Source organism: Cebus imitator, unplaced genomic scaffold, assembly GCF_001604975.1.
Source record: "Cebus imitator isolate Cc_AM_T3 unplaced genomic scaffold, Cebus_imitator-1.0 Scaffold201, whole genome shotgun sequence".
In the NCBI taxonomy this organism is placed as follows: domain Eukaryota; kingdom Metazoa; phylum Chordata; class Mammalia; order Primates; family Cebidae; genus Cebus; species Cebus imitator.
The window spans coordinates 1,620,692-1,680,767 of NW_016107516.1; the positions used below are offsets into that span (position 1 = coordinate 1,620,692).

The following is a 60,076-nucleotide window of genomic DNA, read 5'->3' on the forward strand; positions in this document are numbered from 1 at the left end:
AAAAAAAAAAAAAAAAAAAAAGAATAAAGGCAGTAGCCGTAGAGATGCAGAGATGTAAATTTTATATTTAGGATGTTACAGTAGTAAGATTTTGCACAAAGTCCTATTTCATAAAATGGGAACAGTTGAAGAGAGAAATCTTAAGCATTCCTGCCAGATTTCTGGCTTATGTGCTGTGATAGTTAGTGTTTAATGTAAACTTGATTAGATAAGAGTGCAAAGTATTGTTCCTGGATGTGTTTGTGAGGGTGCTGCCAAAGGAGATTAAAATTTGAATCAGTGGACTGGGAGAGGCAGACCACCCTGAATCTGGGTGAGTGCAATCTACTCAGCTGCCAGCAAGGCTAGAATAAAGCAGGTAGAAGAATGTGGGAGAACGACTTGCTGAGTCTTCTGGTCTTCATCTTTCTCCTATCTAGATGCTTCCTGCCCTTGAACATCAAACACCAAGTTCTAAAGCTTTGGGACTCTTAGACTTACACCAGTGGTTTGCCAGGGGCTCCTGGGTCTTTGGCCAGAGACTGAAGGCTGCACTGTTGGCTTCCCTACTTTTGAGGTTTTGGGAACTGGACAGCTTCCCTGCTCTTCAGCTTGCAGACAGCCTATTGTGGGACTTCAACTTGTGATCAGGTGAGTAAATACTCTTTAATAAACTCGTTTTCATATATACATCTATCCTATTAGTCCTGTCCGTCTAGCGAACCCTGTGCCCAAATAGATGATGACACCATCCCCTGTTGATAAGGACAGGAAACAGGGAAACACTGGGTGGAAGAGGGTGGTTCACTGGCAAAGGCCCCTCTCTCAAGCCTGAAGATCTGTGGGCCTAAATGGGGACAGCCATTTCTGTTTTCATGCCCCAAAAGTTGCCTTTTGGCCCACTATGCCCTCTATCCTGTACCCATATAAACCCCAGGCTCCAGAAGCAGATGAGAATACGAGGAGACAAGCAGATGGATTGCAGAATGGCACCGCAGAGAAAGAGAAAAGAGGAGGAACGTCTGAACACTGAGAGGAGTTCAGCTGGGGTGGTCGGAAAAGAGTTCGGCCACTAGACGGCCAAATTCCGGGGAAGATCATCTTCCCACTACATTCCCTGCTTCTGGTTCCCCATCCAGCCTACTGAGAGCCATCTCTACCATTCAGTAAAACCCCTCATTTATCCTTTAAGCCCGTGTGTTACCTGATAACGTCCGGGATGCTGGGCAAGAGCTAAGGATACAAAAAGCTGTTGCACTGCCCCTCTGCCCTTGCAGACAGGCAGAGGGTCCATTGAGCAGGTTAACACTCAAACCGTCCATGGATGGCAAGGCTAAAAGGGCACACGGTAACACACTCCCACTTAGGCTCCTTCACCTGCCTGTCTGTGTGGTCCCCATCCCATATGGGGTTTGAGGAGTGGTGGTGACCACACCGGCAAACCACACCCCTGTCACATGTCCTTCGAGGGCGATCAGGGAACTCTTCTGTTTTACTGTATTAGAGAACACTGAAGGAGGATTGGTTATGGGACTGGGAAAGACCAGGAGTTCAGCTTTGAGTTCAATTTGAGTTGCCTGTAAGGCAGCAAGTGGAGATGTTTGGTAGACAGTTGGATACAAATATCTGGAGCTCAAAGGAGTTAGAAGTAGTAATTTTGGTGTTGTGAGTGTATAGATCATAACTGAAGATGTGGCATGGATGGAATCACACAGGGAAAGCATACACTAGGAGAAAACAAGAGAGCCTCTATGCAGGTTTTCAAGTACGGCAAAATTTAAAAGTTAAGTATAGGGGAATGGCCTGGAAAGATGAGGGGAAAATCAAGAGCACATCTACGGAAGAGGTAAAAAACAGTCATTAAACTAGTGATATGGAGGTCACTAGAGTCCTTCCGGAAAGCAAAAACTTGCTTACAATTTCGAGAGGACAGTGATGTTGTCCCCTTACATGCCCTGAGCCCAGGTTAAGAACCCCTACCTGTGGCTTCCAGTCATCTAACAAGGTGACCTAACAGGATTCAAAGTATTAATTCTCTACTCTCTCAATGGCAAGAAAATTTGTGTAGCTGACTTTAATGTCATTTGAAAGTATGTGATTTTATGTCCCCAGGCAGGCTAGTGGTTCAAAGAAAGAGGTTATATTAATATAAATAAAGCAGCTTCTTTGTCCATTGGAAAGTCTTTTTGTCTGCAAGCATAGAAAGCATTAGATAAATCAACTGCAGGGAGATAGCTGCACGGATGCTAAACTCTGCCTGATGCTTCCAGCCTATTTTCCAGGCATAATCAACAGTGACTTATTTCTTCCCTGGAAACGAATCTTCCTGTTTGGACCTGTTTATATTATTCTTAACACCATCATAGGTTATGGGCAACAGCGTCAGTAAAATCTGGGAATTCCTGAGACTTGATTCCAAAAAGCTATGGTCGGGAATATGTTGGGAATATGGTCGGGAATCAGATTTACATAAATCTGATAAAACGAGAGCATGAGTTTATACAAACTTCCAGTTTCACCTAATAATATACTCTCTTCCTCCCTTTTTTTAAAAAAAGAGATTAGATCTCACCCTGTCACCAGCCTCTCTCCCTTTTGACCATTCAACCACTGAACACCAACTCCAATTACTAAAGCCAACTATTTCATAACTCAGTCTCTCACACTCTTGAGCAGACCCAATAATAAGAAAGTGTATCTTTCGCTTTTTCTGTTTTGGTTCTAGTCCTGCTCTCTGGATCTTTGTGTTAGTTTCCTAGGGTTGCCATAACAAATTGCCACAAATATGGTGGCTTAAGACGGCAGAAATTTATTCTCTCACAGTTGTAAAAGCAAGGTGTTGGCAGGACTACGTTTCATCCGGAGGCTCTAGGGGCAGTCTGTTCTTGCCTTCTCCAGCTTTTGGTGGCTCCAGGTGTTCTCAGCTTGTGGCTACATCACTCTAATTTTTGCTTCTGTGGTCACATTGCCTTCTCCTGTCCTCTGAGTGTCTCATATAAGGACACTTTTCATTGGATTTAGGGCATGCCCAGATAATCCAGAACGATCTCATGTCTAGATTCTTAAATTACATCAGCACAGACTCATTTATGAAATAATGTCATATTCATAGGTTCTGGGGATTAGGATGTAGAGCTATATTTTGGGGGACAAGTCAACCCACCACCACCTCCAATGAACACATCCATTTTCTCTTGTACAGAATTGCCTTTTCAATGTTTGAAGATAGCTATTAGAATTCCTCTCATTCATATTAAGAAAAAAATTGGCTGATGCTACTGAAACTCTACAATGATCCAGGTATGTGCCAAAATAATATTATTGTGTCTATTTTTCCTTCCTATTCAGTATCATTTCCCTTTCGGGCATCATATCAGGTGGGGTCTTTTTGCTCACTGACTCAGGAAAAGGATGTGGCGGGGAAAAAGAATAGTAACCTATTCTTATTTTACAAAATGCTAAAAAATCTCAAGCTTTTGGGAAAAGTGAATCAGCACACTTGTGGGGAGAGAGATGGAACAGAGCAGAGACAGGGGGACGGTCTGAAGATCCCATAACAGAGCATGCATGGGTAGATGTGACTGTGCTCAAACTGTCAAATAAGGATGCTGTAAAGAGCCTGAGCCAAGAATTACAATTCGGCTGGGCACCGTGGCCCATGCCTGTAATCTCAGCACTTTGGGAGGCTGAGGCAGGCAGACCACCTGAGGTGAAGAGTTTGAGACCAGCCTGGCCAACATAGTGAAACCCTGTCTCTACTAAAAAAAGAAAAAAATTAGCCTGTATTCCCAGCCACTTGGGAGGCTGAGGCTGGAGAATTGCTTGAACCCGGAAGGTGGAGGTCAAGGTGAGCCAACATCATACCACTGCAGTCCAGCCTGGGCAACAAAACGACTCTGCGGTTTTGGAGCAAAGCAATACATATTTTCAGAAAAACACAACTATTTCCTTTTGAGAAACAGCCCTTAGCTTGCAATTGAGCCCTGGAAAAGCCTGATCACTGGGATACCAAATTACTTTTTACCCATAATTATGAACTGTGTGATTGATCCACCCAGGTGTTCCCAGCGACAGAATATTATCAAACAGAATTAGTTTATATAAACCTAGGCTGGAGGATCAAATTAGGTTGTATGGGCAACTGGCCATTCTTTCAGTGTGTGTAGTTCTGTTGCATAGTCATCTTTCTCTCAGCTACTTCACCTGCCTCAGTGGGAATTCCCATGACCAGCTGAATAAGGAACACAAACAATCTAGACTGATTTAGGAAGCAATGAAACTCAATATTCCACCTCACATTCTTTCAGAATTTTTGCTTCCTTTCTTGACAGTGCTGAATGAAACCACTTGTGAAGACCTTTCAGCCAAAACCAAAGTCTCATCATTATCTGTGTGTGTAATCTTGAGTAAAACGTAGTTCTTCATCTGTAAAGTACAGGGGTCAGACATGATAGTTCTGAGGCCTCTTAGCTCAGTGATTTTACTATTATCTGATGGGGGCCCATATACAATTCAATGTAGAAAAACGTAACAGGAAATCCACTATTTTAAGTCCAACCTTCAACAGTACGTAATATATCCATATATCAAACATGCATCTGTGCCCCTGAGTATAAAGTAAAATAAATAAATAAATAACAATAAATAAATAAAAAATTACGGGAACTGACGATATCACCCAATTCCTCTGTCCCCTTTGTGCTATGAAACAATGGCAAAACCAAGAAATGTTCTTGTTTATTCCTTTGACATAGCCTGCCATTGACCAGAATGAAATATATCAAATTTCTGTCTTTCAACTAACTCTGAGTCTAACGAGTCAGATATCTGACTGAGGGAAATATTCACCAATTCAATTGAATTCATCTAACTTTAGATCTTACATCCTTTTAGTGTGAAGGTCAAAATGCAAAGGCACCCTTCCTTTATTGGAAAAGCTTTCTGTGGTGTGAACCCAGCCTGTGTTTCCAGTTCATTTCATGCTCCTTTTCTGCTGCCCACCCTATCCCCCAGTCTAATGCTTCCTTTCCTTAGCCTCACTTGGTGTTCCACAGATCCTGCCTCTGCATATGCTGGTCTGCCTGCCTGGGATATTTGCCATGCTGTACTTCAACATTGTCACAGTTTATGTGACGATTTCCCTGAGCATCTTTAGAGAAAGCATCTTGTCTTATTTATTTTATATTAATAGAGCCAAGCAGAATACCTTTCTCATAATTGATGCTCAATAAATATTTGTTGAAATGAATGCTCAACCATGTGATTAAGCCAGCAGTTCTCACCTCCAGACTCTATCTCAGAACAGAAGCAGCTCTCTTTTCACTTCATTCCCTCCTTCAGTTCCCTGAAGTGGATTCATTTATTCTCTGTGCTGCATTGCTCTCCATTGAACTTTTGAATAGATCAGTTAGGTGTCTTTCTCACTTTTATTGTTTTCTTGTACTAGAGGAATGATATTTCTGCATAGCTATACTAACCCCAAATATAACCTCATCTACTCTTTTCTTACCTTACAAACTAGTGAAGTGGACTGCTTAATGACTAACGGCTGAACTTTAGGTATTACTTCCTGGAGACATTCTCAAAGAGGTTTTAATTAAAATCACTTCAAAATTTCTAACACATCAAAATTCTTTTCATCTAGTAATATCTAGCTTTAGAACTGAAGAAATTACTCAGCCTTCCCAAGCGTCTAGGGTTTGCTACCACTATTTGTTTGTAAATGAAATAAGGGTACCCTTTCATAGGGATGCTGTGAATATTAATTGATATAGTATGAACAGCAATCAACACCGTGGTGAAATAGCAAAGTGATCAATAATGTAAGCTGTTTTAATTATTGTTATTTTATAGCACTTTAAGTTTTCTATGTGTAATCAGGGACTCATCTGATGAATACTCATAATCACATAGTTGGGTCGGTATTATGTCAGGAAACCCAGACTTGGAAATGCTTGCCTCATATTTTCCACCATATTTATTTATTTGAGGATTAATTTTGATTGCCCCTTATTTTCACCAAAGTGAAATAAAACTTGAATCAATTTCAAACTATATATACTTAAAAAAATAGTAAACTGGGAATGCTGGAACCAAGAAAAGGTGAGCAATCATGTATCAGCCGTAATGGTAAACACAATTTCATCAATTGAGTACCATATTTGGCTCTTAAATTAATAGTGGCTTTTCTGAATGATAGTATAATGGACTAATATTTTTATGTCTCTACTTCCTTTATTTTTATTCTGTACTTTGCAATTTTTTATAATGAGCATGTATTATTTTTAATAATCACCAAGAAGTGTCTTAATCGGACCTTGGCTTCTTGATGGTCAAGGCAAGAAGGAAAAATTAGTCATTTACAGTTATACATTACTTAACATTGGAGACATGCTCTGAGAAGTGTGGTGTTAGGTGATTTTGTCATTGTGAAAGCATCATAGAGTATACTTACACAAACCAAACAGTATAGCCTACTACACACCCAGGATACCTGGTATAGCCTATTGCTTCTAGGCTACATACCCGTACAACATATTATTGTTCTGAATCCTGGAGACAACGGTAACATCATGGTATTTGTGTATCTAAACATATCCAAACATAGAAAATGTTCAATAAGAACATGATAGAAAAGATTTAGAAATGGTACATCTGTATAGGGCACTTACTATGAGTGGAGCTTGCAGGACTAGAAGTTACTCTGGGTGTCTGTGAGTGAGTGGTGAGTGAATAGGAAGGCCTAGGATATTACTGGAGACAATTGTAGACTAAAAAACTGTACACCTAGGATACACTAAATTTATAAAAATAATTTTTTTCAATTATAAATTAAGTTTAGCTTACTATAACTTTTTTACTTTACAAACTTTTAAATTTGTTTTACCCTTTTGACTCTTGTAACAACACTTATCTTAAAACACAAACACAGCCAGACGCGGTGGTTCACGCCTGTAATCCCAGCACTTTGGGAGGCCAAGGCGGGCGGATCACGAGGTCAGGAGATCGAGACCATCCTGGCGAAAATGGTAAAACCCTGTCTCTACTAAAAACACAAAAAAATTAGCTGGGCGTGGTGGCGCTTGCCTGTAGTCCCAGCTACCCGGAAGGCTGAAGCAGGAGAATTGCTTGAACTCAGGAGGTGGAGATTGCAGTAAGCCGAGATAGCGCCACTGCACTACAGCCTGAGTGACAGTGCAAGACTCTGTCTCAAAAAAAAACAAAACACAAACACGTTATACAGCCGTACTAAAATATTGTCTCTCTTCATATTTTTTTTGCATAAGCACTTTGTATATTAACAATTATTCATTTGTTTTTACTCCTTCAACTTTTTAATTAAAAATGAAGACACAAATATACATATTAGCCTAGACCTACACAAGGTTGGGATGATCAATATCACTCTCTTCCACCTCCACATCTTATCCCACTAAAAGATCTTCAGAGGCAATAACATCCAAAGAACTGTCATCTCCTATGTTAACAATGCTTTCTGCTGGAATACTTCCCAAAGGACCTTCCTGAGGTTGTTGTACAGTTAAGAATATTTTTTAAAGTATAATGAGTATACTCTAACAATAAAAAGTATACTAAATTCATAAACCTGTCACATAATCATTTATTATCATTATGTAGTATTATGTGCTATACTTAATTGTATGTATTATACTTTCATATAACTGGCAGCAGAGTAGGTTTGTATACACTCATATCACCACGATATTGTGAGTAATGCATTGCACTACAACCTTATGATGGCTATGACATCTAGGTGGTAGGATTTTTTCAGCTCCATTACATAATCCAAAGGGACCACTCTTGAATATATAGTCTGTCATTGACAGAAACATCATTAAGCAAACATGATTGTATATCGTTAGAATGAAAAAGGAGACACAGGGAGAGGAACAACACATGCTGGGGAAGGCTGGTGGTGGGGAGAGAACATTAGGAAAAAGAGCTAATGCATGCTGGCTTATTACCTAGGGGATAGGTTGATAGGTGCAGCAAACCCCAGCGGGACATGTTTACCTATGTAACAAACTGCACATGCTGCACATGTACCCCAGAATCTAAAAAAAAAAATTTTTAAAGGAGACAGTATGCCAATTCTCTCAGGAAAGTAGATTTTTTCTAGTATGGGTTTTCACTTGGAATACTAAGAAGTATAATCTACTTTAACTTCAGAATAATTTTTTAGCGAATATATTGACAATGCCTGAAAATGCTTCTTGCAGCATTGTTCCTGAAATGCAAGGGGTGTAAGCGATTCTGTAATGGGCTAAGATTATATGGTTCAAGAATAAATGCCAATTACATGGATTTTGTGTTTTAAGTCAATTATCCCTGAGGATCACTGTCAAAGGAGCCCAGGAGTGAGTGTAAAGGCATGACTACTGTGTCTAATTTAACAGTACTGAATTTGAAAATGTTTGGAACTGGCTATATAATAGCTTGGAGTGTCTGAGGATAATAAATAAAATGTGTTTAAAGTTTTGCAATTACATGTGTAAAGGATAACACCAGAAATTCTGAGGCTCCTGCCCAGATGAGTGACCTCTCACCTGTATCCTGTTCAAGCTACGAGCAGGAATAGTCTGGTCATAGAGGAAGAAGTGATGCTGCCAGAAGTATAAAGAGAATGTCATCTCAACTTCATTGTCTGCAATAGTGTATCCTCTGATAAATCGTTGGTGGTCCAGAGAGTCACACCAATTGGTAAGAGAAACCATTGGAAACCTCTCTGCTATGTATCCTGGCCACACTTATTTTTCTTTTAAATCCCAAACTGAATTCTGTTTGCTTACCCAAACTGTGTCAGTACCTGGTCTTTCTGTCAACTCTTTCCTACTCTGACACTTCTCAGGAGAATGATTGTATTCTCATTTTAACACCCACACGTTGATGAATGATTGAGTGCAGAGTGTTTGGAATTGTATTTTCATTGATAAAAGTCTATAGTAATGGAATTCAACGTTGCTGAGGAAATATTTTATTTGGAAACCAGATGAAAATGTGGCAGAGTTGAACATATTGTGAAAAAAGAGGAGATAGTAGTGTTCTTGCTTAGCAAAGTAAGATATGAGTACTTTTTAAAGCTTTGGATTATGAGATTTTCAAACACATGCCAAAATAGAGAGGAGAATATAAGGGCCTCAATTTCAACAATGATCGATGTATGCCAGTTTTATTCCCTGTCATCCATATCCAAAACATCATAGCATTACATCTGTAATTATGTAGAATCAGAGTATAAATTGAATTATAATGAACACATTCCTCCCTGGGCACAGTGGCTCATGCCTGTAATCTCAGCACTTTGGGAGGCTGAGGCAGGCAGATCACCTGAGGTCAGGAGTTCAAGACCAGCCTGATCAACATGGTGAAATCCCATCTCTACTAAAAACAAAAAAATTAGCCAGATGTGGTAGCACACGCCTGTAATCCCAACTACTCAGGAGGCTGAGGCAGGAGAATCGCTTAAATCCAGGAGACAGAGGCTGTAATAAGCCAAGATTGCACCACTGTACTCCAGTCTGAGCAACAGAGTGAGACTCTGTCTTAAAAATAAAACAACAACAAAAAACATATTGCTGAATTTCATTTTCTATTCATGATAGAACTTCATGAATTTCCACAAATCATTTCTAAATACATGCAAGTAGATTTATTTCATCTTTTACTAAATATTTAATTTCTTCAGAACCAGGATTTTAGTAGTGTCTTCTTGTGCAGATACCTCTCAGGACCCAGTACAGTGAGATGCTTGAAATGGTGCTTGAAAATTGCTATCTATTGTGAGACACGTGCTGTTGTTCTGATCACCATAAATGCTACTGGCAGAAACATATAATCTAATGATGAGAAATGCAGTGTCACTTTCTAATGAAAACTGTTCATTAAAACATAAAGTTTATGATAAGAAAATTATATATTTATTTAATATAAATTAATCACAGCTTTCACTTAGTAATATCAGCACCTCTATTCCATCTCTTGGTTAAATAAATAAAACAAAAAATGTGGTCCAATTATATGAAGTTACTTGTTGTCTTTCTCTTCATCTTTTCACCGCTGTTGAAATGTTTTTTCCAGTATATTTAGCTTTTGAAACTTCATGAGAGCGAATGGAAATTCCTTCAAATCTGGCTTTATAATTGCTTATTTTATGACTGGTTCATGGTTTTTCATGTTATTTTTAACCTGACATATCTGAAAATGTTCCCCTCTCCTGGCAAAAATACAGTTTTACTTGTTGATGGGCACTCTTGCTTTCTCTCCTCAAGATCCAAAGGAAAAAACACGCTGTTGAAAAAACAATGTGTTTTCAACAGCGCGTTTTTTGACATTCCCTTCCCTAGCCACGGGAAATCTACGCAACATAAAAGGGATTCTGCAGAATAAAGTGCAGTGTCAAAACTGTGCATATTATCTCCCAAACAGGATGAATACCTTCTCACTGCCAAAGTAGTTGGAGGGACATCAGACACCAGTGATGGGAACATTGAACCTCACATAAGGCAAAGTGATTCAGGAAAGTTTTGGGTTCCAGTAAGCTCTCAGGTCCTGAATATATATATAAACTTAAGAAATGGTTTTCTCAGCTGAGCCAGGGCACAAAACCAGATTCTGTCAGACCACAGAAGAGCCTTTGTAACAACAAAGAGTGGTACTGCTCTGTGGTTCTCTCATCTGTCCTGGTGAGGAAGTGAGGCTTGCATGATCTCAGTAAGTTACTTGAGCTTTGTTTGCCTCAGTTTCTTCATCTCTGCAATGTCTTCTAGTGTTTCTATGATTCTTTTTCAGTTTCTTCCTCAGAGACTTATAGGACGTCGTTTGGTTTCATCAAGAGTTTTGGTTTACTTAGGGAAATTTGTGCTAGCCAAATCTTGAGACACTAAGTCTCAAAGTGTCACTTTACCTTTATTTATGCAAATGGTGGCTTCTGATGACATTTTGAAGATAGGACATGGTCAAATAAATGCAGTATCAACTTGCTAGGTCTGGAATTCTCTCAAGGAATACATTCTCTCTTTCCAAGTTATCTGTAACTTAAAGTTAACTCCAAGATGAAGTAGAGAAAACATCTCCTTTCCATGAGAAGCTGCAACAACGTGTATTTAGTCCCAGAATTGCCCACTGATACAAGTGGAAAGGGGATATAAACTACAGAATATCTTTAAGCTATGTGGCACAAACACTTGTAGGCCAATTCTACCCACCCTTAAAGGTACACAATAAAATCAGTGGGTTTCCACCGGACTGCTCGCTGTTTTTCCAATTCATTGCTGGAATTTTAGAGCCATCTGGCCTGTTAATCAATATTCAACTAACAGCATTTAATTAAAGCCATCACCTGACTTATTTTTAAATGTGATACAGTTGTCCTGTGGTAACCTCAGGAGATTGGTTCCAGAACCTCCATGCATACCAAAATCCACAGATGCTCAAGTTCCTCATGGCATAGTATATTTATATCACCTATGCACATCTTTCCACACACTTTAAATCATCTCTAGATTACGTATAAGCCTATTACAATGTAAATGTTATACAAATCATTGTTATACTGTATTGTTTTTAAATTTGTATTACTCTTATTGTTGTATTGGTTTTTTTTTTCAACTATTTTTGATCTGTGATTGGTTGAACCTACGAATGTGGAACCCACAGATATGGGGGGGCTGACTGTATTTACAATATTGTCTTTGATTTATTAGAAAATAAACTAGCATAAATACAAGTTAAGGAAATTACTTGATACTGAGCTAAACACAACCAGCTCTAGAATCATGTGCTATTTGAAATGCTTTACCTGAGCAACTGGGCTTCAGTACCTCTCTAATTGGACTGGAACAGGAAAGATACTCCAAGAAACACAAAACTCTCTCTCTTTTTGAGTTCCAACTCTCTGAGAGGAGTGTCCTACCACAGTATTTAGATTAATACGAGTCTGGCTAAAAGATTAAAGTATCTTTTGATTATCTATGGGGTATTTTTCACGGGAAAAAGCATATGAGCCATGCAGGTACCCGCAGAAAGAACATTCCAGGCAGAGAACAGTAAATGCCAAGTCCCTGAGATGGAAACATGTCTGAAATGTCGGTGAGATAGCAGGGAGACTAGTGATCAGGAGACAGAGTAGTAGAAGGTGACTTCAGAGAATATCAGCGAGCCCCATTTTCTAGAGCCTTATACCCACCTAAAGACTTTCGCTTCTATTCTAGGTGAGAATGGGAAGCACTTGGAAATCTTAGTCAGAAGAATGATGTGATTTGACTTGACATATTTTAAAGCAGTTATGTTTCTAATAGACTGAAAGGGAAGAATGCAGAAGCATGAAGGTTAATTAGAAAGCAGTAGCAATGATGTAGGAGAAAAATAATAATGGTTTGGGCCAGGTGTAGGAGCTGGATTCTGAATATATTGACAGAACAAACAGGATATGCTGGCAAATAGGAGTGAGATAAGTCACTGCAGGGTGGGGAGAAAAGAGAGTTCACTAAACAGGAAGTCAGGAATTCTGAGTTGGCGTTCCAGCTCAAAACACAGTCACAATGCTACCAGAAGAAAGTCATTGAAAAGTATGAAGTCTCATTTTCACACCTACAAAAATGGGATGAATTACCTTCAGGGCCTCACAAGACAAATGATTATGATGCCTGTGTGAATGTTGGCTTGTTTGGATTGAGTCGCTGCGCTATATGACTTTGTGCAAGAGAGTTAGCCTAAGCAACTGTGGAGGTGATGATGAAATCAAATCTGGAATATTTTGAGAACAAACACACAGAATAAAAATATCACTGCTGTGAAGAAATAATTTAAGAAACTTTATTTTAAAATGCAAAGGCTGGGCAAAGTCACTCACCCCTTAAATCCCAGCTAAAGCCAAGCGAGGAGTATTGCTTGAGGCCAGGAGTTTGAGACCAGCCTGGGCAACATAGTGTGACCTATGTCAACAAATATAAAAACTTGGTCCGGCAAAGTGGTGCGTGCCTGTAGTCCAAGCTACTCAGGAGGCTGTGGCAGGAGGATCATCGCTTGAGCCCAGGATTTCAAGGCTGCAGTGAGCTATGATGTCACCACTGTACTCCAGCCTGGGTGACAGAGTGAGACCCTGTCTCTACAACAAAAGTTAAATAAAATACTCTTTCTAAGCTCAGAATAGCTATAGAATAAAGTTAGTTCTTTCTCCTATGAAAAACAATGATTAGTTTTCATCAAAGCCTTATGATTCCTAGTAGTAATATGGATTTTGTACTCTTTGAACCTAGACTTATGAATTGTTATCAAGTCATAGATTGAAGAATACAAACCAAAAAAAAAAAAGGACCAAAGTAAAAAAACCTTATTTGCAGTTTCAGTTTCCATGAAGCACAGTAGACTTCTTTTGTTTTCTCTAAGCAGGTTTTTACTACCGTGGAATTTTTCTAAATTTTTACTAAGAAAAGAGATACATGATTGAATTGTTGTAAGGGACTCAAAAGTTTACAACTTTCCCAATTCTGCTTAAATATGCACAGTCCAAACTATCTTTTTCTATTTCACAAATACAAAAAAAGCACCCATAATTGAGAGTTCAGGATAGGTATGAGAGGGCTGGTGAGCAGCCTCACAGGGTGAGAGGGCAGGAGACACAGAAGAGAAAGCAAGGCTGTGGTGTTCCACACAGAACCACCTTCTTAGACAGGGGCGTGCTCCCAATTACCCTTCCCTTCTCCTCTTTCTCTACAGCCTCCCAAGTCTTCCCCATCAAACACACCTATCCTAAGTTCAAGTATCTCAGCATCTAAAAGTAACTAAAGAGCCATTTAATACACTAATTTAAATTGAATTATTAACAATAGATAAGAATTAGTCCTTGGGCTTTCTGAGATCTCTGCATTTTGAGGAGGAGCTCCCAGTAATGTAATGGCCTAAAGTCCTGGTTAAAAGGCAAAATGCTTAGGTACCATGAAAATAGATGTTTAGCAAGGAGTTCCTTTGAGAAAGACTCATGAAATCTTCCCCTAAGGTGGTTTTCTTCTTTGCCTATACTTTAAATCAGTAGTCTTTAGCATTGCCCCTGAGACCATCTCACGGGGTCCACATAATCAAAACTTATTTTCATGATAACACCAACAAATTATTTGACTTTTTCACTCTCATTCTCTAATAAATGTGTTCTTAAGTTTTCCAGAAGCTATGCAATGTATGATGTTGGCATCACTCTGACAGCTAATAGGATATATGGTTATATATTTTTGTATTTACATTTTATTAGTTTTAAATTCACATATGATAAATATCAAAAGATATAATTCACATTACAGAAAAAGCTCTTTGGGATCCTCAATGATGTTTTTAAATGTGAAAGGGGTCCGAAGACCAAAATATTTGAGAACTGTTGCATTAAGTCATCCTGCCTGATCTAGCACCAATTGGCTGAGATACTAGAAATACAGAAAAATACAAGGGAATGATTCCCACTAAATTCGAAACTATGTGAGCTTATCAGTCTGCAAAGGTTGGTATCTAAAAGCAAAATCAAAAGAACATATATAAGAAAGTGCTGCAGAACTGATAGGGTCATGTCAAAAGGACACAGGCACCAACTCAAAGGAGCTCACAATGGCCAGACATCCAATTTGCGTTTTTGTGATTAGTCAAAAAGATCAGCTCATCTTTTAAGAGGCAGGAGATAGAGAGGAGGGGAGGGTTTTATACACATTATGGGAAAAGACAAGAATTATCATTCATTTCCACATTTCCCAAGAGAATATCATAAGCCAAATATTTGGAGTCAACACTTTTAATTGTTCAATATTTTACTACAAATATAAGAAACAATACAGAATTAAATAACACATGAAAATCTGGCTAAATATATAAATATCCAGTTCAACAGTGAAAACAACTTACACTTGAATTCCTAGGTCAATGGATAGACACAGATGAAGCAAAACATACTGAAAAAGCAACTAATTTGATCTTACGGTTTTTAGATTCGATATTATTCCAAGAGCTGGAACAATATCTTTAGAGCAAAGGAAATATATGTTCATATTTGCCTCTGCTGCTATTGTGAAAAGTTAATTCACAGTAAAAGAAGCCAGCAGAGACAAAGCATATAAATTGGCTGACTGCTGTACAGGAAATCTCCTCAACATCTGTTTTCATAATATATTTTCATTATGCGAGGCTGACTTTTGAATGACCTACAATAGAGCTGGGTCATGTTATACGACAAATGGAAAGGGAAAGCATGCTTCTCAGAAAATGTGAGCTATTGTCTAAGACTAACAATATTTATCTTGCTATAAAAATAGATAAGTTAAATGAGTAAGTTAAGATTGCCAATATTATTCCACAATAAATTCAGTCCTATATTTGTTGGAGTAAATTTCAGAGAAGCACAGGAAGAACAGCAATGAAACCAAGGATTCTAGCAAAGTCAGCTATTAGCAAAACAGTAAGCAGGAAGTGAACTCGATTCAATATTATTCCAAGAGCTGGAACAATATGTTTAGAACAAAGGGAATGTATGCTCATATTTGCCTCCTAAATGAAGCCAAATATGGGAAAACAGCCAAAACAGCCTCACAGACCAAGAACAGGGGAAGAAGAGATGTAACCTCAACAGAAAGGCAAAAGATAATCTCAGAAAAGTTCTTTGGACCTTTCTGTATTCTTCCTTCTCTCTTTCACTTTTTCTCCCTTTGCTTATTCTTTTTTTCTTTTTTCTGTATTTATGTTTTAAGTTAAGTTTCAGAGCTACACAGTAAATTATCTGGTCCAACATCTTTATACTTCAGATGAGGTAAAGTGACTAACAGAGGTCCCCACCAGTAGGAGCCCAAGTCAGTCTGTGAGCTCAGTGCTCCTGATACTAAGTGCAGTGCCCTTTTAACCACATAACATGGCACTGCTTTACAAAATCAAGTCCTACAACAGACTGGAGAGGTAAAATTACTTCCTCTTGGAACTCAAACACTGAGTAGCTCAGATGGCAGTAGAAAGTTGTGGGATCCCTTAAGGCTTTCGCTCCCACCTCTTATCCTCTTTCAGGTCCTTTGGAGAATGGTCCCTTTTCCTCCTGCTTTCCTCTTGTGTCAAATTCAAGTAGACCAGGGAATCACTTTCAGGGTGATGTGTGACTCATTTAGGGTTCTGGATAAAAGAAAACCAAGGTGTTAACTTTGGACACTTACAAATTCTATCCTAATAGATTTTAAGAAGATAAATAACAGAAAGATTAAGAAACACTTAATTATTCTACTGCATATTCATTGGCAAAGATAAGGAAGTAGACATTTCTGACCCAGTATGATGTGAGGGCACTATGACTCTTTACAAGAACACAAGTAGGCTGGATGCAGTGGCTCATGGCTATAAAGCCCAGTCTTTTGGGAGGATCATTTGAGCCCAGGAGTTCAAGATCAGCCTGGGAAACATAGTAAGACTTTGTCTCTACAAAAAATAAAAATAAAAAAATTAGCTGGACACGGTGGCATGCACCTGTAGTCCTAGCTACTCAGGAGGTTGAGGTGTGAGGATAGCTTGAGTCCAGGAGTTTGAGGCTGCAGTGAGCTATGATCTCACCACTGCACTTCAGTCCCAGGCAATATAGCAAGACGTCTCTAAAAAAAATAACAAACTAAAACAAAAATAAAAGGGCATACATAATCCCAGGAAATACTGGCTTGGCAAATCACCTAAGACTATAAGTAAAGCAACATATTCAAAAATGCCAAATGATCAAAATGTATTCTATTTATAAGCTTTGTTTCTCATGGATAATAACTCACTGGATGTCAGGGTAGAAATGGTCATGAATAGAGGCCTTTCCAAGGGCTACTGGCTTTCTGGCACCAACTGGGAGCCTGTGGGCCTCCCAAGGCACATAGACAATGAAGTAAAAGGCTTGGAATTTTATCTTGGCACCACCTCTCACTCTGTGTAATCTTAGGTAATTGTTTACCAGAACCTAAAAAATTCTGCACATTTTAGATCCTGCCAGTATTTCTAACTTCAGGAATCAATGGACCATGGAAAGACCATCTTCTCCCAAATGGCTCAATACTCTTCAATTTAAATAGTAAAAACAAATTACTAGAAAAATGACATAAAATAGCAGACACAATTCATTTTTAAAATATTAGATTCAACAGATATAAAATTACTATCAAATTCTTATCATAGAATGTAAGAATTTATTCTCAATTATGTACTTATTTTTCTTCAGACTGGTAAAGAACACTTCTTGCATGGACAACCATCCTTAGACTATACTTGGAGTAACACTGCTCAAAATATATATATATGTGTGTTTTGAGATGAAGTCGCACTGTGTCACCCAAGCTAGAGTGCAGTGGCACAAATCTTGGCTCTCTTCATCCTCTGCTTCTTAGGTTCAGGTGATTCTCCTGCCTCAGCCTCCTGAGTAGCTGGACTACAGGCACGTGCCACTGCGCCTGGCTAATTTTCATATTTTTAGTAGAGACGGGGTTTCTCTATGTTGGCCAGGCTGGTCTTGAATTCCTGACCTCAGGTGATCTGCCTGCCTAGGCCTTCCAAAGTGCTGGGATTACAAACATGCACCACCGTGCCCTGCAAAACATTAATGACGTTTCTGCCTTACAGCTTTCACATTTGCAGTTAAATCTGCTAAAAGCCACTCTTCCTTGCCTCCTCCATGGCTGGCTTATTCTCTCCTTGCAGGTCTCTGATTGAAAGTCACCACTGCAGCGAAGCGTTCCGTAACAAATTCCAAGTAACTGGTATCCTTTTCAAGTTATCCTCTTTTATTGCATGCCATATTTCACATTATTCTATATTATTTCCTTATGATAAAATCTCATGTTTTAATTTACTTATCATTTCTCTGCCCGTCCCCCAACCTGTCATATCCATTAGAAAGATCCTGTTTTGTTCATGATAGTATAACCTGTGCTAATTACAATGCCAAGCATATTAAAAATTATTAATAAATATTTATAAAATGAGTAATTGAACTGAGCTTCTATGAATTTGGTTTTATCACCTATCAGACAGAAATGCATTCCTTATAAACTGCTGTGAGAATTAAACATAACCATTTCTAGATCTGATCCTTTTGTCTCATGATCATTTACATATTTAAGAACACCCTCCATGACCTCCTTTTAACCCCACTTGCAAAATTTTATCTTCTGAAATCTAAGTACTATTTTCCCTGAGTGGTAAGACTATGTGTTTTGAACTATCAATTAGCAATAACAGAATTTATAATTCTTATATGACCTAATTACTGACTGGAATCCAGAATAGTAATCTAAATAATAGCATGGATTCCCTTAGAGATCACCAGAATACGTTTTTGTTGTTGCTGGTTTTTTTTTTTGTTTTTTTTTTTTTTAAAAAGCTCTTAAATTAAGCCTGAATTTGAATAATTAATTTCTTAATTCTGCATCTGGTCAGAACAAGTTTTTTCCTTTTTCTAAAATAAAGTTTCTATATATCTATCGTCCTCTGATCCCTCAAAGGCCATACTTTACTCATAGCCCCTGCCAGAACAAAACCTTTTAGGATTCTTCCCAACTCTAGAATACCTAAGGACTACCTGAAGTACTGGTTAATTTGCAAATACACAGGACACATCTAGAGATTGTGATTCTTTGACTTTTCGTGTGGTCCAGGAATATTCTTTCATTTTCTTTCTCTCTGTCTTTCTCTCCATTCCTTCCTTCCTTCCCTTCTTCCCATTCTTCCTTCCCTTCTCTCCCTCCTTCCCTTCCTTTCCCTTCTTTTTCTTTCTTTCTTTTTCTTTCTTTTTTTTTCGTTCTTTCTTCTTTCTTTCTCTTTCCTCCTTCCTTCCTTCCTTCCTTCCTTCCTTCCTTCCTTCCTTCCTTCCTTCCTTCCTTCCTTTTCTTTCTTTCCTTCCTTCCTTTCTGCTTTCTTTCTTTTTGGATTGGGTCATCTATGAACCAGTGCATGAGGGAACAAAAATAATATGGTAAGTTTAAAGCATACGGAATAGAGAGTGAAGAAATCATTTAGTGCAGAGAAGACAGAACAGCCAAGTCACGGTAAGGATAGGCGAAACTAGATCCAAAATCCATGAATCAGTGCTGATAAGGGAACCTAGGGCAGTTTTGGATCTACAGGCACCTTCAGGTAGCCACTCTTCTTGACATGTGGCAGTTTAGTTTCCTGGAAATCCATTTATATGCATCCTTATAGGAACTGTCCTCTTTCTACCCCTGACTTGTGCTAGCTTCAGTGAGTAATTTCTCTTCCCACCCTCCTATAGAAAAAACATCTAACCCAAAGAGTTTCTCTTCTTCAAAAGAGACACGATTGCACTAGCAGGAAATCAATTTTAGGCATCACAAGTTCATTTTGGCAACACAAGTTCATTTCAGTACATGCAGGCTTTTAGTAGACACATTTTTCTGATTCTGTCTTCCCACTGGGTCAACGTCAATTTCTTCCAAGACTGCAACTGAAATGACTTATATAGCAGGTCTTCCAACAACATCTTTTTGTTCAAATCCTAGAAAAACAATAGGTTCCAATCCAGGGCCACTGTGTGGAGTCAGCACATTCTCCCCAAGTCTGGACGGGTTTTCTTTAGATACTCCAGTTCCCTCCACATCCCAAACATGTACTGTAAGTTACGTAAATTGGCATGTCCAAATGCTCCCAGTCTGAGTAGCTGTGTGTGTGTGTGTGTGTGTGTGTGTGTGTGTGTGTGTATGCCCCCTGCTGTGGGATGATGTCCTGTCCCATGTCAGTTTCTGCCTTGTATCCTGAACTGCTAGGATAGGCTCTGGCCACCCATGCCCTTTGAGTAAATAATTATCTTACTTGTTTTTGTTATTCTTTCTTAAATATATGAAATAAATGAAGTATTTATTTCATATATTTAATATTAGAAATGTTTTGGTCTTTATTAAAAGTTTGGGGAAATTCTGTGACCAGAAATATGCCATAGGAACTTAAGTCTTGTTTCCATCATTTAGCCTATGGCAAAATTTGTTTTGTTACATGTCATTTTGCTTAAACTCACAGTTGCCAAGAGCCTATTAACGACAGTAAGACTTAATGTATTCTCCCTTCCAAATACTTATGCCCATGTGTCCAAACAGATTCAGATAACTTTTTAAATCTTCCTCAAAGTTTTCCTAACTGCTACAATTCTTAAATTTTTCCCTCCATTTACCCCTCTAAACTTGCCCCTCCTTCAACATTTGTAAAATTCATGAAAATGTGCATTGATAAAACTAAAAAGGACCTTAGATTTAGTAATTAAAAAACTGAACATTTATTAGAAACTTACTCTGCTACATTGGTGTACTAGAGCTCTATTGGCTCATGCTGATGTTTAAATAGTAGCGTGAAATCTGCCATGGTGGGAACATTTACTTCACAGAAATTAGCAAAAGCTACAAATAAGCACTCCACCCCTCTCCTCCCAAGCCAGTGTTCTAGCATATCATTCATTTCAGGCACTTTTCTAAGCACTTGCATGTGTTCCCCTTTAAATCTTCACAACATTTTTGTGAGATACAGTTACAATTATTATCCCCATCTTAATGAGGAAAGGGAGGTGCAGGGAAGTTAAATGGCTTGCCCAAAGGTACAGAGCTAATTTGTAAGAGAGAGGATTTGATCAAAATCACTAAGTAATGGTTCATTGGTACAAATAAAAATGACTGACTAGAAAACAACCAACTCTATATGTCATTTGCAAGCATCCTTGCCAGAATTAACAGTTGAAAATGTTAAACTATTGAAGGAGAAATACTGTAGAAATAAATATCACACTCAGTTTCTCAATTATTTCATGCATCCTTTGTTAAGATGAAAAGAATTTCAGTTAGGTAGGATTAATAACTTCAAGAGATCTATCATACAACAAGGTGACTATGGTTAATAACAATGTATTATATACTTGAATATTACTGGCAGAATAGATTTTATGTGTTCATACCACCAAAAGAACATGTGAGGCAATGCACATGTAAGTAGCTTCATTTAGCCATTCCACAATTGTATACATTCCACAATATATACAAATATCATGTCATGCACCATAAATACATACAATTTCTACTTTCAGTTAAAAAAATAAAAACAATAAAAATTCATAATAAGTAATCATTTTAAAAAAAGTTTAAAAGAAAATTGTGTACACCGTCCCAAAGGTATTTAATGAGAACTCTTTAAAGGACTTTCAAAATACAAGGCAACCATTTTTCTTCATTGTATAAAAATGGGAGAAGGTTGGAGAATTTACAAACTAGTGTCCACAGAGACTCAGAACTGGAAGCACTGGTCAGTCATCATGAAATTCTAGTTTGAATACGGAGAAGGTCAAGAGGCTCTATTTTGACAGTCTCTCATTCATAAATTTCCGTAATTGTGCCTCATGAAATGTGGAACTTAACATTGAAATGATTTCTGCAAAACATGTCTTGCATGTTTGTAGCACAGAGTCTCATTTGTTCGTTATTTACTAGAAGAAACTGCATTTTTTTTTACAATATGGTTAGTTTTAGAGATTAAAATCATTCAAATTAAATTGTACTGAACACTTTTATTTCTTAATTTTTTTCTGACATTTCTAACATTTTTTTCTACTTAATCTACTTCATCAAATATATACATATTTTATCTCTGTCTTTTAAAAAAGTTGTTAGTGGAATAACCGCTCTACTGCATATGGGCCATTGGAATCAATTAGGGCCTATAAATGGGAATTTTGAAGAACTCTGAAAATGATATGAAAAGTATTGAGGCTTCTAAAGTCTATAATGACTTCATAACATGACTCTGCAAGTATCAGGTGCTGAGAAATTCCCAGTTTAGTAAGTTATGATAAATGAGGAAAGACCAATTTGGTTATGCCTACTATCACTACACATAGCAATGAATAGAATTTTCCCACTTTGATCTTTAACAGTTAACCTGTGAACTTGTGTCTATGTCATGCTTATGACTAAGATAAAGGAAGTCAGAATTGCTTCCTCCATGAAAAGGTGGAAATAGGGAGAAGCAGGAAATACGCAAGAACTGAGATTCTAATAAAAAAAGTTTTTGTAATATGGTTAGTAATAGATTTTGTAATATTACAGTTAGTGATAGAAAACATGACAAAGCAGAAGTGATTCTTTTGCATTATAGGTTTGAGAGACAACATATAATAGTAGAAAATAAAGCCTTGCCTGGTGAGAGGCTCTGACCAGGTTTTGAAGTCTTTGATAGAGAGTTGCCAGGAACAGAGCCAAGGCTGTGGAATTGTAGAGAGAAAATACTTACACTGGCAGGTCAGTAAACAGCTGTCTCTCTAAGCAACTCACTCTCACATCGTGTTAGCATTTGTGGTAGGCATAATAATGGCAGCCCAAAGACATCCACATCCTAATTCAAGGAATCTGTGAATATGTTATTTTACATGGCAAAAGGGATTTTGCTGATGTGATTAAATTAAGGACCCTGAGATGGATTATGTAGTTGGGCCCAATATAATACAAGGGTACTTATAAGGGAAAAAGGAGACAAACATGTCAGATTTATGATTCAGTGTGAAAAAGACTCAACTGGACATTGTTGGCTTTGAAGATGCGAGGCAAGGAATATGGGCAGTCACTAAAAGCATGAGAACAGAGAGAGGAAAAAAGGATTCCTAGAGCCTCCAGAAATGATAGTAGCCCTGCAGATACCTTGTTTTAAACCCATGCTGGCCTTCTGATCGCCAGAACTGTAGTATAATACATGTGTGTTGTTTTAAGCAACTAAGTTTGTGATAATTTGGTAAAGAAGCAATAGAAAATTAATACAGCATTTAGGATGTTTCCCCCTCTGTAAGCCAAGTTGAGTACTTTCATTAAGTGGCCCAATCTTTTCCAGGTTAAAGAGCATACAGTTGGCTTCTTTTGTTAGTAGAGGCTAAGTTCTTGGATCTGTTTAGAGGCAAGCTTAGTGTATGGGTGTGACTATACTACTTAAATGCATGACAGTTCCAAACAAAAACAAACTGGTAATAGACACTAGGTAAAGGATGTATGCAAGCTAAAATGCAAAAGGAGCAGAGATGTTAGAGGATTGTTCAGCTGGATGATTTTCTCATCCTTTTTGTTTTTCATTAATTAGTCTAACAGATACTGACAGCTAATCTCCTTAAAACAGCCCCATGGCCAAAAACCAAGGGAATGGGTATATCATCTGAGGATTCGGGTTCCTGGCAATGTATAATAATAGGTTAGGTTATCGTGAAGAGAAGGAAATCAAGGTAAATATGCAGCTCATGCAAATGAAAAACATACTTCTACATGGATTAGCTAGTACTCGAAAAAAAAAAGAGTCAAGTTTGGCATATAAATTTTACATGATTGTCTAAATTTTCTATTGTTCTCCAAAGCAGCCTTGACTCAACCAAACAAAACCAAACCAAACAAAATGGCCTCTCAAAATAGAGCTGACTTAAAAATTAGGTGATTGTCTATGATAGTCTGCCTCAAAGTGAAGTTTCTTTTAGAGTTTCTGAAAAGCATGTAATTGTTGGTGGGTTGACTAATAAGAAATAAAAGATTATTCTCAACTCCAAATTTGACTACATTGTCATATATGTGGAAGGGACAACTTTATGAAATCACTGGGTCTTAATAGAAAGAACTATTTCGAGATGGTGGAAAATTTCCCTAGGAAATTTTAATTCTTTCTCACTTTCTGTTTTAAAGTACTGGATTCATGAAAGAGAAAAGAATATTGTTTGAGATCTTATTAGTCTTACTGTGGTAGTCTCCTGAGAAGTAACTGTGATAATTCTATCAGGAATGGTGCAGAGAAAGGGCCCGTGCTGCTTTACAGATGGAAAACACCAACACCGTGCTCTCCAACATTACACAGCATCACAAGAAAAGTAATGGGAGTCTAATTTCTATGTAAAAATAACATCAGTAACTATAAGTTTGCTTACACATTTGTGAGAAACGAGTAGTGATTATGACTTGAAAAACTTTTCTTTTGGTCATTTATCCAGCACAGAATTTACTTTACTTAACAGACTTACCTTACTTGCCAGATTTTTGTTATTGGCTTCTGGACAGCTACATGAAGATAATTCCTTGTCTGTCACAATAAATTCAAGGACTGATTCATTTGACTCCTTTACTTTTCTATAAACTGTAAATACACACTCTGTCTCTTGCTAGCTCTCTCTCTCTCTCAGTTCCACCTCTTCACTTTCCTATTTCTGTTCCCATCACCATTTTTGAGGTTACCAAGTTCAAAACCCTTGTGTTATTTTTGACCGATCATGTTTTTTTTGCCCATTCGGAAGTTTTATGTTTTCAGAAGATGATGTAAAGTAAAATAGAAAGAAAACAAAAGTAAGGATGGAGACAAATGGAAGGCAAATGTGTAGGACTATTCCCCTTCCTCACGAAATATCAACCAGAATTCGTTAATTGTAGAAATAAAAAGTCAGATATTCTTTCCTTTTTCTTTTCTTTCTCCCACCTTTTTGTATAACCCAAGATTTGGCCTAAATGAACCAGTATTTGCTTAGCCCTGAGCATTTAGGCTCCAGCATATTCGGCACTCGGTTTTACTAGCTGTAAGTATATGAAGCCAAATTATCTGGCTATTAAAATTTTCGAAATCGGGGCCTGGGTGCAGTGGCTCATGCCTATAATCCCAGCACTCTGGGAGGCCAAGGCAAGTGGATCACCTGAGGTCAGGAGTTCAAGACTAGCCTGACCAACATGGAGAAACCCCATCTCTACTAAAAAANAAAAAAAAAAAGCCAGGCATGGTGACGCATGCCTGTAATCCCAGTTACTCCGGAGGCTATGGCAGGAGAATCGCTCAAACTCGGGAGGTGGAAGCTGCAATAAGTCAAGATCGTGCCACTGCCCTCCAGCCTGGGTGACAGAGCAAGACTCTGTCTCAAAAAAAAAAATTCTAAATTGGTTCTTATAGTTTGGATACTTGACCCTACAAACCTCATGTTGAAATCTGATCCCCAATGTTAGGGGTAGAGGCTAGTGGGAGGGGTTTAAGGCAGCAGATCCCTTAAGAACTGATTAATGCCCTTGGGGTGAGTGAGATCTCTCTCTGTTAGTTCCATGAGAGCTGGTGAAAGAGCCTTGCAGCACCCTCTTTTGTTTTCCTGTCTTGCCATTTGATCTCTGCACACACTGGCTCCCCTTTTCCTTCTGCCATGAGTGGAGGCAGGTTGAGGCCCTCACCAGATGCAGATGTTGGCACTGTGCTTCTTGTATAGCCTTCAGAAGCCAAATAAACCTCTTTTCTTTATGAATTACCCAGACTCAGGTATCTTTTATAAGCAAAACAAATGGAAAAGTCAACATAGGTTCAGGTATTTATTTCATAAATGAGGGAAAACTTGGGCAGAGAAATAAGCTGATTCTTTTTGCTTCAAGAATCAGATATTAGCATTGAATGATTATATTTCCCAGAAAATCCAAGACTTGCTTAATGAACAAGGGTAATTATTTTACATGTGTCTTTCCAGTAGAATTTACCTGTGGCTTGAGTAGATTGCATTATAAGACTTTTGCCCAACAGGGACTTTTAAAAATGAATTTAAATACTTGATACTTTTCTGCTGGCACTTTCCAAAAGAAAAGGGCATTACCATTATGCACAGATTAAGTGAATGCAATTGACAACAATAGCTCCTTTCAAGTCAAGACACTAGGGCATCAGTAATGACAGGAAGAACATTTGGCAGAGGTCAGGGCACTACGGTTTAGTCCTAGCCTGCTCTTAAGAAGCTGTATGAACTTATGGAAGAAAGTCAGCTTCCCTCTCTGGGCTTGTTTCCTAATTGGAAAAGAAAAATGTTGGGATAAAGTAGAATCAAACACTTCTGCCTTTGATTTTATTTTGTGGAGCACTTATGAGTTCTATGGGCTTATAATTATGTGCAATAAGATTAACTGATCTGTAATCTTCTCTTCAGGACAGAACAAATACCTTTACCTACTTTTGCAAAAGGGCCACTGGCACTGAAGGCTTTTTGTGTGTTTTATAAATTCACAAGAATTAATCTGGAGGACTATGCAAAATAAAGTGGTCAAAAACTTGAAACATGAACAAAAACATAAAAATATAAACATAAAATGAAAGAAAACTTTTATATAGAACATGAAATGAAAGGAAAAAAGGTTATATTTGAGTGAGACTTTTAATCAAAGTCTAAAATAGCAATGAAAGCCAACATTTGTTTCTTTCCTGTCCCCTATCCTGCAGTCATCTGAAATGGAGGAAACTCCCACTTTACCCCATCACTCTAGCAAATTCCCATTACACAAAACATAAACTGCAGCTTTGTATTCACTTCAATAAATTATGCACTGTCTTCAGAAACCAGACATTTCATTCTTCCTCTTTGTCTAACTCACTTCTCTTGCTTTATACTGTCTCTCGTTTTATAATTTCTTACAGTATCTTAGATTGGCATTTATGAGGTACTGAATTTACAATAGGAGAAAGTGAATTTAAATTCTCTCTGTCCTCAATCAGTTCATTCAATAAATTAACATTTATTGAGCACCTGGTATATATAAGATGTCGTGATAGTTGTGAAAGATAAAGAGAAATTTATAGTCTAAAAAGGCAGAATGACATGACACAGTTACTGTAAGTATGTATCACTTGCATGATGCTGATAGTGTTTGAGGCATCCTGGGAGTAGAACACAGAAAGTGCTACTTAATGAGTGATCATAATTGGACAATTTCAGCCTCTTAAATGGACAGATGGCCTGTGAAGTGCTGTAAAAAGAGAAGAGATAGTCCTTCTCATGATGAGTGGAAAGGATCCTGCATGAGTGCCAGACTTCTTTCTTTGGTTCTATCACCATTGTTTGATTCCATTAGCTTTTAAGTCATCTTAGCAAACAAAAAGCAGAAATGTTCAATTTAATATCCAATTGCAAGAAAATGCCCTGACGCATTTTAAAACAGTATCAACATGTCTGTATTTTGGAAACAATAAACAAAACACACTGTTGCCATTCCCTTATTTATATCTTCAAATGACCCACAAATTGTCATTAAAAATATAATTTCTCTCATTTTTCTTTTAACACCCTGTGGCGACTCACCTCGGTCCTGATTCCGGTGACGTTTCCAGTACAGTAAGATTGAGATCAGGACCAGAAGAATTACCAGGGAAACAATGCTTAACAATAGTGGAACTGAAAACCAATAGCCTATAGATATTTAAGAAAGAAAGAAAAAAAAAGTGATGTCACGAGAGGAAATTGTTGAGGCAAAAAGTGATAAAGCAATAGAGTTGAGCTTTTAGTTGAAATCGTCGTTAACTACATACATATGGAGGTTTACATGCATGACTTCATATCATTTTAATACTATTTAGATATTAGCAATAGCTAACATGTTTTATTTGGCTACTATGTAACAAGAGCTTTAAATGTATCAATGCATATCACTTAATCCTCAAAACATCCCAAGAGTTAGATATTATTATTATCTAACAGATTTAAAGAAAATTGAGGCTTGGAAACTTTAACTGAGATCAAAATCAGAATAGCAAATGGGATAATCAAGTCTTGGTTGAAAGTCTGCTTGCCTCTAAAGCACATATTCTTTGCCATACTGTCTATTAAAAGAATATATGTTTATTGAGGAAATTGTGGAAAATACAGAGAAGTATAAAGGAAAAAAAAAAAAAAGAATCTCATTTCTACCCCCAGAGATAACTCATCTCAAAGTTTTTATTAAATATCTTCTTATCTATGGCTTTGTTATTAAATCTCTTTCCAGTAGTCAATCAATGCAACTCATCCTAAATATCAGCTCCTCAGTGTCATGTTGCAATGCAAAAGCAGACGAGGAACTTTTTGATTTGGGAGTCTTTAACATCTTCTCCATACTTCCATAATGGGTTTTGCCACATCATTATTTAACTGAACACCTTCAGACTTTTAGACAGGGATTTGTCTAATTTCTACAGTTCCAGTGCTTTGAGCATAATGCTTTGAGTGTGGAAGATTTTTGGTAAATGTTCACAGAATAAACAAACATTATATAAGTAGTATATAAACACTGTAAGTGATATAAGTGAAATCTGGCATTCTTGGGGGGAAAAAAGACATTCTTTTTAGGTTCTTGTTTTTCAAGAAAATATACCCTTTGCCATGGCTGAATCTGAAGATCTCTTCACAAATACCCAGATTCAACACTGCAAGTCTTTCTGACCAAATTTATGTAAATATCCAACTTCTGATTAGTCTGAGTTTTCAGGGTTTCCAAAAATGCCTAGAGTAGGTGAGCCTTAGAGGCTACTGCACTAAAGAGACGTGTGTAGAAAGTTTTTCCATTTTATTGCTCATAATTTCTCCAAAAAGGAGCAGTTATATTTTTTAGAAGGGTTATTACTGACTGCTTCGTCTAGAGTCAGTGCTTCAAAACTACATAGAGAAAAGATTTGGCTATTATTGCTAAAACTTCTTGTTTTTATAATCTCTGCTCCCTTTATTCTCTCCTCTATCATTCTCACCTCTTGTATCTATGAGGCCCAAAGACAGTAGTTTAGATAAAAAACACAAGAGAGTAAAAAGGAACTTGGATGAGAGGCAATTTGCTTTAAAATGGGTGATGAAAGCACTTCAGGTAGGTCCTTTTCTCACAGTGTAGATTACACAGTGGTTTCATCACAGATGTTGCTTCCAGGAAACCTTCCAAATCTCTCTCCCAGATTGAGCCCCTCCTTCCCAACCTCCAGTCCTCTCGTGGTGCATCATAGCTTTCTCTCTGGAGAATTGAATGCATAGTTTTACAATTGCCCATCCATTTATCTGTACTCCCTAAGACGAGAAGCTTAGGGACTGAGTCTTGCTCATTGTTGCATTTTTCATGTTCAACCCAAAATCTGGCCCAGAAAAGACCTAATTACATGGTAGTAGAATGGAAGAAATAAATAAATGAATGGATCTCAGCAACAGCATTTGGTGTGTGGGCAATGAACCACATTTATGAAAGTAACACTTGCTTTATTTGTTTTCTCAACTGTTTTTTATTTTTTCCTTATTTGCCCCATTCTTTCTCCAAATAGCTCTTATGCTAAGAGGCTGAAAACCTTTGTGGGATATTCACCTCCTTCCAGGTGTGTGCACACAGATACAACCACAGCCACCTTGCTCACTTTCTCTTACCTTTGTTGAAGGTTTGTTTAAAGTCGGTCACAGTCCCCAGGTGCAGCACCTGGCAGATCACCTCCTTCCCCACCTGATTCTTAGGGTCTTTGACCTGGAGGATGCTAGTAACAGATGTGGTCCCATTTGGGTGAGACACAGTCTCTGTACTATTTTCAATCCCTGACCGAGGAACCTTCCAGGAGATCACGGGGGCTGGGCGGGCAGTGGCAGAGCAAGTGATGTTTAGGTGGTCTTCAGAGAATTTGTAGTGAAGGGATACTGTGGGCTGTACTGGGACAAAAAATAAATACAACCTGTTATCAGTTAAGCACCTGGTCTGAGTCCTGCAGTCTCCTCAGAGAGATGAGGGAAATATGCTTACAGAAAGATAGCGGAGGCTAGAAAGATAGGGTGGCATATCCTACCCAAACTGGGGACTTTCCAGTTCTTCTTGTTTCTAATTCTCTGATCTGCAGAATGGAGACTGGCCTAGTACAAACCTGTGATGAGAAAGACCCTCTTTGTAATTTGTCTGTAGCAAAATTAGTTGGATGGGCATAGAGATTTGAGAAATCAGATGTTACTTTTCTCTCCCAAACAGTGCAAAGCCTAGTTACTCTGTTCTTCTTTTCTGGGGGCACTGTGGCATCTCTGCCTTCTTCTAGGTATTCATCTTAAATGGCTTGATAATAATCCCAGCCAGCACCACTTACTGCCATATATGTGGCCTGTATCTATCAGAAGCACCAGGGCAGTTTCAGAACAGAGAGCCCATAGAAAGGCTACAGTTTAGAGACAGAGTCTTGCTCAGCCACACTGCCCAGGCTGGAGTGCAGTGGTGTCATCTCAGCTCACTGCAATCACCCTCTCCCGGGTTCAAGTGATTCTCCCGTCTCAGCCTCCCAAGTAGCTGGGACTCCAGGTACCTGCCATCATGGCTGGCTAATTTTTGTATTTTAGTAGAGATGGGGTTTCACCATGTTGGCCAGGCTGGCCTTGCACTCCTGACCTCAGGTGATCCACCCGCCTCAGCCTCCCAAAGTGATGGGATTACAGACATGAGCACCGCGCCCGGCGTAGAGATAGTTATTTTCTTCTTGGAGCTGAACCAGTGAATTAGATACATGGGGAAGAGGTGAAAAATCCCTTTTTGAAAGAGCTACACAAAATGTGAATTTGGAATTCATAGCTAATAACCTTAAAAACCGTAAAAATGTCTGTTGGAAGAGTATTGGAAATCACCTAAGAGAAAATAACTAACACATGAGAAAATTGTTTTCAGGCTAGCTGTATGTAGCCTGTACCCTCTTGAAAATCCCCTGATTAGTGAGTTCATTTTTGTTGGACTATAGAATTTTCCTTCTCTAAGCAAAGGTAGACTTGTCTTTCTGTGATTGACTTTGGAGCCCACAAGATAGTTAAATCCCAGTGCTAACTGAAAGCCTGGGCTGTGCTTATAGGTTCAAAAGGCAGGTAGATGACAGTGGGTTGGGGGAAGTAGGGCTATGGAACTGTGGCTCTGACTAAAGAGTGCCCAGATTACTAGTGCCTGTGAGAACTGGAAGAAGAGAAATACAACTGAAAATATATGAATATGGTTGTGGCCAGACTGAGTGTTGAGGTCCTATGATGTATCAAAGAATGGCTTAGATGAAAGTTATAAGGTGTGGCTGGAAAAGATCAGGGTGGAAGAGAACAGAATTACTAGCTTTAAAGCTCAGAGGCATCCGGTTTTCTGGAAAAAAAAATGCAAAAAGTCTATAAGTGAAGGGAGGAGACTAAGAGAAAAAAAGATGAGAGAAAAAGAGGAAGAGAGCAAAAAGGAACAGAAATGAGAAAAATATGACATAAGAAAGGCAGAGAGGAGGAAAGAAAGGAAGGAGACAGGGAGGAGTAAGAGAAAAAGACAGACACAGAGAGAATGAAAGAAGTAGAAATCAAGAAAGAAATGGTGTAAGATTCTATAGAGAGGACTCATCATAGGCAAAATAAGTACAAGAAATTTCTTTTGGTGTTGTCCTATCCCCCTTGCATCCTCATCTACTAAGCTATTTCCCTTGCATTCTTATCTATTAAGTCTCTTCTTCACTGTGGGCAATGTTCTTGGCATGACTAATATTCAGTATTCCTAATAACCCTAAGTTTGTCCTCTACTCCCTAAAACTACCGCCATGTGTGCCATGCTCCAAAGTTATCTCTTATTCCCACTTCCTAATCTTTCATCTCAGCTGTGTGTCAGTTAAGAGGAAAGGAATCTCATTAAACTAAGCCTCCTGGATTTTAAAAGAATGCTTATTCTCCAGGTATATCTTTAGTTGGTATCATTTCAGGTATGAAATGATATGTTCTATGTGCCCTTATCAATCCTGAAAGAGTTACCCTGAAGCAAAATGAGAAGGACAATCGTACTGGCTCAAGGCTAGCCCAGTCTGGCTCTATCCTTAGTTCCAAAAAGTTGAAGTTGTAAGTGATCCTAGAAATGATCTATTTCACACTTATTGTGCAGACAATGAAACTCCAGTGCAGAGTGGATAGGGCTCTTCTACGGTCACATGATTGCTAGTTGCAAAGCCAGGTCTGAATGTTGTTACTGCTAATGGAAAACTTGTTGCCCTCACCATTGTCCTCAAATTACTCCTGTTGATGGCAGAATCCCTCAGAGATAAGATAGCTCCAGTCAAAGAACTCAGTGTAGTCCCATGAACTCTCCAAATAATTGTAAACACAGCTATAGTAGACATGAAAAGCTATCTTCTCATGACCCTTTCTGTGGTTAAAATCCTGAAAAACTGGACCCTATGCCTGTTCCAAACATTCTTGAAAATAGTATTTCCAGACACAGACAATGTATTCCAGAGACTCTCACCATAGAGGGTGAGGCAGGCTGTTCCTGAGATCTTCCCATAACCAAAGGTATTGAAGAGACACATGTAACACCCTTCATCCTCCAGGGTGGTATTCCAGAAGGTGATGGTTGAGTTTTGGAGTCCCAGCTCGGTAATGTTCAACTTGTCCTTGTAGGCAGGCTGGACCACCACCCCATAGCTGTTGCTGAAGGTGGCTACGTTTTCTGGGCTTACAGCTTTCTTTTTCTGCCATGTCACAATCAGGACTTCGTAGGTAGTTTGCAGAGAGCATCTTAAGGAAGCAGGCGTATTCAGCTGCTCTCTTTCATCCTGGGTCACCACTTGCACTATGGAATCAGAAAAGAACATTTATATTTAAAGATTGTAACACACATACACTTTTTCCTGATTACAAATACAATGTATTTTCAATGTCAAACATAAAAAAGATAGAGAAAATGCAAAGAAAAAAACATTTATTTACATTGCTACATGGTTCCAGAGAGATATACAGTTCAAATATGTTTGTTCAATCTTTAAAGAATAGCAGCAGAGTAGAAAAACAAGAAAGCAACTCTCAGTTACAAGAAATTGTGAAGAGCCTCTGTAAGTTGCAAAGAAGGTACAATGAGATTGAACATGTAAACTGCCAGGTAGGATAGTAGCTTCACCAAGCACGTCCATGCTTGGAGAAGTAGAAACAAAGAGCCAGAAAAGGCCAAAGGATAACAGGCAGGGTGATCACTTCAAGTAAAGAAGATGAAGCAGCCTTATGGATTCCACACAAACACACACATATACACATTCTCCAAAGGAAGCAAGTAGAACAGAAGTGTCTGCCTCCAGGAAGCAAGAGTGTATATAGGAACATAGGTAGAGAGATGTATGGGACAATGCTCTGGAGGATCTTGAAATTCTGACACACAAATAATAATTTACACACCTCCACTTTCATTAAATGCTATGGCAATAATTTCTTTCCTTCTACAATATTAGCAACTCATAATATAATAGATTATTTGATGGAAAATCTCAACATAGTAACAAATAGCCAAACTTTTGAGAAGGCCAGCACAATGACAGAGAGAAATAATAAACTGTACAAACCCAATAACTCATACCAAATGAATAAAGATATAAGCCATTAAATACTTTGACATGAATACATGTGATATCCTAAGTGTAATTAAAGCATTACAAATAGAAATTCGAGATGTAAAAAATGAGAAATATAAAATTGCAATAGATTGGCTGGCTTAGCAAAATGGATGCCACTGAGGAGTAAATTAGTAAACAGTAAGACCAGGCCATAAAATTCTTCTACAATGTAGCACAAAGAGATAATGATACAACAGGAATTAAGGAAAAATTCAATGAGTAGACTTAAATGTTCCAAAATCAGTCCAATAAGACTTCTAAAAGGAGAGGAAAAAGGGAATGGAAGACAAAAGCACTATAAGAGGAGAAGAAGTATTTTTCAAAATGACAAAAGGAACAAACTAAAATCAGATCTATTAATTATGAACCTTTATGCACCTAACAACATAGCTCTGAAATATATAAAGCAAAAAAAACTACTATAATTACAAAGAAAAAATTTTAAATCCACAATCATATTGAGAACCTTCAATTTCATATGTTTAAACAATTATTAAAGCAAAAAAGTTAAATAGAAAATATCAAAAACTTCCAGGTACAGTGGCTTATGCCTGTAATACCAGTGCTTTGGGAAGCCAAAGCAGAAGAATCACTTGGGCCAGGAGTTCAAGATCAGCCTTGGCAACAGTATGAGACCCTTATCCCTACAAAAAATGTAAAAATTAGCCAGCCATGGTGGCATGTACTTGTAGTTCTAACTACTCAGGAGCCTAGGACAGGAAGATTGCCTAAGCCCAGGAGTTCAAGGCTGGAGTGAGCAATGATTACATCATCATACTCCAGCCTGGGTGACAAAGTAAGACCATATCATAAAGAAAATAAAATTTGAAAAACAATGTATATTTATATATACACTTCAGGTATTTAATATTATAAATGTTTTATATGTTTATATAGATATACACTATATACTTTATATGTATGTAGATATCTGTCTGCATGTGTATATATACATATATATGTATGTGTATATATATATATATATATATATATATATATATATATATATAAATTTCTTCCATTCTCCAATACTAGCAACTCATACTATGATAGATTATTTGATGGAAAATCTCAACATAATAACAAATAGCCAAACTTTTGAGAAAGTCAATACAATGAAAGAGATATAATAAACTCTATAAACCCAATAACTCATACTAAATGAATAAAGATAACATAAGCCCCTCCCGCACCCCTGCAACACACACACTTTACTCAAAGAAAGGATGTATAATCTTTTCAAAACACATATAGAACATTCTTCCAAACTGAACTCAAAATAGGCTACAAAAAAGTTGTTACTCTATGTATGGCCTTGAACACAGTTCATAATACAATAAAAATAGAAATCTACACACTTCTTTTAAGTCCTAGGTACATGAGAAATCATAGAAGAAATCATAAATTATTATAGCTGAATGACAATGAGTGCATAACATGTTAAAAATCTATAAAAATGGGTAAGACAGGCTGGGCACAGTGGCTCACGCCGTCAATCCCAGCACCTTGGGAGGTCAAGGTGGGCAGATCACTTGAGGTTAGAAGTTTGAGACCAGCCTGGCCAGCAAGGTGAAACCCCATCTCTACTAAAAATACAAAAGTTAGCTGGGTGTGGTAGCAGGGCACCAGTAATCCCAGCTACTTGGGAAGCTGAGGCAGGAGAATTGCGTGAACCTTGGAGGTGGAGGTTGCAGTGAGCTGAGATCGTGCTACTGCACTCCAGCCTGGGTGACAGAGTGAAATTCTGTCTCAAAAAAAAAAAAGAAAGAAAGAAAGAAAAAAGAAAGAAATGGGCAAGACAGTTCTCAGAGAAACATATTTAATTCTAGCAACATTTAATAGAAAAGAAGAGATATTGAAAAATGAATACACTTACTTCCAAACCTCCTATCCTCCCTTTCAAAAATCCCAGTGAATTAATAAAGATAAAGGCACTAACTAATACAATGGTACAGAAAATGTAAACTTGATCACAAGCATCCAAACTTGTTTTTAAAGACTGATAATATAGATAAAATGTTGCTAAATATACATAGAGAAAAAAAAAAGAAGGCTGAGCAAACAGCTCCCCAACAATATCAGTGAATGAAAGATGGTGTAACAAATACAGGCTGGAACCCCTGAGTATTGCATAATTCAACACTAAATGATGTACACTCTTGGAAGATGTGAAAAGTTCTGGGAAACAATATCTGTTGCTAGGATTGAGGTTTCCTTAAAGTTTGTTGAGATTCTGCAGAGCAGAGGTTTGAAGAAATGATTGCTTTTAGAAAGCAGAGTGAAAGGGGACTCAAACTAGAGTTCAACTCTTGGATGAGTTTTTCTTTTTTCTTTTTGACTATGGAAGACATCATTTAGGGGATGTTTACAATTCTTTGCTACTTCTATAGCATCTCATTTAGATTCCTCTGTTCAGTTGATAAGTCCTGTGATGAATGTCATGGACCAGAGCCCACCTGATCTTCACCAGCATCACCCACATCTGGGGAGGCTGATGCTGAGCAACATCACACTGCAAGTGATGAAAAGGCCATTAGCAAAGTGAGTGTGACCTCCCAAGGAACCGAGGAGGAAGAGCTAGGAACTTCCCTAGATAAGTAGATGGCATAGCCACATTTGTTATACAATAGGTAATATAAGCAAGTATAACTTCCACATTTCATTGTTTTCTACATTTTTTTTCTGTAAAAAGGGAACACACCCAATTTTAAGGCTTACTGCCAGATTACCTTTCAAAAAGACTGAATTCAAGCCTTCCCATATTTTTATAGACACAGGAAATCATTATTTGTAAGAGTTTTTCAACTCAGTAAGTAAAAAATGGCATTTTAATTTAGAGGATATTTTTCATAAGCTGGTTCATCTACTCGGGAAACAGCTTCTAAATATTAAAGTGTGCTTCTACATTGAAAACAAAAATGTGGAAAGCAGAAAGAACCACTCCCATTCCTGCAAGCAGATTAAATGTTTAAATAATTCACACAGATAAATGGAACTAGCATCACACAAACAATAGTGGCCAAATGTCTTAACTCCAGAAATTGTGTTTGCTGGAATCCAAGCAGGGGAATTGAGCTTCTTTACCTTGTGCTGTGCACAGCATCACTGCTGCCATGCCCCAAACCAGGCTGTAGGTAGACAGATAACAGAAGAGCCTCCTGACCACCTGAAGACAGAAAACAAAATACAGAAATGGGGTTTGGATTTGGACAAAGCCAAGGAAGCTTCAGTCTAATCGCTATTTCAGGGAATGTTGTAGCTGAGTTTTTACCCACCAAAGAACTTTGGTTTTGTGGGAGCAGAACTAGAGGTTATAAATGCAAGAAATAACAAAGCGTGTTCAAGTTATGAGGAGGGAAAAGCGGCAGCATGGCTCCAACACAATAGCAATCCCTGGCAACTTGGGACCTTGTTCCCAAAGCCACCGCTGTCAAGAGCGAGGTCTCAAAGACACAGGATCACTGGGGTAAACAAACTGCCTTAAATAAATACAGAAAATGCTGAGAATACAAATGTTAGACAGTATCCACTCGCCAAAAACATTCACATCTGTTAATAATACAAATGTAACTCAAGGGGTAACCACTTTTCAGGAACATTATTTGACTGCCTTGAATTTTGTTGAGGTTCATTTTAATTCTGCAAGACTTATATATAAACTGCATGTTTTAAAAACCAGCACTGGCTTTAATTTTTTCCTTCATTGCCTTATTTTCATGCATGTGGGCAGAAATCCTTGGCCTTCTTACAAATCATGGCAGCATTTAAAAGAATGTTATTCTGGGCATCATCCTTCTATAAAATGATAAGGCAGGGTAGAGGCAGCTGAACTTTTCTCTGCAGTAGTCCCATGGATCCCTTCATTTGGTCTGTATGTATGTTTAGGGGGGGCAAAGGCAAGAAATGTAATTTTTTCCTATATGTTTTCTATATTTTTATTTTTCATGATAGAAATATGTAAATAATGTAACTTTTACCTATTTTTTTTAACTGAACTTTAGTTTTATTTCATGTTACTATTCCAACTAGAGATAAGAATTTACTTTCAATAAATATTGCATAATCTCTGTCAGTCTCCCACAAACCCAACACCCCATAATTGTCCCAATCTCTAGCATTGCATCTACATTCCTGGGGGTTCAGAAAATGCCAAGCTATAAGACAGGACTACTAATCATTGATTACAACCATCTATTATGCTAGCATTTGCTAAAATGGCTGTGTTCCCCTCAAGTCATCACTGTCATTAATTTGTGCAATTATTGCCCACAAGATGACCTGGTGTTCCCCTTGTGCTGGGTGAAAGGAAATTCTCCAAGGCTTTCTGCCTAAATTCCCATGTATCTATCCATCTCTGTTTTACTGTTCCCTCTTCCTACAGTCCCTTCAACGGACTGTAAGACACAGGCTTTTTTTTTTTTTTTCTTGTATTTCAACAACTACTTGCAGTTTCTATTTTCTACTCTCCTAAATTTCCCATGTCCGGGGGCTGGGCATAGGGCCTTATTTTGGGAATGCAAACTGGTATCTGAGCATAAACATCAATCAGTCACATCTTGCTCTCCCAGCCAGAAAATATTTATCTCTCTGAGCCAGAAAAGCTGGTTCCTCCATCACTCTGCATTCATCCAAACAACTCTTTCTAGCATGAACATTATATCCTTGATCTTTTAGCATTCAGGCATTTGAAACTGGAATGGCAAGGCTCTTGGTATTGTAAAATGCTGGATTTTTAAACTAAAATGTATTTTCTGCTTAGAATTCCTCCTCTAAGGCAATGTGTGCTTAACTGTCTGATTTGAAAGACCAGGGGACAAAAATAAAGTACTGGAATGAAAAACCACACCAGATGATACATTAAAATAATACTCCAACTTATGTTTTGCATGAAGTTACTAAACCACGAATACTAACATTTATTGAATATTTATTATGTACTAGACACTGTTCTTAGCACTTGAGATAAAGTATTTCATCCAATATTTCATATAAATCTATATAGGAGGCACTATTATGATCATCATTTTCAAAATAAAGAATATGAGGCACAGAGAAGTTAAGTAACTTGCCCACACAGCTATGAAGTAACAGAGAAGGGGTTAAAGCCCAGGCAGTCTGGTTCCAGAGCTTATAACCATAATCACTACACCATCTTGCCTCCCCTATGTATAAAGTTTTGTTGGTTTTAAAATCTCCACCTATCATTACAAAAGTACATTGTTATTGCCTATGACCAAATCATGATTGTGAGGCATTACCAAATTGCTATTCACACAGCACTCTCTGCTTCATTGTCCTGCAACAATATGTTAAATTCAATTTTGAAACTGTATTTAAGAAGCATTCAAACAGGTTTCCACAGAGCCAAGGAATCTCTGAAAGCCAATGAGCCACTGTCTAGAAGCTCTGCTGGTAATATAGCGTGACCTTTTCTGTCACAACCTGCCACTCAGTCCCTACAAACATGTTATCCAATCTCCTGTCACTGTGCTTTCCACCTTGCATAACAAACTCCATTTCACCATTCTTTCAATGACTCGAAATCAACAAGCTATTTCCTGCATCTGTTCTTTTATTTATGCTCTCAGTTGAATAAAAGAAAGGAACAAATGGTGAATAATTAAATCTATGAATAACATCAAATTAATCATCATTTTACCCGGAAGAGCTTCTCTTTTGGACTTTTATCTCTCAGGCACTCAAGTCATTCAGGATGTCTTGCTTTTCCCCTACCTAGATATATAATTAGTCACTATACACATTAGCTTCTCGCATGTGAAGTGTTTGTCCCTTACTACCCTAGTCTCAGCTCATAACATGGGTGCATTGTGCAGTAGTGTTGTCTTTCACTGGAACTGAACTTCTGCTAATATAGCCGAGCCACTATACCTGCGGGTTCTGTATCCATGGATTCAGGTAACCATAGATGGAAAATATATTTTTTTAAAAAAGCATCTGCACTGAACAAATACAGATCTTTGTCATTATTGTCTAAATAATACAGCATAAGAACTATTTATATAGAATCTACATTGTATTAGGAATTATAAATAATGGAGAGATTAGTTTATTTCTATGGGAGGACATGCATAGCTTATACGCAAACATTATGGCATTTTATATAAGGGACTTGCACCATCCACCCATTGGTATCAGTGAGGGTCTTGGAACAAAGCCCTCATGGATACCAAGGGACAACTGTACTTCTTTCGTTGATTCTAATACTAATCATCTTAATTGGGTCTGACTTCATTCCAGGCACTATGGTAGGCACTTTGGAGACAATGGTGGATAACGGAGATATAATCCCTAACTTAGTTAAGTTTACTATCCAGCTTATGTATTTACACACTATTGACAGATTAATTTTCCTTAAATTCCCCTTTGCACAAGTTGCCATCCCCTTAAAAATCTTCTACAGCCCATTGCTATCTAGAGAAAACTGTTCAAAGTTCTTAGCCTATTTTCATTCTTGCAAATTAATTTCCACTACCTTCCTATGTGTCCCCTCTCTGCCAGCTGGCCTTTTCTACTTCTAAATGCACCACACAATTTCCTGCCTTGGTATTGTTGCTTAAGCCATTCCTCCTATGTGGAATGTCTTCCTCCTCACTTGTATTTATATAAGGTCTTACTTTTACGAGCCTGATTACAGTCATGTCGCTATACAATGATCCGCCTCTTCTGAAGCACTTTCTCCTTAGGTCTTTTGGAACTTTTAGTGCTCCAAGAAGATTCAAGCATCTTCCTCCAGTGCCAAAGGGATCCTGTCTACCTTTGTCCACCACACCACAGCTTCCAGAGCTTGTCTGAAAACATCCATCTGCATTCCAGTTTGAGAGAAGATGACTACCTCCCAAGTATATTCACCATATACCCCACACCCTGAGACACTGTTTCCAGCATGCCTACTACCCATCAACACACTCCCATCCCCCGCCACTCCCCCCAGCTGCCAGTCTTTCATTCTCTCTTGTCAGTGGAAAAAATATATAACACTGAAGCAGACCTGATAATTTTGAAACTACTATTCTTTCTCAGACTGTGTTAAATTCCTGAGGTTGGGACATTGGCTGCTTGTTTTGTTAGCAACAATCTCTTATTTGACTCTGTCTATTCTTTTATGGTATTTAGCAGTATGAACATAGTCTTCTGTAAAGTGGTGGCCTCTCTGTGCCTGTCTCATTGCCCCCAAGAACCTCAATAACCACTAAATCCTGTTGCTTTAGCGGGATGTCCTGACCGCTTTTTCCTTAGTAAACCCATCATGGGCGTCCCATTCTGAAGTTATATGTTCTTATTGGCTCCTGTTTAGCCCCACTTGTTGCTACTATAATTTGAAGCTTATTTCTAGAATATTGAACCATAATAATTTAAATGACATTGGTTTAGGTTCAGGATGATAGTTAAAGGGTGATATTCTACCTGTAGGAATCCCATCCCCTCGTTCTCAGTGTTTTCCTTAACTAAGCCCTGTTTTTGCCATTCCTTTTAGATACAATGACTTCCCTGCTAGAATTCATTTTCCTTATCACTGTAAGCTGGGTCTTTCTGTGTGCCCTTCAGTTTCTCTGGGATTTTTATTGTCTTGTGGTATCCTTCCTTTTGTGGGCTTGGGAGCGGTGGGTGGGGAAATAGAGTTCTCAAGGATCTAAATCTCTCCTCCTTTATCTGCCATAAGGATTTCTCTTACTTTTCCTGTCTAATGGGAGCCACTCAATTCTAATATCCTCCTACTCAATGGGTTTCTTCATTTTAATTCTGGTCAATACATGCCCTTTTCTTTCCTTGGGAGACAGCCATGACCTAAACTTAATGAGGGCAATATAAAGAGGAAGTGCCAAACCAATTCCAAATAACAGGTGTTTCACAAACATTAATTAAAGCAATTAGTATAGAGCCCAGCTTATAGTAAAAGCCAACACGTGTTAGGCAGCTAAAAAAATTTAATTGATCAAATCATATAAGGGAACTACAGTCATGAAAACAAAGAAGCCCATTTATAACCCTTGCCATGCAGTCCAGGGTTCACAAAAGCCTGGGTCTTACCTGACGCTGCCCAGCTGGCAGCTATATTGCCCCTATCCATGCCTCTTCCTCAGCAAGTTACTATGTCCAAATCCACATCACCCCACATGTAGTCACATGGACTTGTAAATATTAGCCTTCCGCCTGTTTATTTGTAAAACCAGGTAATAATTCCTTGTTAGAAGGATAGTTATAAAGAAGATTAAGCGCATCTAGCTTGCAGTAGACCCTAGCTCACAGACCACCATTCTCCTTTGTTAAGAAAGACAGTGAAATCACTGGCTGTGCGGTCTTGCCAGCAAACCATACACGAAAACATCATCTTGAGGCATTCATTGCATCTGGATTTTTATTTCAAATACCAATGGGGTACATGAAAACCTTCTCCGTCTTTTTGTCTTGTAAGCTGGTTCCGAATAAACAAAATGTCTGTTTCTCTGGATACCCTGGGTTAACCCTTCAAAGCATCTCGATCACAGAGCATTTCAGTTCTCTCAAGCGAGACTTCAGAGTTAACCCTCTTCAATTCATGGCTTCCCCCAGGCAAGGGCTAGGAGGGAGAAGGGCTGAGTAACAAAGAGAAGACGCAGGAGCTCTCCCGGAGAGAGCGAGCCTGGAAATCTGCATCCCCGCCGCAGCTTTTGGTGTTAGCACGAACCAACGCAGCATTCCTCATTCCCTTTTGGGGGCAGTTTAAAATAGGGGGTGCCTCCCCAGCTTTGGGAGCTGGAGCCCGAGAGCCGACCCGTGAGCCTGCAGGGGGATGCGCCAGCCTCGCCAGCTCGTAACAGGCGCCCCCGGAGCCCCCCGGCCTATGCATCTTTTTGTCAGGGAATTGGAACGGAGAACCCCCAACGCCAGCAGCGGCCCGTAAACCACCCTTTGGAAGGCAAAATCCGCTCCTCAGCAAGGGATAGCGCTTAGAGACAAGCGCTGCCATCAACACCACAGATCAAGTCCCCGGACTTGATTGTGGCGAGAGCCGAAGCCCCGCGCGCCCCACTCGCCGCCCGCCGCAGGACCTCCGTCGGCATCGCCCACCCTGCGCCCTCCTTCCCAAGCCCCGTCCCCGCTCACCAGCCTCGGCATCCTCGCTCCCGGAGGCGCGCGTGGCCGACTGCGGCTGTGTGCCTGGAACTCTGTGTGCCTGGAACGCTGACGGCGGAGAACGTCACCTGTGCCCTCGCCGTCCCACGTCTTACTCCTCCCTAGTCCCTTCTTCCACTCTCCTTTTCCCGCGCCCTTCCAGGAGCGGAGGCTGTCTGTGTGGGGGCAATTAAGTGACGTTTGTATTCACCTTTGTCTATTTTCAGATATTTTTCCCTTTTCAGAGGTGACCGCTAGGGAAACTGAGACTGTGTTTGGGGCGGGGGGGGGGGAATCATTTTTTTATTCCATTTTCCTGTTAACTGGACTGCGAAAGGAAATGAGGTAGGAGGTTGTGGAGATGAATTGTTACACTGTTAGCTCTTGATGTAGTGGCAAAGGATTCAAGCTGAATTTAACCAATAGATTTTTTTTAAGAAAAAACTTACATTTATTATTTTTAAATCCAGATACAAATTATGTATTTAAGCAGTAATTCCTTAATGATTTCACCTTTCATGATGTAATCGATTCTTTAGTGAAGTTTCCTCCCATTTACATTAATGATGAGGATTTTTTTTTCTTTTTCTTTCTTCTTCTTCTTCTTCTCCTCCTCCTCCTCTTCCTCCTCCTCCTCCTCCTCCTCTTTTTAATAAGTTCCAGAGTTATTGGCTCTAAAAACAAACAAAAAAGACAAAGAAATCATCAAATGTTCATCTCCTGAAGCCTTTTGTGTTTTACTACCACCACCCTCTCATAAGAAGCTGGGACAAAGTTCTGGGGTTTTGTTTTTCCTTCTTTTTACAGATAAGGTCTCGCTCTGTTGTCCACGGGAGAGTGCAAGCAGTGCGGTCACAACTCATTCCTGGGCTCAAGGGATCCTCTCACCTCAGCCTCTATAGTAGTAGCTAGAACGATAGATGTGCAGCCATTATGTCCAACTATTTTTTTTTTTTTTTTTAGACATGTGGTCTTGCTATGTTACCCTGGCTGGTCTGGAATTTCTAGCCTCAAATGATCCTCCTGCCTCCACCTCCCAAAGCAGTGGGATTACAGGCATGAACCACTGCACCTCACCTATTCTCCTACTTCTAGCACCGTAGACTAGGCTCGCCCGATTCTGAATTTTATATCAATGACATCAGAGCATATGTCCTCACTCGTATCTGGGTTTTTCACTCAACAGTAGATTTTAAATATCCATCCATGTTATTGCCTCTAGTGTGGCTTATTCATTCTCACTGATGTATAGTATTCTATTCTATAAATACTGTGTATTACAATCTATTTATGTATTCTTCTGTTAATAAACATTTCTTTGTTTTTCAGATTGGAGGCATTTTTCATAGTGGTGCTATAAACATTCTTATACATGTCTTTTCATAAGCATATGTACATCATTCTATTACATTTTTTGCCATATATTTTTCTATCACTTTATTTTTAACCTTTCTTATTAAAGAAACTTTCTTTTTTTTTTTTTTTTTTTAAAAAAAAATTCCGCTCTTTTTTCTCTTTTTTTATTTCAATGGTGCGATATCGGCTCACCGCAACCTCCGCCTCCTGGGTTCAGGCAATTCTCCTGCCTCAGCCTCCTGAGTAGCTGGGATTACAGGCACATGCCACCATGCCCAGCTAATTTTTTGTAGTTTTAGTAGAGACGGGGTTTCACCGTGTTGACCAGGATGGTCTCGATCTCTTGACCTCGTGATCCACCCGCTTCGGCCTCCCAAAGTGCTGGGATTACAGGAGTGAGCCACCGCGCCTGGCCCAAGAAACTTTCTCTATTAGAGAAATATTAACTGCACACTTGGAAAAAAAAGCCTGCCACCTTGGCCTCCCAAAGCGCTGGGATTACAGGTGTGAGCCACTGCACCCAGCTTTAGCCTATTTGTGTTTTGTGATTACTGATATAATAGGACTTTTAAAGTTTTTATATTTTATTTTGGTATATTTTCTTCTATCTTATCTTTCATTAGGCTAAATATTCTTTTGTTACATTAAGAGTTATATTTCTGGCTGGGCACAGTAGCTCACGCCTGTAATCCCAGCACTTTGGGAGGCTGAGGTGGGTGTGTCACCTGAGGTCAGGTGTTTGAGACCAACCTCCTCAACAAGGTGAAACCTCGTCTCAATAAAATATTAAAAAATTAGGTGGGCATGGTATCTGATGCCTGTAATCACAGCAACTTGGGAGGCTGCGGCAGGAACAATTGCTTGAACCAGGCAAGCGGAGGTTGCAGTGAGCAGAAATTGCACCATTGCATTCCAGCCTGGGTGACAGAGCAAGACTGCATTTCAAAAAAAAAAAAAATTCTGCAAATATAAACAGCCAACCAGACATGACTTGAAGATGTAGACACGAACTTCACAGAAGGGGAAACTTGAATGGCTAACAAATATATGAATACATGCTCATACTTACTAATAATCCAAAAAAATGCAAATCAAAGCAACCATTCAATTGGTGATGATGAGAGGGGACCTGAATAAGGGAATGAATAGAAACATTCAAAGACATTAATATTAATATAACCTCATTTGAAATCAGTAATTCATGAAATTGAATTATATATTTAACCAAATCATTGTTTTCATGTATTTCTAAAATGATAATTGCTGCTACCAAATGCATGATTTAATTTGGAAGGTTGAATCTTAAATTTGAAGTGTACAAAATGACATTAACAAATTCACAAGCCTGCCAATTACCTCTGTGCGAGAAGAGAATGGCTCATTACATTCTCCACGTGAGGCTGTCTCAAATGAAGTCTTGGTTCACACATATTCTGACCCTAGACTTCTAGGTATATGTACCTAGACATTAATGTCACTATACTTCAAGGTCACAGAATACGGCCCAAACACTCCCCCTCATGGCAGTACATAGTAAAAGTAAGCTATCAGTAAAAATTGGGAGATTCAGATTCAGATTCTCTTGAGCTTGACCAAAGTAGATTTTCAAATGCTTAGTTGGGCATAAAAATACTCCAATTACAGAGCTTGCATATTATTTCCACTCTATAATAGTGAGGGTCATTACTTATGATTTGTCCCCTTGGAGACTATATTCACTATACTCTAAAATTTATACCACTGGTCCTTATATGTTCCATACATTTCAGATTCATGTATAGAGATACTTAATTAACATATTCCCTTGGATGTAAAATAGGCATTTCAAAATTAACACGTTCAAAATTGAGCTCTGGTTTCTTTTTCCAAAGTTTGTTCTTCCTCTAACCTTTCCCATATTTGTAAACGTTTTCTTTATCTAACGCCAAAAACATACAATCATCAGGACAATTCTTACATTTTGCTTTTACCACAACTAATTTCTTCAGCAAATCTTGCCATCCTAAATGTGTCCTTAATCCCTCAGTCCCCTTTGCTGCTGCTCTAGTCCAGGCCACCATCAGTTCTCATCTTGACTACTGCAATAGTCTCTTTGAAAAGTCTCCTTCCAATCTCTACCTTTTTACTGCTCAATGAACTTCCTCCCACCAGTTGTCTGTGGTCCATACTCTCCCATGCAAAAATCTGTCCTCAGTAAAGATTCTTAAACTCAATTTGCCATAAACATTAATGATAACTAACAGCCTGCCTTTATACTACTCCAGAGTGAACTATCACTTCAACAGGATATATCCTTCACTGCGGGAATTGCCAAGCATGTGGAAAAGAGTTTTTTCAGAACAACTATTTTCATGATGGATTTTGCCAGAGCCCTCAGAACTTCTTTTTTTAATAATTGAAACTAGCCCTGTTTCACTCATCTTCTTTTCCACAAACAGATAGCATTTTCTTTCCCAGAACAATACAGAGGACAACTATGACAACACATGAAATAAATTAAAATGTTATGAGTGTACCAACTATAGGTAGACAAATAGAAGAACTAGGTGTACCTGAAAAACATAAATCAGAAACATTCTTTGTGACTATACTTCTTTTCTATACACTGTATTACCCTCTCGATACCTTTAGTCTACAATGCTGTTTTGATTTTCCATTGCTTCATTGACATTAAAATTAATACTATATGAAATTTGCCATATTCCACTTCATTAAAAAAACCTAACGAATAGTCAAACTCCTACATGTTCTTCAAAGATATATAACATCTAATGTAATCTTAACATTCTCAAGAATAAGAAAAAAGATGTAATCACCTAAATATTTACCGTAAAAAATGATTAAGTAAAATAAAATAAATTAAATAATTTTATTAAGAATTATATATACATTTATAATTATGTATATTTATAAATAAGTTCAATAACAAAATAATAAAAATAATGTAGTCACTTGGTGACTATATTACTAAAATAAAATTTCCAGAGTCTGGAATGAAAATTAATGTATAATGATAATAAATATTCAAGATGAATGTACTAAGTAATATGATAGACATTTTATTGGGACCATTTATTCACATTAACTGGATAAGTGCAGTTATTAGGTACAGATGAGAAACCAGAGTCTCTGTGATGTTCAGAAAATCTCTCAAAAATATACCATGATTAAGTGGAAAAAGTGAGAAACAAATTTAATTTTCACTCTAGTGCCTACACTCATGAAAAACAATTTTTCATGTATCAGCACTTTAAAAAATAGCTATTTTGACCAAAGTGTAACTAAATTGTGTTACTCACATGTCTTCCTGTAGCCCTCTGAATAAAATTTACATTTTTTACTGCAATTTAAAATTAACAAAAAGCTATCACTGTAATTGTCAATGATTCTTCTTAGATATAACATAAAAATGAACATATACACTTTATGTTGGCCCTTAAGGAAGTTTTTGCTAACATTAACGTGAAATACTTTGCACTTTGCATATTTAGGTCTTCTCACAGTAGGCTTTCTTCTCTGTTCTCTTCCTAATTGCCAGACTGCTGTAATTTTTCTGCTTGTAGTAACCTCTCACCCTTTTTAAATTTGCTGCTTTGAATTTTCCATTACCATTGAATGAAAAGAAAAATCTTTGTTAGAATTTCTTCTCTGAAATGCTGTTTAGAAATGTGATTTCGTTGTGCAATTTATTTCTGAGTGCTCAGACATCATTTTATCTCAGGTTTTAGATTTTACCAATGTTCTTTCTCAAGAAGATACTACATAGCCTACATTCTACAGGATGCTATATTCTAAATAGGTAGAGGGGGATGAATGTGAAGAATTCAGCAGTGAATATGAACACATCCTTAAAGTCAACAACAACAGTGCACAGAAAAAAAAAAGCTTTATATGAGAGTTTCAGCAGAATTAGGGATTTATATTTCTAATATTTGTTACAAAACTAAGCACGGATGAATCATTTCTTAGTTGAGAACTTCTTCTTCTTCTTTTTTTTTTTTTTTTTAATGTAACCTTGCTGAAACAAGGCCTCAAAAAATTGGTTTAAGACTCAGAGTTGTTCCTCTCCATGGAAATCTTTAGTAAAAGGCGAAAGATTTATAGGATCTGAAGAGAAACCAGAGTATAGTTGATAACTTCTTTACTGACACTTGTATTTCAACAAGAAGTAAAATTAACCAATATCTAGCTAGTAGATTGATGGAAAATACATATGCTATTCAATTGGCATATTCCAATCTCATGAGTTGTGGAAATTTACCAGGAAAAGGGAGCTGATCAACTTCAGTTTCAAAAAAAACCAGACTTAACCAAAATATTTATCTCTAATGCTTCTTGAGATGCCATTGAAATTATGGTAACAAAAATAAAAGGGTTAAATGTAAAACAACAAACAAACAGAAGAATAACCTTCAGTGGTAAGAGATTGTGAAGAAACAAATTCACAAGAGATATAAAGTAGACAGAGTAATGACCTATGAATGTGCAGGATGAAAAAGCTGCAGCCTCATGGATATGTAAAGCAGATTACACCTGCAGAGAAAGCCCTGCAGAACCTGAAAAGACCCGGGACCCTGAGGACAAAAGAAGCTGAAGCGAGTAATAGAATTAAAGCTTTAGTCAAAAGCAGCCATTACTGTATTCCGAAGCACAACTTTGAACAGCCAGGTACTTAGTCCGAAGCCAAAAAATAGAGTGGTGATTAAAGTCATTGATCGAATATACTGGGATTATTCCTAGAGCAGTAGGGGTCAGGGTCCCCAGAGTGAAGGCCATTACACTCCAGCTTTTAGGGTCTCCTGTTTAATTGTTGCCTGTTCTGTACAAACAAACGCCCACCTGTCTGTATATTGCATCCTCTGTAAGCCTCCAGTAAAGGAACTCCAGACACTGAAGAAAGCCTAAAATCACAGAAGTCTCAGTGAAAAAATAAAATAAAATTTAAATGGTGAGCAGGGAGGAGACAATTAAGAAAACAGAAGATAATTAAAATACCTGTAAATTATTATTCCCAGGTATATTTGAGATATTATTTCCCTTAAAACAGAAAGAAAAGATTATGAAAAATTAAGCAATTTAACTTTAAATTATAAAAGCAATTCCAAATTAAAACATGACTGTCAAAATAAGAAAAAAATCAATGAGTTTGAAAATATTCTTTAGAAAACTTCCCAGATAATGTGAGGAAAACAAGATATAAATATTAAAAAGAAGGAAAAACATCCAATCTAAATGTTTTAATGCCCACTTAATCAGAAGTATAAAAGAAGAAAATGAGTGAGATGAATGGAGGAAAATTATCTAAGAAATGAACAAATATTCAAAGTTGAAGGATTTGAGTATCTGAATTGAATGAAATCACAAAATGTGCATCACATTAAAGGATAAGACAAACAAATAAACAAAACCTAAATATCACTAGAATAAAGAGAAGATACTATGTTACCAAAGAGAAAATATAGTAATAAGATAGTATGTGACCAAAGAGAAAATACAGATTGTCACAATGATGAAATTGACATTTGACTTATTATCGGCATCAATGGATGGTCAAAGACAATGGGGTGTTTATAACATGCAGGGATGTTTAATTTTACTGAATTTTTTTTGTTATCTATTTAAGTAATTGTACTTTTTTTTTCTTGGTTCTGTTAACATGATGTATTACGTTTATTGACTTGCACGTGTTGAACATTCATCACTGGGATGAATCCCACAAAGATTCTTTTTTTTTTTAAATTATACTTTAAGTTCTAGGATACATGTGCAGATCGTGCAGATTTATTACATAGGTATACACATGCCATGGTGGCTGATGTCGAGAAGACTATTTCCTGGGTTTTCTTCTAGGACTTTTATAGTTTGAGATCTTAAATTTAAGTAAAGCCAAAATTTTTAATATTCTCACACCACCCCAGCCACAGAAGTTTATCAATGCTATCAAGATATAAGACTGGGAGTTAGATACTCTGAGGCTTATTGCCTCAGAATCTCAAGTGAGATTCTGAAAAAGTCATTAGCTTATGATTTTATGTATATACAACATGTAAAGTAAAAGGTATAAGAAGTACTATAATCTTCTTTTAGTCAGTGATAAACTACTTGCTTTCTCACTGTATATTTTCAAAAAAAACAATATTTTAATCTATCTCATTATAAAGTCTATTATTTGGAGTTTTGCTACATGAATGCTAAACACGTTGTGAGTAGTAGTACTTAGACTATCTGATTTTATTATTAGATTGACTCACAGAAAGAGCATATATCTTGCTTGCACAATATTTCTAATCAGGCTGGGTGTGGTGTCTCACATTCGTAATTTTAACACTTGGGGAGGCTGAAGAGGGTGGATCACCTGAGGTAAGGAGTTCAAGACCAGACTGGCCAAGATGGTAAAAACTCATCTCTACTAAAAATACAAAAAATCAGCCGAGCATGGTTGCACCTGTAATCCCAGCAACTCGGGAGGCTGAGGCAGGAGAATCACTTGAACCTGGAAGGTGGAGGTTGTAGTGAGCCGAGATTGCATCACTGAACTCTAGCTCGGGCAACAACAGGAGCAAGACCCCATCTCGAAAAAAAAGAAAAGAATATTTCTGATCATTTTCCTGTATATTCTGATTATTAGCTTCCTTACATGTCCTGTAAGTAAATCTTGTTTGATTTGTTCAAGTGGTATACTGATATACATCTGTCTGCTAGTCCATAGTTAATACTGAAATTTGTCAGTATGTTAAAACAGAAAATTGTGTTTATGCAGCTTGGCATCTGAAGTGGGACAGATACAAAGACCCCAGATTCATTATGCTTAACATTTTTCAGAGGAAATCACCAGAGTAATTAAGAAAAGGGAGAGGTGGATGATACTGTGTAACTCATTTTGTCTTCTTACACATGCAGTTTAAAAAGGATGAGGCCTTAACAGAAAAGGAAACTTTTCAGTGGAACAGGTGCATGTTTTCCTTAATTTCTTGAAGCCTGAAATGCAGCCGATTAATTTGAAAATGCACCCATAAATGAAGATCATGTTTATGAAACTTAAAAAGTCTAGGAATATAAGGCTCAAATTAAAAGCATATGGTATGTAGAAAGAGCAGAGATGAGACCACTATTGATTTAAAGCTCTATGACAACCCAGAAAAACGTATTTGGTTTCGTTTTTTTCATACAGATATTTGGGATGCCTTCTTTGTGGCTCCTAGCAATCCATTAATATATTCAAGTTGTGGCCAGACATGGTGGCTCATACCTGTAATCCCAGTGGCGAGGAGATCATGAGGTCAGGAGTTCGAGACCAGCCTGACTAACATGGTGAAACCCCGTCTCTACTAAAAATACAAAAATTAGCCAGATGTGGTGGCACATGCCTGTAATCCCAGCTACTCAGAAGGCTGAGGCAGGAGAATCACTTGATCCTGGGAGGCAGAAGTTGCAGTGAGCAGAGATCGCACCACTGCACTCCAGTCTTGGTGACAGAGTGAGACTCTGTCTCAAAATATATATAAATGTATGTGTGTGTGTATGCAAGTTGGATAGTTTATGGCAAGACAGTCACCAAAACTCTAGGCTACAGGATAAAGGAATTTGATTATTTGCTCTAAAGCTTGTCTGAGATTACCTGTTGAAGTCAGAAGGGGAGAATACATTATTCTTTAACCCTAGAGAATGTTGAAGCTTGTCAATGGATCCTTGTGATTTATGCTCATATTTATCCAAAGGAAAGGAAATCAGTATATTGAAGGGATATCTTTTGCACGTTCATGTTGGTTGTTTGTTTGTTTTGAGTTAGGGTCTCACTTTGTTGTCCAGGCTGGAGTGCAGTGGCATGACCAGGGCTCACTACAGCCTCAACCTCCCAGGCTCAAACAATCCTCCCACCTCAGCCTCCTCAGTATCTGGGACTACAGGTGCTGACCACCATGCCTGGCTAACTTTTTTATTTGTTGTTGAGCCAGAGTCTTGCTCTGTTGCCCAGGCTAGTCTTGAACTCCTGGGCTCAAGTGATCAGCCCACTTCAGCCTCCCAAAATGCTAGAATTACAGGTGTGAGCCACTGTGGCTGGCAACTTTCATATAAACGGCAACCCTATAAACTACAATAGCAAAGATAAGGAATCAACCACAGTGTCCAACAACAGATGAATGAAGAAAGAAAATGTGGTATACAGTATGTGCATAATGGAAATACTATCCAGCCATAAAAAGGAATGAAATCCTGTCATTTATGGCAACATGGATGAGCCTGGAGAACATTATGTTAAGGGAAATAGCCAGGAACAGAAAGTTAAACACCACAAGTTCTCACTCATATGCCAAAGCTTAAAAAGTTGATCTCACAGAAGTAAAGAAAAGAATATATTAGAGGACAGGAAGGGTTGTAGGAAGGGAGAATAGAGGGAGATTCCTTAAAGGTTATGAAATTATAACTAGGTAAGAGAAATAAGTTCTAGTCTTCTATAGTAAGATGACTATGTTTAACATTAATATATTACATAGTTTCAAATAGCTAAAAGAGGTGATATTGAATATTTCCAACACAAAGAAATAATATATATATAATTTGATATAATATTTGATATTAATTAAAATATCATATTAAATTAATGTAGCAACCACATAAAAAAGCTTTGGGGGTTCACCCACCACTACATCTGCCTTACATGTAAAGATAAAGGGAGTTATTCCAGTTGAAACAAAGGAATGCTATCTCAGGAATGTAGGTTTCGTTCAACATATGAAAATCAAGGTACTGCACCATAAGGGAGAAAAGCTTTTGATAATCTCAACACATGCAGACAAAGCAATTGACAAAATCTAACACCTTTATTTGATAAAAACACCAAAAAAAAAAAAAAAAACCCCTAGTAACAGAAGGAAACGATCTTGAATTAATAAAGGGCATCTGTGAAAAACCCATAACTAACAGCATACTTAATGGTGAAAACAAAGTTTTTCCCTAAGATGAGGGACAAGACGAGAATATCTACTCTCCCTACTTCTGTTCAACAGTGTATTTGAAATTCTAGCCAGGTCAATTAGGCAAGAGTTTTTAAAAGATGGGAAAAGCATGGGATACCATTTGGAAAGCAAGAAGTGAGGTATACCTATTTGCAGATGACATTACTCTGTATGTAGCAACCCCCAAAAAATCTGTAAAAGGCCTGTTAGAACTAATATTAAGTTGGTGCAAGAGTAATTGCAGTTTTTGCCATTACTTTTGCACAGACCTATAAATGAGCTCACCAAGATTATAGGATGCAAGATCAATACGGAAAAATCAGTTGTACTTCTATACACTAGCAATGAATAATGCAAAAATAAAATTAAAAAACCAGTTCCATTATGATTGCAAAAAAAGAAAAAAAGAGTTAAATGATCAGGAATAAATTTAACAAAAGAAGTGCAAGGCAGTCCATTTGCTGATTTTTTGAGAATATTTTGTACTTTTTTCATCTGAGCAATTTTCATTTGGCTTCTCTTTATATCACTTATTTTTTTCTTCTGGAACTTTACTTCTTTGCCCAGAGTTTCCATTTTTTTCATCTGTTTCAATAGTGTTTATAATCATTAGTATTTGCTGAAATATTTTTATGATGGCTATGTTAAAATCCTTTTTAGATAATTCTAACTTCTGTGTCTTCTTGGGGGTTGATGTCTTTTATTGTCTGTTCTCATTCAAGTTGGGATAACCTTGGTTCTTGGTGTGATGATTTTCAATTTCTAGTTGGACATTGCAGATATTATATGACACCGGATCTTATTTAAATCCTGGGTTTTACCAGGCATTCACTGACACTGCTCTGGCAAGAGAAGTGGGGTCACCTCTTGTAGGCATGTTGGAATAAAACCTCAAGTTCTCTACTCAAGTCTTCAGTGTCACCCAGCCAAAGAAGGGCTGTCTTTTTACTGCTAGGTAGGAGTGGGACTTCGGGCTCTTCGCTAGATCTCTGAGGATACCTCCCTGGATGGGAAAAGAAGGATGCCCCATTACTGTCCCCTGCATGATCTCCACTGATACCATGGGAGGTGGCTTACGCCTATAATCCCAGGACTTTGGGAGGCTGAGGAGAGGATGGCTTGAGTCCAGAGACCAGCCTGGGCAATATAGCAAGACTCCATCTCTACAAAAAGAATTTAAAAATTAGTCAGGTGTGGTGACGTGCCAATAGTCCCAAATACCTGGGAGGCTCAGGTGTGAGGATTGCTTGAGCCTAGGAGTTTAAGGTAGCAGTGAGCTATGATGATACCACTACATTCCAGCCTGAGTGACAGGGCAAGATCCCATCTCTTTAAAAAAAAAACAACAGGTGAATGATTCTGGATTACAAGGATGTCCAGCGTGTGGTCATTAGAGTGTATTGCTAAAGAGAAACATTAGACAATATTTAAATTTCCTGTTAACTTGTGTTATATGTGTGTGTGTGTGTGTATGTTATATATATGTAAGCTTATATATAAATATATATAAGTTAATATATGAATATATATCATATATAAATATATTTTTATATATTAATATATAATATATGTATAATATATTAATATAGTATATATAATATATATTACATTAATATATATCATATACATTATATATATTAACTTAAAACATGTTTATAAACAAATACATAGCAATACATAATATATAAATAGATAAATATGTATACATACATATATATGTAATATATAATGCATATATGTTATATATATTAACATATTTATATAAACAAATACATAAAGTTGCAAATATTAGGTTTGCAACTTAATTAATGTTTAAATATATATCAACCCATAAACCACAACTCACATACAGATATGTGGTATTTCCAACAGTGAGAATAATGTTTGTGTGTGTGTGTGAGACAGAGTCTGGCTCCATCGCTCAGGCTGGAGTGCAGTGGCACAATCTCAGCTCACTGCAACCTCCACCTCCCAGGTTCAGGCAATTCTCCTATCTCAGCCTCTGAGTAGCTGGGACTACCGTCACCTGCCACCACGCCTGGCTAATTTTTGAGTTTTTAGTAGAGACAGGGTTTCACCTTGTTGGTCAGGCTGATCTCGAATTCCTGGCCTCAGGTGATCCACCTGCCTCGGCCTCCTAAAGTGCTGGGATTACAGGCGTGAGCCACTGCACCTGGCAGAGAATAGATTTTTAAAAGACCCAAGAGGGGCAGCCCAGCAAGACAGTTAATTGTACCAATAACTGCTCTATTTTAACCAAACACCACAGAAAAATGTTCACCCACACCCTGTACCCACATACCAGCAAAGACTGAGCAGACCTAAACTTCACCCATACCATGCATGCTGCCCGTTTTCTTGGGTCTTTTAAAAATCTATTCTCTGCCAGGTGCGGTGGCTCAAGCCTTTAATCCCAGCACTTTGGGATATACTTGAGCAATGATGCTGTATTTCATCAGCCAATCAAATCAGAGATTATGGGTCTGAAGCCAATGGGTGCAGACCAGGGGCGGAGCTTGGAGCAAGTAACTGTCGGTGAGGTTGCAGTTGGTCTGGGCTGTTTGACTGTGAGAGAAATAGCTCCCGCTTCTCGTTTGCACAACACGGGATACTCCTCCTGAGGCTTCGGATGGTAAGCTCTCCAGTTCTAGTTTCCCTTCCTGGAAGTTGACCTTTCTTACTGGTACTTTCTCTCTCAGTCTCACCTCCTAGAGAACAAAGTCTTCTACAGTATCCCACCTAAGGATTCAGCCGCTTTTTTCAGCTAGAGATTCTGCCTTACTTGTGGCAGACAATGAAACACTTTCCCAAAGAGCAGCTAGCCTCTTGGTTTGAACTTCTACCCCTTAGCCGCTTCCCCTCCTCCATTATGCTTTTTACATCAACTCTTTGTTAACTATCTATCCAGTGGCATGTGTTCCTTTTGCGTTTCTGAAACGGAAAAGTCCAGCCCCAGGAGAAAGCTCACTGGTTCAGGGAATCGCCTCAGGTGTGTGGAGTTGATCCTGAGCTGGAGGAAGGGCTCATTCTGAGTGGAGAGCTATTAGGAAGGCAATAGAACATCCACCTTCAGAGTCAGTGAGTCAGATGTCTGCGTGGTGTGGTAGGAAAGTTTACTGAGGAGACAGTCCAGCCCGAGGTGTCAATATGAAATAAACCATTTAAGCATGAGCTTTGTAGCTGTGAGGATTACTGAGCTCCCACACTGCCCTCTTCAGGATGCTTTCTTCACCTGATTCTTGCAAAACGTTCCAATGTGAAGGAAGAAAGACTGTTTCCACATTCAGGAACATGGTGAATTAGTGTGACTTCCAGTTTATGAGACAAAATTTCTCAATGCTGGCTGACTGACAAGGACAAATCCACGTCATTTTTGAGAGGGCAGTCATTTCCTTCACACACACACAAGTGAGATTTTAGCATATATATATATATATATATGAGATTTCAGCATATATATATTTAGCATATATATGTAGCACATATATAGAGAGCATACATAGAGCATATATATATATATGATGTATATATGGGGTCTCACTCTGTCACCCAGGCTGCAGTACAGTGGTGCAGTCTTGGCTCACTGCAACCTCCCCCTCCAGAGTTCAGGTGATTCTCATGCCTCCTCCTCCTGAGTAGCTGGGATTACAGGTGTGTGCCACCACACTCAGCTAATTTTTTTTTCTTTGGTATTTTTAGTACAGACAGAGTTTCACTATGTTGGCCAGGCTAGTCACGAACTCCTGATCTCAAGTGATCGCCCACCTAGGCCTCCTGAAGTGCTGGGATTACAGGCGTGAGCCACTGCGCCCTGCCAGCTAACTTACTGATAAATTAATGCAGAGGACCTATGTGGTAAACCAATATTTTTTTCCTTGAGATTTGGACTCATAGACTTTTACAAAGCTGTCAAAAGTCAACTTAAGAACTTAAGATGAGTTAGTTTCATTGAAAGTCTACTTATTCTCATAGCTATTTCTTTACCCATACATTTAACACATTAAGCTACAGTAATGTTAATATTTTAAAAACTATTTTAAAATGACATCTATTCTCAAAGATTTCTTATGATATTTTGGAGTAGACGTTGGGAAAGCCAAATGGTATTTATCACATATGCATAGCCAGAGAGACAAATTGTGTTGAATTTGATCATATATCTCTCTGAATTTAAGGGTAAACAGGATTTGTGGTAATGTTATTATTAATGTTATTATAATTTTTACATTCAGGGGTACATGTGCCGGTTTGTTATATATCGTGGGGATTTGTTGTGTAAATTATCACTCTGGTATTAAGCCTGACTTTATTTTTCCTGATCCCCTCTCCCCTCCCACCATCAATCCTCAAGTAGGCCCCAGTGTGTGTTGTTCCCATCTGTGTGTCCATGTTTTCTCAATATTTAGCTCCTACTTATAAGTGAGAACATGCAGTATTAGATTTTCTGTTCCTGCATTAGTTTGCTAAGAATAATGACTTCCAGGGACTGGGCACAGTGGCTCACACCTGTAATCCCAGCACTTTGGAAGGCCACGGCAGGTGGATCATGAAGTCAGGAGTACAAGACCAGCCTGGCCAACACAGTGAAACCCTGTCTCTACTAAAAATACAAAAATCAGCTGGGCGTGGTGGTACACACCTGTAGTCCAAGCTACTTAGGAGACTGAGGCAGGAGAATCACTTGAACCTAGGAGGCAGAGGTTGCAGTGAGCCGAGACTATGCCATTGCACTCCAGCCTGGGTGACAGAGTGAGGCTCTGTGTCAAAGAAAAAAAAAAGAATAATGACTTCCAGCTTCATCCATGTTCCTACAAAGAACATGATCTCATCCTTTTTTATGGCTGCATAGTATTTCATGGTGTATGTGTAAAGTAAAAGAAAACAGACTTTTACTTTATCTAGTCTACCATTGATGGGCATTTGGGTTGATTCCATGCCTCTGCTTTTGTGAATAGTGCTGCAATGAATATACACATGCATGTGTCTTTATGATAGAACAATTTACATTCCTTTGTGTATATACCACATAATGGGATTGCTAGGTCAAATGGTAGTCTGTTTTTAGGTCTTTGAGGAATCACCACACTGTTTTCCACAGTGGTTGATCTAATTTACGTTCCCATCAGCAGTGTATAAGCATTCCTTTTTCTCCACAACCTTGCCAGCATCTGTTATTTTTTTGACTTTCTAATGGTAGCCATTTTGACTGGTGTGAAATGGTATCTTTCTTGTGGTTTTTGATTTGCATTTCTCTAGTGATCAGTGATGTTAAGCTTTTCTTCATATGCTTGTTGGCAGCATGAATGCCTTCTGCTGAGAAGTGTCTTTTTGTGTCCTTTGCCTACTTTTTAATGTTTTTTCTTGTAGACTATTTTAAGTTCCTTATAGATGCAGGTATTAGACCTTTGTCAAATGCATAGTTTGCAAAAATTTTCTCCCATTCTGTAGGTTGTCTGTTTACTCTGTTGATGGTTTCTTTTGCTGTGCATAGCTCTTTAGTTTAATTAGATCCCATTTGTTAATTTTTGCTTTTGTTGCAATTGCTTTTGATGTCTTTGTCATGAAATCTTTGCCCATTCCTATGTTAAGAATGATGTTGCCATTACCAGCCACTACAAAAACACACTTAAGTACACAGACCAGTGACACTATAAAAGCAAGCACACAATAAAGTCTGCTAATATTATGCTGACAAGATCAAAGCCACATGTATTAACACTAACCTTGAATGTAAATGGGCTAACTGCCCCAATTAAAAGGCACAGAGTGACAGGATGGATAAAGAACCCAGACCATATGGTACGCTGTCTTCAAGACACCTGCCTCACATGCAGGATCAAAAGAAAGGGATGGAGAAAAATCTCCCAAGCAAATGAAAAACAGAAAAAGGCAAGGGTTGCAATCCTAATTTCAGAGAAAACAGACTTTAAACCAACAGAGATCAAAAAAAGAAAAAAAAAAAGGAATAACATAATGGTGAAGGGTTCAATTCAACAATATCTAACTATTCTAAATATATATCCACTCAACACAGGAGCACTCAGATTCATACAGCAAGTTCTTAGAGACTTTCAAAGATACTGAGATGCCCACACGATAATAGTGGGAGAGTTCAACTCCCCACTGACACTTTTAGATAGATCATCAAGGTAGAAAATTAACAAACATATTCAGGACCTAAACTCAGCACTTGCTCAGGTGGACCTGATAGACATCTATAGAACTCTTCACCCCAAAACAAAGGAGTATGCATTCTTCTACATACTCTAAAATCAACCACATGGTCAAAGAATAGTCCTCAGCTAATGCAAAAGAACTGAAATCACAACAACTAATTTCTCAGACCATAGCACAATTTTATGTTCTGAAAAAAATTATTATACTTGAATGTGTAAACACTAAAATTTTAAAATAATTTTAGAAATGATAAAAATGCTCATGGGAACATGTATTCCTAGTTTGGAAAACAACAGACTTCTTAACAAAAGCAGTTAGGAATATGTAATTGTGGTACAGAAGATAGTTTTTCTTATTTTGTCTAGACTGTATGCTCCAGGATGCTTAGCCTTGCGATAAGAGTGGGGAAGTTAAGAGGTGACATTAACAATATTTTTCTCAATAGTTTGATACTAAGAGCAAATATCACCAATCAACCAAAATGTTCTTTCCTAATGGCAGAGGCTTCCCCTAGAGCAGCATTTCTAAACACTGGTTGCTCATTAGACTCACTGGAAAGCTTTTAGGGTTCTCAGTACTCAGGATGCACCCCAGATAAATTAACTTTGGAGGATGGGCACCAAGGAATCAATATTTTCTAAAACTCACCACATGATTCCATGTGTGGCCAAGGTTGAGAATCACTGTTAAGAGGCATAGCTGAGCTCATTTTATCACTTATATTACATTTAAGATCTTCAGGTCTACCTACAGTTCTTTATATGTTTAGGTAATGTTAAAGAATTTAGAAATCCTTTGAGGAAAAGAACCAAACATAAAACCCAAAACAGCTCCGAATCCAGGAAGTGGTCTGATACTCAGAGGTAGGACTCAGTGTTGCTCCAAGCTGACCTTATGCTTGTAGCTGGGCCAAGGTTGTTCTCCTCTTTGGTGTAAATGATCCCATAGAACATCAACATCAGACAAAGTCACTCCAAACCTTAGCAAAATGAGACACAAAGGTCATTATGCAACCAATAGAACACCAAACACCCTCACTCCCAGCTAAAATGAGTGACTGCTCCTTCTGTGCCCATTACATCTTTCTCTTAGCTCTACTGTCCTTACAGTAAAGTTTTATTGAAATAATCACAGAATTGTCCTCACTTTCTGACAGCACCCTATCTAAAGTGAACCCTCACTTCCTTAGACCTTTTCCGAAAGTACCTAGACAAAACGCAGATGCTCTAACAGGTTATTTCTAATATTCTTTTGCTGATACACCCCCTGGTTTCCCATGGTGAGTCATCTCTTTACTGCAACAAATAAATAATAAACAAAACTTGTTGACTACA

General features: G+C 38.1%; 1 protein-coding gene and 1 non-coding gene across 4 annotated transcripts; both read right to left on the reverse strand.

The window, feature by feature from the left end:
• Window positions 1-14,757: 14,757 nt before the first annotated feature.
• Window positions 14,758-42,441, reverse strand: CD200 (CD200 molecule). Of its 3 annotated transcripts, XM_017547787.2 has the most exons (6): window positions 42,244-42,372; window positions 36,223-36,304; window positions 32,001-32,327; window positions 29,153-29,425; window positions 27,080-27,187; window positions 14,758-16,131 (listed from the first exon to the last, which is right to left on the reverse strand). In XM_017547787.2, exons 1-6 carry the CDS (start codon window positions 42,253-42,255, stop codon window positions 16,124-16,126), a joined length of 810 nt encoding a protein of 269 aa, XP_017403276.1. In that variant the 5' UTR covers window positions 42,256-42,372; the 3' UTR covers window positions 14,758-16,123. The 3 variants fall into 3 exon arrangements, with proteins under 3 accessions (XP_017403276.1, XP_017403277.1, XP_017403278.1); XM_017547788.2 differs by lacking the exon at window positions 14,758-16,131 and having other exon boundaries at window positions 26,929-27,187; window positions 42,244-42,441; XM_017547789.1 differs by lacking the exons at window positions 14,758-16,131; window positions 36,223-36,304; window positions 42,244-42,372 and having other exon boundaries at window positions 26,929-27,187; window positions 29,153-29,420; window positions 32,001-32,078.
• A 5,178-nt stretch (window positions 42,442-47,619) lies between these two features.
• Window positions 47,620-47,735, reverse strand: LOC119474009. The gene has a single exon (XR_005203295.1). It is a non-coding gene; the product is annotated as a U5 spliceosomal RNA (small nuclear RNA).
• Between the last annotated feature and the right edge of the window lie 12,341 nt (window positions 47,736-60,076).

Excerpts from the sequence above, each read along its gene's own strand:
- CD200 (XM_017547788.2), bottom strand. Across the intron at positions 29,426-32,000 it reads AGCCTGCCTCACCCTCTATG|TACAGCCCACAGTATCCCTT; the intron begins GTGAGAGTCTCT and ends TTTTTGTCCCAG. Across the intron at positions 27,188-29,152 it reads TAAACAAACCTTCAACAAAG|GCTATTGGTTTTCAGTTCCA; the intron begins GTAAGAGAAAGT and ends AAATATCTATAG.